Here is a 70,507-nt window from a genome sequence, read left to right as displayed (position 1 = left end):
CACCTGATTGGCCATGTATTCCCGGTTCCTTCTTCAGATCCCATACAGGGGTCTGAGTCATCATTATCTGAGACCCTACAGATGTGAGGTTGTAGGTTTAAAAAAGAGTACCCTGATAGAAGAACGTTAATGAAATGACCACTTAAAAAGTAGTCCCTGCCTGAAATCTCTCCTTCCACAATGCCAACATCCATCCCTGGCCATCACTTAATACTGGTGTCCATCAGGTTCTTTTTGGGTTTGGGGTGGTGTCAGCAACTGAACATACAATGCCAAAGGATTGAAAAGTGAAACTGAGGTCTTATGAAGGTTGTAGGATTTAATGAACGAAGAAAGGTTCTCATCCCTTCTTATCTCACACAAAGCCACAGACAAATGAGAACCCGGCAGAGGTAGACCAGAAAACAACAGAAGGGGAAACTGGCAACAATGAGTTCATGGTTAGAAAACTTGAATGGTCGCTCTGTGATGGAGAAACGTGAAATGAGAAAATGTCATATCATGCTAGCATATGATTTTGCACAAAAAATTTATCTCCCCACCCCCGCCGCCGCCCAGTCAATACTTGATTTGTTCTTTGTTCATTGGAAGGTTTAACACATGGCTGTAATTATAATCTCATTTTGGTCCAATATAAGATTCTATTTTCATATTTTTAGTTTTACTTTTCAAAATAAAATCCCAGTCGAAACTTTTTTTTCACTCACAATTTCATATGCAATTTTGGTCCCTGTCTTCAGTGGATTCACTGGAGTGGTCTCTTTCTGGTCCAATTATTGCGCAAATATGGAGGTCATTCATTTGTTTTTTCAGCATTAATGAGCACCCGCTGATGCCCAGACACTCTGCTAAGTACTAGGGATATAACTGTCAACAAAACATACAAAAATCTCTGCCTTCATGGAGAGTGGACCCACTGGGCAATTCCCCCTCCCCCATCTCTTACTCCCTTCCCAATATTGTGGTTTCTGTCTCTGGACCATTGTCTTTGCTCAGAGACCCAAACATTTATGGCTCTACTTGCCAAGTTAGATTGTGCTGCAGTAAAAAGCACAATCTTTCATTCTTGCTCCTGCTGCACATCAAAGTGGGTCATGCATATTGTCACATAATATAGTCACTCTTATGTCCAGGATAACAGAGGCTCCTTGTAGACATGTGTCCCCATGATCACAGTGGCAGGGAAAAAGATATGGCCAAGTACGCAGCAGCTTTGAAAGCTTCTTCCTGGGAATTGACACACCTCCCTTCCACTCAGTTCATTGGTCCTAACAAGACACACAGCCATACCTTCTAGAAGACAGCCTACCAAGTGCCCAGAGAATTGGAAAAGTCTGCCCAACAATGTGAAGATCACATGTGGGCTTCTTCAGAGAGGAGCATCATAGCCTTTATGAGAATGCAAACAGAAAATGGGTGGAAGAGGAAGAGTTATCTTGGGTTGAATCCCTTTGGGCATCTTAGCCCCCAGCCCTGGCCACTGAATACCTCACGGCCAGTGGACTCATCTTCTGCCAACCCTGAAGCCCAGCCTAGCAAAGCAGGTGGAGAGCCTTCATAGAGTCTCAGTCAGTTCAGGCTGCTTTAACAAAGGTACCCTAGAATGCGTAGCTCAAATGGCAATTTACTTCTCACAGTTCTGGAGGCCAGAAGTCTGAGATCAGGATGCCAGCATGGTTGGCTCCTTGGTAAGGGCCCTCTTCCTGGTTTACAGACAGCTGTGCTATGTCCTCACATGGTGAGGAGAAAGAGAGAGTTCTGGCTTCTTCCTCTTTTCATCTAATTCCATCAAGGGGTTCCACACTCATGACCTCATCCACATCTAATTTCCTTCCAAGTGCCTTATCTCCAAATACCGTCACACTGGGGATTAAAGCTTTGAATTTGCGGCGACACAGACCTTCAGCCCATAAGAGCTCCCATAGGAGCTCCAATTCCCCTGTGTTACTTCCCCCTCTGAGCCTCAGTCCCTGATCCTTAAAATGGGTATAATAATCTTTATTTTGCCCCAACTCACAGAGCTCCAATTTAATTCACAGATGTGAAAGTATATTATAACTCACTCCATATAAGGCTCGATGCTCATTATTCATACTCTTATGGCACAATGGTAGATTGAAAAGGGTAAATTGGTCAGAGACTAGAACGCCCTCACTACTGTAAACTCCATCATTTTCTTTTAAAAAAAATGTTTTTAATGTTTATTTTTGAGAGAGAGAGAGAGAGTGGGGGACAGGCAGAAAGAGAGGGAGACACAGACTCCAAAGCAGGCTCCAGGCGCCGAGCTGTCAGCATAGAGCCTGACGCAGGGCTTGAACTCATGGACCACGAGATCATGACCTGAGCTGAAGTCGGATGCTTAACCGACTGAGCCCCCATCATTTTCAATTCTTTGAACCTTGAAGGGTTTTCTAAGAGATTCTTCAAGAGCCTGTCGGGAGGTCTGACCTTGACCCGGTTTGCCCCTCACCCCATCTTCCCCCACAAGGCCAAAGCTGCCCACTCACCTTCAAGAGCCAGCCCTGTCTTCCTCACACGGCTCCAGGCCAGCCATGATACGTACCTGTGCAGACACAGGAAGCACTTACTCTGGGCCGGGCACTGGGCTCAGTGTTTCACACGCGTTGCTTCACTGCCTCATGACAACACTCGAAAGCAGACCTGCTACTGTGCCCTTTTCACAGATCAGAAAACTGAGGCTCAGAGACATGAGGAAACCTGCCCTTGTCACTCAGAGGTACGAGTCAGAGCCTGGCTTTGAGCCTAACTGTTGAGACTCTAGAGCCTGAGCTCTTGGCCTTCAGGCTGGCTGACCGGGGTGGGGGGCTCTGCTGCTGGCCTCCTCTCCCTGCTTTCTTGTCCCCAGCTGGGTTAATCTCTGGTACTGACAACCCACTTTGTACCTGGCAGTCTGAGAGGGCTTTTCCTTTGCCTCTGAATGTGAGGGATATTGTTAGGACGGACTCCATGATGGCACAGTGAGAGACACAGAGGTGCCAGAAAGAGTCTGCCAGACTTCCAGTCCCAGACCTATTACTTACTGACCTTGGGCCAGTTTCTTAACCCCCCTTGTGTTCACCCAGATCATCTGCAGAAAAAAAAAAAAAAGAAAGAAAGAAGAAAGAAAGAAAGAAAGAAAGAAAGAAAGAAAAAAGTGCTACAGGCTCATGAGGAATCAGTGTGCTAATCCACATAAACTGCTTAGCGCAGTGCCTGATTCAGGGACAGTGTGTGATAAGTGTCAGGAGCCTCTAAATCCTATCTCCTTAAGCCTGGTTGGCAGTGGGGACTCTGTATCCTGGACCCAGCTCCTTCCACCGCCTCCCCACTCCCTATTAGCCTTCCGCTGGCTCCTCACCACCTGGAGCCCTCCCAGGAACAGGGTCACAGCAAACCTTCCAGAGTCTCTCCCGCACTGTCCCCCTCCCCCCCCCCCCCGCCCCCCTGAGACCCATTTGGAGGCCTCTGTGCACATCCGCTGTGTTGTTTGCCTGTTAGCTCGGATGATTTCCCAGCGGGAGCTGCCTCAAATATGCCGACTCTGTAGGAGGAGGGCATGATGCGGATCCGACATTGCTGCTCGAAGCCTGGGGAAGGAGCCCCAGAAGGGTGGGAGCCAGCGTGGCATGGAACCTGGCCGCTTGGAATAGCAAGCAGGCTCTCAGGCACCCTCCCTGGGCCTTGGCACCTGGATCTGACTGGGAGGCTGCAGAACGACACAGTTAAGAACCCACGTTCTGGAACCGGAAGGCTTGGGTTCAAATCCGGACTGTACCACTAGCGTGCTGTGTGACCTTGAGATTCCCTTAACCTCTCTGGGCCTTGGTTTCCTCTGCTATAAAGTGAAGAGTCCAAATCCCAGCTCCGCTGCTTAGGAGAGTAGCACTTGGGCAGGGGATGTAAGCACTCTGGGCCTCAGTTTCATCATCTGCAAAATGGGAATAACGGTCATGCCTACTTCACAGGGTCGTCCTGAGGGTTCCCTGAGCTAACGCATGAAAAGCATTTAGAATAACGCCTGGTGGATATTAATTGCTCCGTACGTATTAGCTGTTATTATTTTTAAAGACTTCTTTCATGTGCTGGGGAATAGAACAAGGAACAAGACAGCTTGGGTCCCTACCGCTGGGCAAGTGGGGCAAAGACAGACACTAAGCCAGCCACCCACCCATCTTTGTGTCCCACTAGGTGTACTGTGTGTGGGGCCCAAGCGATGGATGCTGGCAGCATGTGTGATAGCAGGGTCCCGGTCCGGGGTCCATATGGAGTGGTTGGCAGAACTGGCACCTGGGCCTGGGGACCCTGTCTCGGCCCACACAGCCTCCCTGTGCCATCTGAGGGGACAGCGTGAGTGCGGTAATCTCGCAGCATGGCCCAGGACCTCAGAGGAAGTTAAGGCCGTGAATATATTCTTCAGGCAACACCCAGGCCGGGTGGTGCAGAAAAGGGGGGTCCCTGGGGTGGCCGGGTGGCAGGTCTGGGGTCTATCGATGGCCATGACCACCAAGGAGACATACGAAACACACAGGTGCCCAGATGCAGTCTGAGCTGGGGGGAGAGTAAGACCAGGAAGGAATCCCAGAGAGGAAAGGAAAGGAAAGCCATCCCCAACATGTACTGAGGGGAAGCCCTGGGGTGAGCCCTCTACATGCAGTGTCTCACTTGTAATCCTTGCTGGAGCCCTGGGAGATAAATCGCCACGGTACATGCCCATTACACAGAGGGCAATACTGAGTTTCTGTGGGAAAGACTTGGAAAGGAAGAGGCAAGGCATGTTCCAGAAGCAGGAAGTAGCTTCCCAGCCTGTCATTCCACCCTTAGAAGTGTCTGGGGGAGGCATGGTCCAAGGGTGCCTCTTCAACTTCCTAGGAGCCCCCAGTGCTCCTAGGGGCTCTAGGAGCAGTTCTAGAAGGGAAGTTAGGCTCTAGACAGCAGTTCTAGAAGGGAAATGCCTGGGGGGTGGATTCTAAAATGGCCCTTTCCCGGCGCGGTTGTTCCGTGAGCCCCTTAGCAACAGGGAGGCATGGATAAGGCCAAGGCCACAACCGTTCGGTTAGTACCTTTCATGGGCCACAGGGATGCTGGTTGCTCAGCACAGGGGGCTCGCCTTGCACGTGCGGCCCTGGAAAGATGGGCAGAAACCGAATCCATGTACACGGAGTCCAGTTTTCCCGGCGGTGTGGTGGCTCATGTCTGAACGGCCCTCCGTGGGCAGAGACTCCAGTGCTGGAGCCTCACGGGGCCCCCGGGAAACGGGCATCCGGCACCTGCTCACAAGTATTCCCACCGTCACCTTCATGGTACACAACAAAGACTCTTTTCGGAAACCCGACAGCCCTCATGGAGGGCTTGGGGGACACGCAGTTTTCGGCTTAGTTGTGTCTATTCCTCCCTCCTGCAGCAGGCCCGGTCGCAGCCTCTTAGCCGGAAGCCTCTGCAGCCGTGGGCGGCTTGGGCCTCAGCCACCTGCAGGGCTGACTGCCCTGGACATCCGGACTGGCGGGACTCCAGGTCTCCCGGCAGGGCAGGAACATGGAGCACTGAGAGGCCGGGGCGCCCTCTGTTCTGATTAGCCCTGACTCCCCACCCCAACAGGAGACCACAGCTGGCTCTGGGATGGAATCCTACAGGCTTTGGGTTGAAATAGAGGGATTTCTCTCACTGTTAGCTGCTTTAAATGAACCCGTGGCCGAGGCCTATTCCCACCCCTGATACACTCTATCCTATTTATTTATTTATTCATTCGTTCGCTCACTCATTCATTCATTCATTGGGTAGATAGAGCACACACCATCCATCCATTCAGGCCATCGCTGAGCACCGACTGTGGGCCAGACGGTGGGGGAGACAGTCCTTGCCTCCAGTGCCAGGAGCTGGCAGCCTCCTGGCTGGGGTGGGTGGCGGGCGGTGGGGGGGGGGGGGGCAGTTCAGGACCATAGGTGTGGGCCCAAGGGGGGAGGTGTAGAGAAGGAGACCAGCTGTGAGAACCCCAGAATTCTAGAAGCTTAGGACAATCAGCGGGGCCTGAGAACCCATCAACTCTGCCCCAGCTTTGAAGGGAATATTGGGGCTCATCTGTGTGTGGAGCAGTCCTTGGAGGACAGGCTCCCAGCAGGGGCATGAAAGCATAGACTTCCTAGACAGCTTGGTGACAGGAAATACGATGAGGACCCCTAGCCCAAGGTGAGTGGGCAGGGTGGCAAGGCCAGAACTTCTTGGTGGGTTCACAGTCTGTGCCTGGCCCAGGCCTGGCTGAGACCACAGAGCTAGGAAGCCCCGACCCCGTGGACACAATCTGGGGGCACCTGACCAGGGGGAAGGGGAGAGGTCTCCAGAACGGCCTTCCAGGTGGAGAAAGAAGGCCTGCCATGCTGTCTCTGGAACAATATGAGCTAGGGAAGAAAGGGAACAGGGCACGTTCCGGCTCCAAGGTCAGAACCAGAGGTGGGCGCTTGGGCCGGGACCCGGGGATCTTCCCAGCTGTGCAAGCTTGGTGCCTGTACAAGGTCACCCAGTCCAGGAAGGAGGCCTTGCAAGGAGACGCTATGGAAAAAAGGCCTGGAAGAGAAGCCTCCAGCCTCCTCAGGACCCGCCAGCTTCCTGCCCACCACTCACAGACATCGTCTCCTTTATCCGTCCAGTTTCTAAGGAGGTGGGCGCCATCATGGTCCCATTTTATAGATGCAAAAGCTAAGGCACAAAGAGGTTAAGTAAGGGGCTCAAGGTCACACGATATATAAGCGGCAGAGCCCAGCTGAGTAACTGGCCCCAGGCCACCAGGGAGTTGCCATCTCGGACACTAACCTAGGCAATGCTCTGGATCCTAGGACCCGGCTGCTACCCCGCAAGCAAGCTCCCCCCACTTTCCAATCCCTTTCTGGCAAGTGAGCGGGAGGCCCCTCTCCTGCACCCCGGGACCCTGATTCAGGTGTTCCCCAGCCTGTCATGATGACTGAAGACAAGCAGGGACCCCACACTCTCTTCTCCCAGTTCCTTTCCCTGAATACGTCCCCACATCACATGTAAACCAACTCACGCCACCTGCTGCAGGTTCTTGATGGCCCAAAGTGTTCTCAGCCTAGAACGCTGCACGCCAGGTGATTCCGGGACGACTGGGGCCCAGACCACAGCCTCCCCAGAGGCATCTTCTGGGGCCCGCAGCTGGGGCGGGGGGCTGGTATGCAGGGGCCTGCTGAGCTCATGGTGGTCAGGATCACAGCAGCAGCTTGAGAGGCATCACAGCCAGGGGAAGCCCAGTGTCCTGAAGCCGGGTCCCCCAGGCTCCTGGTGCTCCCTCCTCCTCACCCTCCCTCCCTCGCCAGCCTCTCCTGTGCTCAGCATGGACTGGGAAGCAACTGGGGAAGAAAAGGACAGGCATTGGCCGGTGGAAGGCTGCTTGACCACCCACCCAGCCTGACCGCTCACCAGCATGCTTCCAGACTTCCCCTCTGCACCTCATTCCCCCCACCCACAAAGTGAGGGTGGGTGTGAGCTTTAGCGAGGATTACAAAGCACTAGAACCCGGTAGGTGCCCCATTTAGAGGCCCGCCTCTGAACTGAGCCCTGTGCAGGAAGCTAGGACACAGGCAGAGAAGGAGGCGCGCCCTGTTTGTACAGCGCTTGGGGTCAACAAGCATTACCGACGAGCAGTTCTGGTCCGTCCAGATGAGAGATGTGCCAGACAAGTGCTCAGAGGCCGTGGAGGCCCTGAGAAGGGCGTGTCTGATGGGCCGGGATGTTGGGGTGGGGGGCTTCAGAGAGGAGGTGACAGTGAAACAGGGCTTTGAATGCTGAACAGCACTTTGAAAGGCAAAAAGAAAGCAACCATCATTCCAGGGAAAGACCCAAGGGTGAGAAAGAACCTGGCCAGTTCAGGGCACAGTGAGAAGGTTGGTGTGTTTGAGACAAAGTGATGGAGAACTCGGCAGGAGGTGACACTGGAGAGAGATGGGGACCCAAATGGGGAAGAGCCCTGGGCGCAAGGCTAAGAGTTTAACCTGCCCTATCAGACGAGAGCAATGGGGAGCCATTAAGCCCAGGGGAAAAGAAGGCTGGTGTGTGTGTGTGTGTGTGTGTGCACCCGAGGTGACAGAGTGAACTGGAAGGGAGGGTAGAGATGGTCCAGGGCAGAATAAGGAAGCAGCAGTGGTAGAAATGGAGGGGAGGGGCGCCTGGGTGGCACAGTCGGTTGAGCGTCCGACTTCAGCCAGGTCACGATCTCGCGGTCCGGGAGTTCGAGCCCCGTGTCAGGCTCTGGGCTGATGGCTCAGAGCCTGGAGCCTGTTTCTGATTCTGTATCTCCCTCTGTCTCTGCCCCTCCCCCGTTCATGCTCTGTCTCTCTCTGTCCCAAAAATAAATAAAAAACGTTGAAAAAAATATTAAAAATATAAATAAAAAATAAAAAATAAATAAAAGGGGTTTGTTGGGGCGCCTGGGTGGCTCAGTCGGTTAAGCGGCCGACTTCAGCTCAGGTCATGATCTCGCGGTTCGTGGGTTCGAGCCCCGCGTCAGGCTCTGGGCTGACGGCTCAGAGCCTGGAGCCTGTTTCCGATTCTGTGTCTCCCTCTCTCTCTGCCCCTCCCCCATTCATGCTCTGTCTCTCTCTGTCCCAAAAATAAATAAACGTTGAAAAAAAATTTTTTTTAAATAAAAAAAATAAAAAGAAAAAAAAAAGAAATGGAGGGGAGAGGAGGCTGGCAAGAGACACATGGAGAGAGATGGCCCAGCCCAGGAGAAGGTTAAGCAGGAGGCAGTGCAGCCGCGAGGCTAAGCGCATGGCTCTGCAGTCCTTCTGCCTGGGTTCAGCTCTCAGCCCCCTTACCTTCTGGCTGTGTGGCCCTGGACAGTCTACCTCGCCTCTCTGAGATTGGTGTTTTCATCTATAAAATGGGGATACTAAGCGTATACCTACCGCTGAGGGCTGTTGCCAAATTTTATATAAAAAGTCCATGGAGTGATGTTTCGTTCATTCAGAAACAAAAATATTTATTGAGCATCTACGATACCCAGGCGTTGTTCTCTTGGTCGTGGATGCAGCAGTGAATGGACTGAAACAAAACCCTCGCCCTCATTGGGGATTACACTCTGGAGAGCTGGGGAGACATGTCGAACGAGACTATTAATAAGAAGAATATACAGTATGGTGATAAGTGCTGAGGAGAACGCAAGGAAAAGAGGGCTCAGACGTGCCAAGATTTGGAGGTGGCTGCCTGCGTGGTTTTGGAGATGGGGCACACATGGGTGCTATGTCAAGCTCAAGGTGTGGGAGTGGAAGTCACCAGCTGAGCTGGAGCAGAAGCAAAGGTTACTGAGGTGCAGGGGTCCGGAGATACAAGGGCCGGGAGATGCACCACACCTGTGAATGCTAAAGTCACCTGGTTGATGGCAGGGTTTGGGGAGCGGAGGAAGATGGGAGCCAGGTGCCAAGTGTTTGCTGAAAGAAGGGAGAAATCAGGACCTTGGGAATGGCAAGCAATGGGCGGGTACGGAGTCAAAAGGCAACAGTGCCCCCAACCACCACCACGGAGAAGGGGTTTTATAGGCAGAAGCAGAATGGTGGTTTTGGAGCAGCGGCTGAGGCCAAGGAGGCCACCGTCCCACCCTTGACACTGAGGGGTGACAAGGAGTAGGCAGTCCTTCCCGTCTTGGGCTGCAGGGGAAGCAAGGTCCTTGGCCAAGGACGCTGAGAAAATCCCAGGAGAGCCCCAGAATACAGGGAGCCTGCTGGCTCCAGACTGGTAGCCGCAGAAGGCACTGTGGTGGGCTTGAGGGATGGGAGGTGAGCAGAGGCTGGCTCAGGGACACAGGATAGCAGCGTCCACTATGGACCGATGGGTGAGCTCCAAGATGGCGGGACCTTGGTGCCAACGAGGGTGTATCTGGGGCCCTGATATAAACACTGAGATGAGAGTCCTAATGGATTTAGCATCAGTATCTTCTCTGAGGTGCTTCTCTGGGCCTGGTGGTCAGAAGACATCTCTCCCTCAGCTGGGAGAGCTGAGGAACCCCGAAATGGCCAGCCTGACATTATGACTACATGTTGATTGATCCATTCAACAAATATTTATTCACCACCTACCATTGGTGCAAGCAGTGTTCAAGACACTTGGGATATATCAGTGAGAAAAACAGACCCCAATCCTTGCCTTTGTGCAGGGACAGTAGATTATAAGCAGCAAACATAATGCATAGATTGTATTACATCATATTATAGTGGTGCATGCTACGGGAAATATAAATGAAACGTAGGTTGAGGGATTGAACGTGAAGACGGACGAACAGGTCGCCAGTCTAAGGGTAAGCTTCCACGAACAAGTCCCCTTTGAGCAAAGACTTGAAAGAGCGAAGGAACGAGCCACGAGAATGTCTAAGGGAAAGCATTCCTGGGTGTGGAACAGCCATTGCAAAAGAGCGAAGCCAGGAGAAGAGCTGGAAGGATGTCATGTCTTCAATGGGAAGAAGGAAGCAGGCCTGGGGGGCCTGGAGGCATGCGGGGAGCCATCGAGAGGGCTGTGCCATCGAGTCACGTGACTGGATCACGGCTTCAAGGCATCACTCTGTCTGCTCCACTGTTGGACTACAAGAAGGTGGCAGCAGGGGAAGGCGACAAGAAGGGGTCAGATTGTGAGTCTGTTGGCTTGCAGCTTTATTTAATATGTGTCTCTCCCATTAATTTATGTCTCACACCTGGCTTGTCTCCCACGGTCTCCCCGGCACCTGGGTGATCACTGAAAGTTCGTGTCCTTGGGAAGCAGCCGACGTTCATTCATTCATTTCCCTGCGTAAATATTTATTGAGCACCTAGTATGTGCCAGGCATGGTACTGGGTACTTTTCATACATTACTCAATGTAATCTTCATGGTGCTGGTGAGGTGCCAGCCAGGGGCCCCTCTGCTCGCCTGGTTTTGCTGATGAGGGAGCTGGCATCCAGGGAATAAAAGGCACCCACTTGGGGCAGGGTAGCAGTCGGTTATGCACCAGGAGTCACGTCTAGGCTTGTCTGGCTCCAGAGAGGCCTGCCCGAAGGACAGGGATCACTGGAGATTTACAGGTTCTAGACCACCAAGAAACAGTCTTGGTGTTCAACCGTCACACCGGGAACCTCCCATACCCCGGATGTGTCCTATGACCTGGCAGTCACTCGAGGCCCAGATTGGGAGGATTGCCTCTCCAGCACCCCCCCCAACTCATGTGCAGAAGCAAGCACATCTCTCTTCAGGCCACAGTGTCCTCATCTGCAGAACAGCAATGCACCTCCTACATGGCTCTGAGGATTGAATGATGTACGTGCCCAGCAATTTCGATGTTCGACAGATCTCTCCACCACGAGATTCTAAGCTCCTTTTTTTTTTCACAATTGTAATTATTTTTTATTTTGTTTTTTTCTTAATATAATTTATCATCAAGTTTAGCTAACATACGGTGTATACAGTGTGCTCTTGGCTTCGGGAGTAGATTCCACTTGTTGGGACGAGCCCTGGGTGTTGTATCATAAGCGCTGAATCGTGGGAATCTAAGCTCCTTAAGGACAGAGCTGTGTCTCATGTGCCCCAAGTGGCTAATTCGGGGCCTTGAATACAACAAGTGCTTATTAATGCTGGATGAATTCATGAAAAATATGCATTGTTTAGGCCCCAAGGAATCTCAAGTTCTCTCTTCCTGAGAAGAGAAGGTATTGATATTGTTAAAGGGGTGAGTTCTGGGTGAGTCTGCCCCCTGTTATCACCATCACTGTCATCCAAGCCTCCCTTCCAGGGCAAGGTGCCCCCGGGACGGGCACCAGGGACTGTGTGGGAAGATGTCCCTGGCCAAACTCCACCCCAGGATGGACTGAAGCTGAAGTCCAAATATTCTGGCCAGGAGGGAACCGGGCTGAGGAGGAGGAGGGAGGGAGTGTGGGTGGCAGCTGAGACAGCTCAGGAAATGAACTCCGCCACCTTGTTCTACCCCTGGGAGTGGCGAGGCTTTGCTCAGGCCACCAGGACAGAGAACACTCCTGAGAGAGGGTGGCTGGGGATCCAGCAGCTCCCTCCTGGCTCCTTATCTGCCTCCTGCCGTTAGTCAGCCTGCCTCGATAAGGCAGGGCTGAGAGGCGTCTGGGCCGGAACCACAAGAGAGAACATAATTATAAAGACGCTGCTGCGGGGCAGAGAGGGCGGGAGCCCCGGAGGAGCCACGCAGGGCCATGAGGAAGGCTTGCAGGGGAAGAGTTCCCTTCCTTGGGAAAAGGCAGCGCAGTAGCACGCGTTGATCGGGCTTTGCTTGGCTCGCGCTCCACAGGGAGGAAAACCTGCCTTGAACTTGACCTCAAATTTGTATTCCCCACCCTTTGACTTTGCTTCCCTGCCGGCCGGAGTCCAGTTCCTGCAGATCCAGGGGTTCCCGAAGGATGAACGGCGTCGGCGAAAAAGTGAAAATAAAATCAAACAAAAATAAAAGTGGACACAGACCACAGCAGTGTGTTGGACTGGCCGCTTTATCGTGGCAAACGTGGCATTATATTTGCTAGCAATTTCCTTGTAGCGTGCGTCATCTATGTTTTCTGGGCTTTACCTAATTCTAAAATGTTCCTGTGTGTAATCACCCTTTAAGGAATAACATGGTTATTTTCTCATAATGCTCCCTCCTGCCCTTTGCTTATGGATTAATTTCTTACATTATTTTCATGACGTATCTACGTTTATCTGTAATCTATAAAGCATTTGCTTTGCTGTTTTCATGAAAGGTCATCTATCCCTCAACATCTCAAGTGGGACAGTTACAGGGACATGACCTCTTAGTTGTTTCCCTGAACCACTTGTGGTTTGAGGAACAAAAGTGTTCGCCTCGGTCTGAGGTGCCAGGAGGGGGCCAAGAGGGCCTTAGGAACCCATGCCTCAGGCATTCTCAGAGAGACCATGCACCTAGGAACTTATGGACCATTCTGCACCTTAACCAACTAGGTTCAATCATCATCTGGAATGCCTCCTGGGGGCCAAGTGGGCCTAGGGGTTGGAGTAATTTCTGCCCATAGATACGCTCCTTTGTTGCCGGAGTGGGGCTTTCAACTCCATTTGTCTCTCCTTGGCTGGGAGATATATGGGGCTATCCTTCCTTTAGGTAGAGGAGTCTTTATAGGGGGTGGCAAGGGTTAAATGTAGGGCCGCGCAATTTCCTTGCGGAACCTTATTTTCTTTCCCCAGTAGTTCTTTTCCCAGGGGGCCTGTCGAGGGCAATTCCCCAACAGTCAATTCCCCAGGTTCTTTTATTTAAGGCCAAATTACATAAAAGCGGGAGGACAAGAAGCTTCACTGTCAGCGGGCCACCGTGCAGTCCCGATCCGTCCACTGCCCGGGGCCCTGCCGTCAGGCTGGTTGGAGAGCTCGGCTTCTGGCACTTCCCGTTCCCACCCCACCCTTCAAGCCCAGGGATTACCCAGGAGGGTCCTGGGAGCCCAGTAGATAATGGACACATCATTGCCCCGTGAAGTGCTCGGTCCTTCGCGATGGAGTGACGACAGTCATCCGTTCTCATATCGGTTTAATCAGCACTGAGGGTACAATAGGAAGCACAAAGACACGCGGCCTATCCCTCCAGGAGCACACACTGTAAATGGGATGACAGACAGCAACAAAATAACCTCACACAACAAAATGTATCCCTGCAAATGGATACATTTGCTCTCGGGGAAAGAGACTTGTCTCTGCGGAGGCAGACGAATGAAGGACGCTGGGCACAGGTGGTGTCACTTCCCTGCGGGGCAAAACCCTCCGTTGACACTGAAGGACAAGAAGGAGGTGACTAGGTTTTTTTTTTTTAATTTTTTTATGTTTATTTATTTTTGAGAGAGAGAGAGAGAGAGCACAAGCAGGAGAGGGGCAGAGAGAGAGGGAGACACAATTCCAAGCAGGCTCCAGGCTCCAAGCCCAAGGCGGGGCTCAAACCCACAGACCACAAGATCTTGACCCGAGCCGAAGTCAGAGGCTTAACTGACTGAGCCACCCAAGTGCCCCAGGAGGTTACTAGTTTAAAGTGGGTGGTGGGGTGAACCTTCCAGGGGGTGAACAGCAGAACAAAGGTGGGAGGTCACAGGATACCTCTGAGGAATGGACTGGAAGCCTGGGAGAGTCCCAAAGGCTGGGTGCGGACGTGGTGACTGACTAGCGGCCCTAGGCGGACTTAAGGGTTTCGGTCTCTGCCCCAGGAGCAGGGTGGTGGGGGAAAGAGACCAAACCAATTGGTGCTTTGCTATGGGGGCGTGGCCACTGAGTAGAGAAATGGCTGGAGGGGGCGGTGACAGTAGATTCAAGAGGCCAATGGGGCACCTCGGTCCAGACAGACGCGGTGGTGGCTGGAATAAGGGTGCAGGTGTCAGGGAGGCGAAGGCACGATGGATGCCACCGCTTTTCCAGAGGTAAATCACAAGCCTTGGCCATGGCCTGGGGATGGGGGGTGCTGAAAAAGAGGTGCCAGGAATCACTCCCAGGCTTTTGACCTGCACACCTGGAGGGAGGGTGGCCCCTTTCACCTGAGTCTCTTTTGGGGGTGCTCCTCACTCCCCTCACAACCCCGGGCTGCTGGTGGTGGGCAGATTCATTTCAGACGCCCCCTGAAATCAGAGAAGGAGGGATGCGGTGAGCGATTTCAGTTCCCTCATGCTGCACAGGAAGCAGCCTCAGCTCAGAGATTATGGGACTGACATAGGGATGGGGTCAGAGCCCATGGCCCCGGACTCCCATCCAGAGTTACGGGAGCACCATCCACCGGGGAGGATTCCAGCTTGGCCGTGATCCTGCTTGGACTCCAGCCCCAATTGTGCCCCATCTCGCTGAGTAAGCCCAAGCGGGTCACCTGTCTTCAGGCCTCAGTTTCCCTGCTGTGACATGGAGGGAAATGAAATTCCCACTTCTCTCAGGGGTGCTTGAGAGATAGCAGGGGTCACTACCCGGGAAGCGTGTGGGGAACATGGAGAGAACAGTGTGCTGGCCGCCTGTGGGGGCTGAAGTGGAGAACTGGTTTGGGAAGGGATGGGGGTGGGGTTTCCCCACTTCCTGTCCTTCCTGTCTCTCTTGCAGGGTCTGAAGGCTGAGTAGCCAGCGGGATGCCTGGGCTGCTGAACCAGCTCACAGGGGCAGCCCTGCCCCTCACCGCCTCCGATGTCACCTCCTTCGTCAGTGGCTACGCCCTGGGGCTGACGGCCTCTCTCACCTATGGCAACCTGGAAGCCCAGCCCTTTCAAGGTGAGGACCCCTGTTACGGCTGCCCCAGGGCCACCCTGCTCTCAACGTTTTTTCCTCATTTTGACACACACAAGCCAATGGACGTAGGGCAAGTCATGTAACTTCTCCGAGTCTCAGTTTCCCCATCTGAGAAATAAGAATGGCATTTCTGCCCCCAGAGGCCTCAGAGCCAGTAGCAAATCAGGTCGGGCTTTGGGCTCAGCCCCCACCAGCTGTCCCAGGACTGCCTGTGTCCCACACGGGCGTGCCCACCCGCATCAAATGGCCAGACCCAACTTTCTCAGGGGGCCCCACAGCAGGAGAGTCGTCAAGACTCCATGCAAACCCAGGAGCTCCCACTCTTAGGCGTGGCTCACCCTGGTCATCTGTTTAGGAAAATCTCCAGAGGGTGACAAAACAGAACTTGCTGGGGACCCAGGAGACTAAACGACGGGCCAATGTCAGGATGGTCCTTTGGCATGCCACGTGTGGGAAGAACCAGCCTCTGCCCATTTCGTAGATGAGGAAACTGAGGCTCAGAGGTTTGGGAGCCGGGGTGGGCTCACCATCAGCCAGGCATTGTGCAGCCCTGGTGTTCATGGCCATGTTAAATGAGATATAGCCTTGATCCCTCTACTGAATCAGAATCTGCCTTTTAACAAGACCCCCAGGGTGACTCATGTGCTCTTAGAGTCTGGGAGGCACTAAGGTCTAAACACACGGGGCACACACTCTGGGGCACATAGCTCAATAAATGGTGGCTACTTTTTCCATTTGCATGACAACCTCATGAGTTTGTCTCTACTGAGCCCATTTTACAGATGGGGCTGGGGGGTTTAGAGAAGCTAAGTGTCTTATCCAAAATCACCAGGCGAGGAGAAGTGGTAGGGACTGGATTAGAACCTTAGTTCTAAGGTTCTTCTTCCTCCAATGTCCCAACATGCAGAATAGGTCACATAAAAATCCAGATTTCCACTGTGTCTTGAAAACTCAAAAGCCCTGGCCACATGGGTCTCATGTGCCTGCACAGTCAGCTGGGACAGGGGAGCAGATGTCCCTTTTCCAGTCGCCCCACTGTTCCCACAGTTCCTCTGCTGCACTTGCCTGCTGGCTCCAGAGCCACAAGGTCCCAGCCAGAGCCCTCTGGCACCCTCTCTGTGACAGTGAGAACCAACCATGGATCTGGCAGGTCAAAGGCTTGGGTGCCCTCCGTGATGCTGATGCAGGGTGGGGTTGGGACCCTCTGTGAGATGCTGATGCAGGGTGGGGCTGGGACCCTCCGTGAGATGCTGATGCAGGGTGGGGCTGGGACCCTCCGTGAGATGCTGATGCAGGGTGGGGCTGGGACCCTCGTGAGATGCTGATGCAGGGTGGGGCTGGGACCCTCCGTGAGATGCTGATGCAGGGTGGGGCTGGGACCCTCCGTGATGCTGATGCAGGGTGGGGCTGGGACCCTCCGTGATGCTGATGCAGGGTGGGGCGGGGACCCTCCGTGATGCTGGGCCCTTCCCTGGCAGGCCTCTTTGTGTACCCACTGGATGAATACACCACAGTGATCGGCTTTGAGGCAGTCATTGCCGACCGTGTCGTGACAGTACAGATCAAGGACAAAGCCAAGATGGAGAGCAGCCACTTTGATGGCACCCGCATCCGAGCCACAAATGTCACAGGTGAGGAGGACGGAAGGGCCGTGGCAGGGCCTGGGTCTGGCTGGGGTCTCAAGCAGTCTGAAAGGACAACAGTGGGATAGGGTAGAGAGAGCACTAAACTAGGAGTCAGGAATCCTGTGTGCCCTCAGGCTAATAATTTACTTCTCTGAACCTCATTCCTGTTCTCTCACCTCAAAAGCAGGGTGAGGATCAAAGGAGGCGACAAAAGCGTTGCTAAGTTGCCTCTACAGAGCAGAACAGCATGTCCATTAAGCTCAGAGGTTGTGGAATGAATCACACCAGGGTTTGACTCCCCATCTTGTTGCAAATGGTATGGGCTTAAAGACAAAATTACACTTCATCCGTAAAATGGAACAAATAATCGTACGCATCCAAAGCCGAACAGAGACGTGGTTGTGGAGATGGCAGTCTCTGGTACAGAGTAAGTACCCAAATCATGGCTGCGGATGCCTGCTATTGAGGATACTGAGGCACAGAGAGGGCCCACACAGCCTCCCTGTGCCATCTGAGGGGACAGCGTGAGTGCGGTAACCTCGCAGCATGGCCCAGGACCTCAGAGGAAGTTAAGGCCGTGAATATATTCTTCAGGCAACACCCAGGCCGGGTGGTGCAGAAAAGGGGGGTCCCTGGGGTGGCCGGGTGGCAGGTCTGGGGTCTATCGATGGCCATGACCACCAAGGAGACATATGAAACACACAGGTGCCCAGATGCAGTCTGAGCTGGGGGGAGAGTAAGACCAGGAAGGAATCCCAGAGAGGAAAGGAAAGGAAAGCCATCCCCAACATGTACTGAGGGGAAGCCCTGGGGTGAGCCCTCTACATGCAGTGTCTCACTTGAACTTGTCTCAGCCCAAGTTCACACAGCATGTTAGTGACAAGTCAGGATTTGAAGTCAGACCAAGGATCATGTGACATAAGAGACTCTTACCATTGGATCTGTGATCAAAGTGACATTTGTTCACCTGATCATTAAGACAGTCAAGAATCTTCGAATGAGCACCCACTGTGGGCAAGACACCAAGCTGCCTCCAAGTTGTTAGGGCTGCTCGCAGTCTGGACGAAAAGCTGTACACGCATCGGGGGAGCCGCAACAGGAGGTGGAAGGCAGCTGTGCCAGAAGGGGTCTGCGTAACGTCAGAGAAGGGAAGGAGGGTCCGACTGGGGACCAGAGAGGCTTTCGTGGAGGGGCTGGTGGCTGCGTGAGGCTGGCCAAGTAGGGGCGAGGGAACGGGCCTCTCAGACAACAGCAATAGACATGAACAAAGGCATCTGCCCCAAAGGTGGGGGGATGCTGAAATGTGGTTCTTTGAGGGGAAGCAGGGTCTGCGGATGGGGGCGTGGCCTCTGTCCGGGTTGTATGGGTCCCAGCCCCCCACTCCCAGCAGGGTGCTAGTGGGAAGTACTCCAGCCTGGCCTCGGACCCACGTGGGTTCAGATCCCCGGCCAACGAGTTAGTTATTTGCCTAGTAACTTGGGCGAGTTGCACCCCTCCCACCCCCCCCACCCCCATCCCCACCCCCACCCCCACCCCCGCCGCTAAGCTTCAATATTCCCATCAGCAAAATGGGCTCTCAAACCTACCCCACTTCGAGGGGACTAGAGATAATATGTGCATAGCTGCTGACTCCAGACCTGTCACTTAGGGACCACTCTGCAAGAGGGGGTTTCCGTCATCCCTCATTCCTGCACGCCGGGGAAGGTGGCTTTGGATGAGGATTTGGAGCGGGTCCTGTTCGTGGTCAACCTGGGGACCATTGTCCCCATGGAGAATGTCACCATCTTCGTCAGCACGTCTTCGGAGCTCCCCACACTGCCCAGCGGGGCTGTGCGGGTCCTGCTGCCTGCTGTCTGTGCCCCGACCGTGCCTCAGTTCTGCACCGAGAGCGCTGGCCCCTCCAGCCAACAAGCCCAAGGGTAAGGAGCCCTGCCCAGCCCAGGGCAGAGTCTCGGGTGGCAGCAGGGAGGCCGCGGATGAAGGCAGGGGAGTGTGGGGCCGGGGAGAGAGGAGAGAAGACAAGGCTTGGTGGTACAGTAGCCACCACCCGAATAATTGCTCCCTTCTGCTCGCTTTAGAATCTCCCTGAGGGGCGCCTGGGTGGCTCAGTGGGTGGAGCGTCCGACTTCGGCTCAGGTCATGATCTCGTGGTCCATGAGTTCGAGCCCCGCGACGGGCCCTGTGCCGACAGCTCGGAGCCTGGAGCCTGCTTGGGATTCTGTGTCTCCCTCTCTCTCTGCCCCTCCCCCACTCTCTCTCTCTCTCTCTCTCTCTCTCTCTCAAAAATAACTAAACATTAAAAAAACATTTTTTTAAATAATCTCCCTGAAATGCCCCGTGCTGCTACTGGCCGGAAGCTCGGGTATTTGGACAGCTTGGGATTCGAATTTCCAGGCTGTATTTTTTAATGCACTCGAGGCATTTTCTTAGCACCCTAGTAGTGCTAGACAGACGGTGTTAGGGATGCAGAGGGCGCCCAACCAACATGGCTCCTTCCTTCTTGGGACTTAGGGGGAGAGATCGTTATCTGACTAATAACGTAACTCATGCATAGGTAATTGCTTATGTATTGCATGCATAACTAATGATGTGAAAAGTGCAATGACAGGGCTGACAGTATGAAAGAGGAACCCGCCCTGAAGGCCAGGGGCCAGGCCAGGCTTCTCCAGGGACCGGAGACCAATATTTCAGCTGGGAGCTGAGTGATGAGAGGGAGGTGGGCACCGAGAGGAGAGTTCCTGTAGGTGAGAACAGCAGGAGCAAAGGCCCTGAGGTAGCAAGGACAGACTCCAGAGAACTGAAGCACGGGTGACACGAAATGAGGCTATAGACACTTAGGACACCCTGTAGCCCTGGCTGACTTTGGATTTCTTCCAAAAGCAACAAAAAGCCAGTAATAGGGGTTTTAGGAAGGTGGGACTGGGAAAACTACAAGCCCAGGACAAGAGGGTTTCTCTGTGCTCTGCCGTGCCCCCCCCCAACAGGAAAAGAAGGTGGGTCACAGCCTGAGGCACCTGCTGCTGAAATTGGGGCTCCTCCCTTCCCCCCCCCCCGCCCCACCCCGTGGGGACTGAGGCGGGTGAGCATTTCCCATGCAGGGAGAGAGGAGGCCACGGTCAAGCAGCCAAGCAGCCTGCAGCATTCAGATGTCTTTGGCGGTCTCGCATTTTATCATTCACATGTGAATTTTTAAAATCTATGCCATAGCGTCTTTGTGCCACTCTGGCATAAAAATAACACTTACAATTAATGACCAGTTGAACTGCTTAACTCCCCCCCCACCCGCAAGTCTTGTCTCAAACCTTTGGGCCAAGTTGAAATCCGTGAAGATGTACCATATACATCCAGGACTTTCATACACACCCTGGTAGGACTCCGGGACAGCTGGGAACACGTGCCCATCAGGACACAGACAGCAGTGTCAGCAAATGTCTAGATGCCGCCAACCTCAGGCTGAGCCGGGCGGAGGGTTACAGCAGCTTCCCGTGTGGAGTGAGCCTCGAGTGCAATTTTCAGTCACTACATGAACAGTAATTAAACACCTACTGTGTGCCAGGCACCGTTCTGCGTGTGGGGAATATACAGCAGTAAACCAGACAGACAAGGTCGCTGTCGTCATGGGGCTGGCATTCTGACAGCAGAAGGTGGGGGGGGCAGACAGTTAATAAAGAGATAAGCCCATAACATGTAATATGTTAGGTGAGTTCTATGAAGCTAAATGCTGTAGAGGCTAGGGAGGATAGATTGGGTGCTATTTTAGCTAGAAAGGACAGCTTAGGCAACATTTGCATGATCTGAAGAAAGGGAGGGTAGAGATATGCTGGAGGAAGAACATTCTGTGCAGAGGGCAGCAAGAGGGGTAAGTGCAAAGGCCCTGAGGCAGCAGCGGGCATGATGTGTTGGAGGAGCGGCCGGAAGGCTAAAACATCTAGCAGAGTGCGAGACAGGTCAGAGGGATGATGGGGAGTCAGACTGTATAAGGTCTTGAAGCCTAAGTGAGGACACCTGTTGTCACAGCACAGAAACTTGAGGCACCAGCCAGTCTCAGACCATGAACACCAGCTTGTGTGCTGTCTTTGTACGTGCTGACATTGGCCCCAAGTCTTCTGTGTTTGAGACACGGGGCCTACCGGAGCTGGGGACACTCAAGACCTCGGTGGATGGAAGAACAAGGGGCCCAGGAGGCCCTGAGAAGCTTATCCCTGCCTGTTCCAGCAGGCAGAGTAAAACACGCTCTCAGGAGCAGCCTGCATCAAATCCCCAGGAACCTCGGAGCTGTGCACAGAGTGTAAGAATAACAGATAATAATACCAAGGGTTAGTGAGGGTGCCGAGAGGAGGAGACTCCTGTCCATTGCTGGCAGAAATGGAAACTTTGCAGCCTGGAAAGCAATCTGGTGAAACACAGTGGCGGTCCTTTGACCCACGAACCCCAGAGACATTGTTTCCTAAGTCCACAAAAGGGATGCAGACCTGCCGTGTTATCTGTTAACCCAGGGAGGCAGGGAGAAGAAGTACAATATAACAGATGCCCCCAAGTGACACACGTCCCAGCAAAGACTGGTTTGCACAGCGCACCTGGACAGAGCTTAAAAAAACAGCAGTGAGCAAAACAAGGGAAGTAATGGGCCACACACACACACACACACACACCCCACAGGGTGCTTTACAAGGAGACCTGCAGATTAAGCACGTAGAACAAAGACCTTAGAGGGTGTGACCCTGAGGGGTGGGGGATACAGTAGGGTCAAAGACAGGGTGGGGGATGACCCAGAAAGAGAGCCTGGGAACTTGAGACTTCAGCAGGTGACTCACTGAGCAACTCACTGTCATTATTATCCGCATTTAATGGATGGAAAACCCAGACTTGGAGAAGCAGCTTGGACAAGGCACCCCCAGCTCACAAGGAAGAGCAGGGATCCGAGACATGGTGTGACGTTGTGTGAACGTCCTCAGCGTGGAGCCAGACTCACCCGGCAAGGACACGCTCTCTTCCAAGTGCTAGTTGTGGGAGCTTAGGCTAGCCGCTACATCTTGCTGAGCCTCTGTTTTCCCATATGGGAAATGGGGGCCCTGGGGGCCCTGATGCCTCTTCTACGGGAGGTGGTGAGAACGACAGGTGCCAATGCTTTGGGGCACCAGGCCTGGCGCCTGGCCCATCCACCGTGAGTCGTTGGGCCTCATGTCGGAGTCCAGGCTCTCCCTGGGGTCAGGTCCCATGGCCGAGTAAAGGTGTGGGTGGGAGGAGGCTCCTCAGCCCCCTTTCGGGCTGGGCTGCCGCTTGGGACTCACCATCTTCTTCCGTTTTCCTGCTGTTTCCTTCCTTCCTTCCTTCCTTCCTTCCTGCCTTCCTTCCTTCCACCTCCTCCTCCTCTCGGCCACCTCCCCAGCAAAGACAAGCATTGCTTCGGCACCCGGGCCCTGGACTCCTGGAACAAGCTGTGCCTGGCAACTCTCCTGGACACCGATGTGTCCAACCCCATGGAATACGAGTTCAACTTCCAGCTGGAGATTCGCGGGCCGTGCCTGCTTGCAGGTGAGAGAGGGCCACCCAGACCTGGATCGGGGCCGGAAAGACCTGAAGCCCGGAGGCGGGGAGGGCTTCCAGCAGAAAGCTGCCAGGGATAGAGAGGAGGGGGAAGGCAGGGAAGCTGACCCGCCCAGAAGCACATGGAGCTTCGTGGACCCCCACTTCCTGCTCCCCAACGTGTGGCCCAAAGATGAGCCTCTCCCAACGACAGGCTTCAAGGCTGCCCCCATGCCCACCTCAATGGCTCCCTTGCATAGTCAAATCGGCTGGGGGGTTTTCAGATCCCACCACCCAGATCCCACCCAGAGCTGCTGATGACAGTGGTCTGGGCTGTGTCCTGAACACTGGAATATTTAAGAGCTCCCAGACGATTCTAACATGCAACCAGAGTTGGGGACTATTGTTCTGATGGCTCCCCTCCCCAACCCACTCAAGGTTTTAAAGGGACACGAGGACGCAGTTTCTTGTCAATGAGTGTTCTCCCAGAGCAGTGTGATGGCATTTACAGAGTGCCCAGCCATCGAGCCCTGAGCTCTTTCTTTCTTTATGTGCACTATGAGGAAGCCACCCTTTGACCCCAGTGGACCCTGAGGTCAGGGCAGGAAGGGCCACAGACATCGCCAGTCTAAGCCCCCTTTTTGCAGATGGGGGAATTGAGGAGGCCTGTCCATGGTTGCACAGCAGGTCAGGAGCCCCTCATCTCTGACACGGGTCTTCCTGTCCCCAACGGAGCCCCTATTTCTCCTGAGACTCCTGAGCTTATTCCATGTTTCTGTGCCACTCAGGGGTGGAGAGTCCCACCCACGAGATCCGAGCTGATGCTGCCCCATCTGCACGCTCGGCCAAGAGCATCATTATCACCTTGGCCAACAGGCACACCTTCGACCGGCCGGTGGAGATCCTCATCCACCCCAGTGGTACTACGCGCCAGGCGGGGCCCCTGGGAGGCCTGTGGGAGGGAGGAGGTGCTGATCCTGTGGGGCAGAGATACGCGGCCAGCCCGGGAGAGGGCGGGGGGTGGGGGGCAGGCAGCAGAGAGGAAACCAGCAAGAGTGGCTCCTGGAAACCTGACTCTAGTTGGCGGAATTGAGTGCCTCCTGCCCAGATTCTAGCTCCAGAGGCCCTGGGGGTCTCATCCACCCAATGGGGAACTTGGCCTCCAGGCCAGGTGAGCAGGTAACCTTTGAAATCCCAAGCTCAGGGAGACCCTCACAGCTCTGAACCCTCAAAGAACAATTCCTTTGTCTCTTGAAGGCTTCATAAAATGTCAGGATCTGAAAAGATCAGAGCCCAGTCTCACCCCCATTTTATAGATGGGTAAACTGAGGCCCAGAGAAGTGTGTGAGTTCTCCATGGCCACTAGGCTCCCCTGCCTGGCAGAGAAGGAGTCTTCCCGAGACCCACGCCACTCCAGGCAGCCAGGGGTCCCTCCCCCTCCCTACATTGGGAGTCCTCCCCCTCCATGAAGATCTTCCTCCTAAACCAAGGCCCCTGGCCTTGCCCTCCCACTCGGACAAGTGCCAAGAGTTGATCTCATCTCTGCAGAGCCCCACATGCCGCACGTCCTGATGGAGAAAGGGGACATGACCCTGGGAGAGTTTGAGCAGCACTTGAAGGGAAGAACGGATTTCATTAAAGGGATGAAGAAGGACAGCAGTGCAGAAAGACAGGTGCGTGTGGCTGGAGCCAAGTCGGCGGCGGCAGAACTGGGGTGACATCGGGGGCTCGGTCATCAGGGGACCCATGAGGATGCTGAGCAGGGGAAGAGGGTGGCTTGCCCGGGTCCCTCCCTCAGCACTCTGCTGGCACATCCTGATCACTGTTTCCGTCTGTGGCTGGGGCGCTGCTGGGACATGGACGTCCAGATGCAGCCGTCACTCTGTCTCCCCGTCACCCGGCAGGCACCCTGTCTTCCTGCCTCCTGCCAGCCCACCTTCTCCTAATGCCACCGAGGTGCCTAAGCCAGGCGACGTTCTAGGCTGGTGGTAGAAACAACCTTGGTCTTCTCCAGGTCGCTTCATCCCAAGGAGCCCCCAGGTGCCCTCTCAGTCCCACCTTTACCCCTGGGCCTCCATTTTCCCATCTGCTGAATGGGTCTCCTGCTCTTCCTTCCTCTGAGATCCTTGCAACTATTACCTAAAGAATAAAGGCAGAGCAGAGAAAGCCGGAAGGAGACCCTTTCTTGGCCCGCCCCCTCCCCCCATGAAGTGTCAGTGTGAGAAGGCCTCAGCAGGGGGTGTGGGGCACGGCTGGGGAAGGCTGGTAGGAGGCTGAGCCGCCAGCCTCTCCTGCTCATGGCTCTGCACACCAAGCCGGGCCCTGAATGCCAAGGCAGGTGCAAGGACGATGGCATGCTTCTTTTTCTGGTATCCCCATTTTAGACGAGAACGCTGAGGTTTAGCACCCAAGAAGAACCACTCAGCTGAGAGGAAGGGAAGACCGTTGGCTTTGGTGACATGAGGTTAAGGACTCAGAGTCAACACTGTGGGGGCAGCTTGGCTGGATCTAAGAGCCCCTCCCTGACTGGCAGAGGACCATGGCAGAGGGGGAGGGCGTGGGAATATGTAGACCCTTCCCTGCTCGTGCCAACCCCTTCAGCAGACATCCCCCTGGCAGGGCCTGCTTGGTGGGGGGCAGGAGGGATGGTGAAAGGAAAGGGTCAGTAGCTCACTGCCCCTGTCGTCGCATGTTAGGGACCCCACTGGGAACATCTGCCTTCCCAGAGGGGCTTCCTCACCCAGATGAATCAGTTCGGAAAAGAGGCTGGGGCCAGGTTCTCAGAGTGGGGGTGTCCCCGAACTCTGAGGACTGTAGCATGTGGGCAACAGTGGGGGCAGTGGGTCTCCCAGGCCTGGGGCTCCTCTGCCTGCCAAGATTAAATCAATTAGCCCCGGGAGGGTGGAAGCAAATGAGGATTTGCCACCTTGGGTTTGTTATGCAAGTACCCTGTATTCTCGTGAGCTCCGGGGATGACAGGGGATCACCCAGAGCCACTAAGAAGTGATGAGTTTATTGCAATTGGATAAAGGCGGCGGGAGGAGACATTGGTGAATCCTGAGCCGGGGTCCCCACGCCACCTCGCTGAGAGGCAAAACTCAGGTTCCCAGAAGGGGTTCCTGTCACTGGCAGACGAGGCTGTTGCTGACTTGGGCTCTGTCTTCCGGAAAGCCAGCCTGGGCAGTGGCCTTTGGCAAAGGAGCTCCACGTGAGAGGGAGAGCGTGATCCCTCACGGAGAGGGGAGGCAGGCATCCAGAAGGTGAACATCAATCATGAAGAATGGGTATGACAAGCCGTCAGAGGCTGTGATTTAGCAAAGAGGGGGCAAATGACACAGAGGGAGATGCCACGTACAAGAGACAGATGCAGAGAGAAGCAGAGACAAGTAGAGACAGAGACTGGAAGAAAGGAAAAAAAGCAACTCAGAGATGCACACATAGGTGCCCACACAGATTCATTTCTCATTTATTTATTCAACAAACACTATGTCCCCCAGGAGATGTCAGGCTCTGTTCTAGGCACTGGGAGGACACTAAAAACGACATGTCCTTGTTCTCATGGAGCTTACATTCTAGCACAGACTAGAAGTAAACGAATGAGCAAGGTCAGGGGCAGAGAGGGCTGGGGAACCAAGAAAGAAATACCGCAGAACGATAGGCTATAATGCGTGCTAAGCATGGGCACTGCTTAGCCTGGTGTTTAGAGAAAGCCTGTCTGAGAATGAGGCCTGGTGAGTGGTGAACAACGGAAGACCGTGCACAGAACTGAAAGCAGAGTAAGGGCGACGCGTCTGGGAAACAGGTGGCCGGAATTGCCGAAATGTAGTGGGCAAAGATGGCGGGGACAGGTAGGCAGGGGTCAGGCACTAGGGGGCTTCATAACCATGGTGCAAGGCATGGGGGAAGCTTTGGTGTAAGCACCAGAACGACAAGGATGATCACACTCCCTGCTCTATGTAGAGAACAGACCACAGGGAGGTAAGAGTGGTTGACAGAGGCATTAAAGGTCCAGACTAGAGACAGTACGGTCCCAAACTGGGCTGGGGGTGGGGGTAGAGACAGAGACAAGAAGACAAGTTCAGAGCGCATCTCAGCGACAGAGCTGACAATGCCTTGCTGAACGACGAGCCGTGGGGGCGGGGGGAGGAGGATAAGAGAGGAACCAAGGACAAGCCCTAGGTCTTGGGTGCGAACACACCTGGGTGGGTGATGATGTCACCTACCGAGTTGGGGAAGGGGCTGAAATGAAAACACTGAGAAACAGACACAAAGAGGCACGCGCACCAGACACAGTCAGACGAAGAGGCAGACAGAGGAAATGGGGGTGAGGAGAGAGAGAGAGAGGTAGGGCGAGGATGAAGGAAATGAGATTCGGCGCAGCGTGCGGGGTGAGTCTGGAAGCAGGGTTCGGCAGCAGCGTGCCAGGGCAAGTGAAGAGAACACACAGGAAGATAAAGAAGTGTGGTGCTGTCCCGCCTTTGATGTTTATGACTCCATCTTTCTACCGGGCTCTGAGGTAAGCCCTGGAAAGATGGAAAGAGACTCAGGTATGGCCTGCCTGCAAGTAGCGTACAAGCTAGGAGGAGGCAGCCAGGTAAGCAAAACATCGCAATGTGAGAAGCGCCTGGGTCCCCACAACAAACAGCAGCAGATACAGTGACGGTGGCTCCCGTGTAGAGACACTTGCTCTGCACCAGGCGGCAGGCTTCACAGGCATTGCATTTAGTCCATATAACTCCGTGAGATCAGTACTCTTGTCTTCATTCCATGCGTGAGGAAATTAAGCAATAGTCAGTTCACCCTGAAGACGCGGGCAGGCATTCTAAAGAGGTAAAATCTGAAGACGGAGTAGGAAGTTATCAGAGGGAGAGAAGCGGTAAACCCAGGGAAACCAAGTTCACAGCCAAGATGAGCCGGAGGGAGTGGCTTAGACACTGGGGGTGAAAGCCAGAGACACACTTCTCAGCTGAGGTCCTGCACGTGTCCATCCCATAACCACCCTGAGAAGGGGATGCTACTTGCCCCATTTTATAAATGAAGAAACAGACCCAGAGGAGGGATGTGCCCAAGATCACACAGCTGGACGGTGAGAGCTGGGATTTAAACCCTGGTCTTTCTGACTCCAAAGTCTATGCTTGCTGTTTGTTGCCACTGTGAAAGTCTAGCAAACGGAAGAACCGGGTATGGTCGACCTGGAAGTGTCTCTCGTGCGGAGCATGAGTGGGATCTTGACAAAACCTGGTGAGTAACGGGGGACCAGCGTGAGCCCCCAGGAGCAGCTCTGGACGCCTTGAGTGCTCAAGTGAGAGAGTTTTCCTTTCTTCTCCAGACAGAAATCATCCGGAAGCGTCTCCACAAGGACATCCTCCACCATTCGGTCATCATGCTCAACTTCTGTCCCGACCTCCAGTCAGTCCAGCCGAACCTGAGAAAGACCCATGGGGAGTTTATCTTCCTCATTGACCGGAGTGGCAGCATGAGTGGGACCAACATCCACCGTGTCAAGGTACCTATAAGAGGACCCATGCCCCGGGATTTAGGGCTTCAGCACTTCCTCAGCACTCTCTGTTCCAAGCAGCCCTCCTTCCACACCTGGACTACTTTCCTAAATTACTCCAGGACTAAAAGGAACAACTCAACTTTCTAAAATCCATTTGAACACAGACACCCAAACTCAACTTGTTCCCCAAATAAAACCCTGAAATGGATGAGCATAGGTAGAACTGTTGCCCATTTACCAAGGGATAAAGTCATCATCAATAGCTTTCCTTGGCACTCTGCAAACCTTTGTTGACTGCCTGCTTGGGCTGAGACATCTCACCAGGTACTGAGTGGAGAGAGGCACAGAGAAGAGAGGAGGGAACTCACATAGCATCAGGTTTATGTGCCAGATACAATACCAGCCACTTAATGCACAGCGTGGTGTTGAATCCAGACAATAATCCCGTGAGGTTGGCCCTCTTGTCACCATTCTCCAAATGGGAAAGCCAATCCTGAAAATTTCAGTAACCTACCCAAAGTCACACAGCTAGTGTGGTCTAAGATCAAACTCATGTCTGTCTGTTCCTACCACCTGACATCAGAGATTCATTGCATATGGCCTCAGCCATTAAGGACTGTGTACAATCCACTAGAAAATATTTGGTTCATTCTTTTTTTTTTTCAAGTGCCTAATATGTGCAAAGCCCAGTGCTTGGCCATCTGGAAAGACAACAGGTTGTAAATGTAGTTCCTGGCCTCAAGGCGTTCACAGTCGAGTAAGGGAGCAGCCCTGCTAACCAGTCATAGCTGGGAGCATGGTCCCACTGCAGTGGGAAGTTCTGAAAGAGTACAGAAGAGTGATAAACTTTCCCCCCCACACACATATCCAGAAGTGTTTCCTCTCCTTCAGGAGATTATTCACCTCGATTATGGCATTATCTAACTCTCCTTTGTATTTTTCATCGTGGAGAGGTATGTCTCCTCTGCTGGAGTTATGAACTCATTAAGGGAAAGGACCAGATCTTTCTCATCTATCTCTCCCCATGGAGCCTCGCTCTGTACTTACCCATAAAAAGCCCCCAGTTGCTGTTTATTGAACTGGGTAAAGGCTCATAGTTTGAGGAAATGAAGGATGCGGGAACAGGAAGAGAGACAGTTCTGCTGCTGTCACCTGAAATGTCATCCCTCCCCCTAGTTTGTCTCTGGAGCAAACTCTTGTTCCCAGGGCAACAGGATTGGCAAGGAGGGGAGGGGTTAGATGGGATCTGTGATGCCAGGTATCTCCTCAGGCTTGCCATGACTAGGTTTAATCCTGAAGCATGCCTGAGCAATCATGTATGAGACCCAAGCTCCTGTTTGAGGCCTCTAGACGCTGAGGTACAGGACTAGTTGTCACCTTCTCCCCACCTTTGTCTGCCATCAAAAGCAAGAATTAGAATGGGGAGCTGTCCATAGTTCTGCTGAAGTATGCTCCAGGACTGTGTGGCCATGTGTATTTCATTCCATAGCTGTATCAGTTTTTAAGACATCTCTTCAGTTATTCTTAAGTATCATGGGATCTTATGATAGCTCTTAGCATTTAAGTCATTTTTCCTGCCATTTCAGGTAAAGAAACTGAGTCCCCAAGAAGCTAGGTGTTCTCCCCAGCACCACAGGGCTAATGAGGAAGTCAAAGCCTCCCATATCTTGGATCAGTGCTCATTTTCCTTAGGTTGCTGGTAGGGTATTAGAATACTCTTTTACTGAGAAAATCTCTCTTCTCTATGTCATTTCTGCTGCATGGCTTAATAGAAAGAGCAATGCTTGGGTTTTGGGATCAGTTCTGCCACTGACCTGCTATGTGGCTTTGGACAAGTGGCTTCTCAACTCTGGGATTCATTTATCCTTTCTGCAAAATGAGCAAGAACGATTAATTCAGGGAGGGCAAACATATGTCACATGTCCCTTTGTTCCTCTCTCCTAAGGCCAGACAGACATCAATAATTGACCATGGCATTTTTTTCTCACGCTGAGCCTGGACTCATTCTCTACACCCTTGTCATCTCAGTGGTCCAGGCTGTTACTACCAGTTAAATGGAGTCAGTTTATGCGTGGAAATCTCTTTCCTGAACTAAAGACCTTTCCAAACTTTACCCTCTAGAATTTTCAGACAACGACTTCCTCTGACTCTCCTCTCAGTCCTTTCCCCCTTTGGAGTCTCCCCTGCTCTCTTTTCCAGTTCAGCTCACTGAGCTCAAGGTCATCTCTCCACAAATGGCTTTGCATTGGCACAATCCATTCTGCTACACATTCCCCTTTTAGAAAAAGGTACAGAAACCACTCAGGCACACGCTCCTTTCCCCACTGACAACGAGGCCATAGGGGGGTTGCTTGGGGCATTAATTGTGTGCCATTAGGTAGACATTTTAGGGAAAACTAGGCTCAGGAAGGTGGGAGAGAATAGAAATCCAAACAGCCACATTAAGGGGGAAAGTTCAGCCAATTTAATTTCCTGCAGCTGGTCTCATTCTTCAGCTGCCACTCGATGCCAAAAACATGGCTTTAAAAATTCTAATAGGTGTGAGCAGAGACAATCTGTATGGATCAGCAGAGTCTCCCGCTAGCGGGAATATACATTAGTGGCTAATGAAAAAATAAGCAGATATTGACTTCTTTTGTAGAGAAACAAAATGTATTGACACAGGCAACAAAAAGAGATGGAGAGAACGGTGAAGGTTGATGTTAATGTTTGATGTTTGTGGAGGGGGATGGGAGAGGGGCTGCAGGTCTGTGGAACCTGCAAGGCTGTATTGCTGTGGAAGTTGCCAAGACAGACTTGCAAGTGCTTCCTTCTGGATTCTGGAATATAACAGTTTGTCTCTCTGTGAAGTCAGCTGAGATCTCTGGGGTGCCATCAATAAACTCCTTGAGGGTGACAGAGAGCCCCTCATTTCTGAGCTCTGTGCCAAGGCAGAGCCAACATGAATAAGGATCTCAGAGATATGTTTTAAAAGCTGTCTTGGGTTTTGCAATCCAGAGCAACTTCTTAACCCTCTGAGCCTCAGTTTTCTTTTTAATGTTTTTCTTTTTGCAAAAAAGAGGAAGAGAGAGTGGGGGGAGGGGCCGAGAGAGGGAGACACAGAATCCGAAGCAGGCTCCAGGCTCTGAACTGTCAGCACAGAGCCTGATGTGGGACTCAAACTCACGAACTGTGAGATCATGACCTGAGCCAAAGTTGGACGCTTAAATGACTGAGCCACCCAGGTGCCCCTGAGCCTCAGTTTTCTTACCTGTAAAACAGAGGCATTGCTATTAATATGTTTCTCATTGGGGTGGTAATAATAACCATTTACTGAATGTTTACTAAGTGCCAGGCTGAGGCTTAGAGGAGGGACATAACTAACCCAAGGTCAAGTTAGTAATGGGGCAAAAGTGAGATTTAAACCAACATACATCTGGGGCGCCTGGGTGGCGCAGTCGGTTGAGCGTCCGACTTCAGCCAGGTCACGATCTCGCGGTCCGTGAGTTCGAGCCCTGCATCGGGCTCTGGGCTGATGGCTCAGAGCCTGGAGCCTGCTTCCGATTCTGTGTCTCCCTCTCTCTCTGCCCCTCCCCCGTTCATGCTCTGTCTCTCTCTGTTCCAAAAATAAATAAACGTTGAAAAAAAAATAAAAAAAAAAATAAACCAACATACATCTACCTTCAAAATGTATCTTCTTAACCACTGTGCTGTAATACATGTTAAAGAGATTAAATGAGATGACTAATAGAAAGTGCTTAGCACAGGATTTGGCACATAGTAATTGCTTGTTATTTACCACTGCACTGTTCTATCATCATCATCATTATCAACATCATCATCATCATCGTCATCATCATCCCCCGCCCCCACCATCTCTCCACCTTTCTTCTTTGTCATTATTTATTTCAACAGACTTTCATCAAGGTCTCCTGGTGTTGTCTAGTTAAGCAGGTTAGGACTCTACTGTTCACAAACTTCAGAGGCAAGGTGACACATGTTTGAGTTTTTGACTCCACTATTGTCAGAATGCTCACCAATGACTTATTGCACCCCTCTGTGCCTCAATTTTCTCTTGTATAAAAGGGGAATAATGTTTTGCCTGCCTAAAGGGTTATTGCAAAGATTACATACAGTAATGTGTGTTAAGTATCTCCTGGCATTTAACAAATACGAGCTGAAGAGACTGTCCCTAAGAGACTTGTCCCCTAGTTAACAGTGGGGAGTGGGCCCATCTGATGCAGAAGGCCCTGGATGAAAGCCAGAAGCCTGTTCCATCAACAGTGTGCCCTGGACCCAGCCACGTGCCTCCCTTAGACATTGATTTTGTTTTTGCAGAAGGGAATGGATATTCTCTGCTCTCCCCAACTCTCAGGGTCAGCAGGAGGTGAAAGGGAACTGGCAAATATAATAGAAAGACTTTGAGAAGTCAGGCTTGCTACACGGGTGAGAAGTTTTATGATGATGGCTTTGGTCCAGCCTCTGGTCTCCCTGTCAGCAAATTTCTAGATCTGAGGGAGAAGGCAATGTTGGGTGCAGGCGGGGGGTGGAAGGCCTGCCTGGAGGCCGTTTCTGGCTGGGATGAGAACACTGGTGTGTGGTGGCAAAGGTCATAGCTCCTTTCTGAATTCTGAACATCCCTTTCTTGCCTGCCAGGATGCCATGCTGGTGGCTCTTAAGAGCCTCATGCCGGCCTGCCTCTTCAATGTCATTGGGTTTGGATCCACATTTAAGACCCTCTTTCCTTCCAGCCAGACCTACAGTGAGGTAAGGAGGGGGAAGGGCTGGGTCCAGGAGTGGATGGGTGGTGAGGAGCAAAGGAAAAGAAGAAAAAAAAGGAGCAGGTAACCCTGAGGCCAGCCCCAGAAGCCATCCCTCACGTGGCACCTCAATGATGCCCACAAGCAGAGAACCAGGGAGGCTATCTCTGGGTAGGCCGGTTTCTAACATCTCTCTCTCTCTTTTTTTTTTTAGTTTATTTATTTTAAGAGAGAGAGAGAGAGAGAGAGAGATCATGCACACATGTGCATGAGTGGGAGAGGGGCAGAGAGAGAGAGAGAGAGAGAGAGAGAATCCCAAGCAAGCTCCATGCTGGGCTCAATCCCACAACCATGAGATCATGACCTGAGATGACCTGAGCCAAAATCAAGAGCTGGACCCTCAACTGACTGAGCCACCCAGGCGCCCTGTCTCCTCTTTAAAATAAGGAATATTTTAGGCAAAGTGTAGGTGTGCACAAAGAGGGGATACAAGGAAGGGGTGGAGATGGGATATATCCTAGGCCTGCCACTCACTGCAGCCTCTGTTTCAAGAGAACGATGGACCCATGCAAGGTTGAGTTAAAGGAGGGAGTGGAAAGGGGATTGTGGAGTGAATAGGTGGGGAGGTGGGCTAAGAATAGAACTCACAAGGTTCAAACTACAATTTAGAACAAGAGGGCTGGGGCCCCAGCAGCATGTTCAAAATTGGAGCATATCCTATCCAGACCTAGGAACAGGAAGAAAGAAAGTAAGGGAGGGAGAGGAGAGAGGAAGGAAGAACATTTTTCAGTGAAAAATAACTTTATGGGCTTTTAAAATATTTTTTTAAAAATTATATATTGATTGTCCCACAATTTCTAAATCTGGATAATCAAAAAGAAAAAAATTTAAATCTCCCATGATCACATCACAAAAAAAAAGAAAGAAAGCCCACTGTTACAGGCTTAGTATAAAGCCTTCCAGACCTTGTTCTATGTATTTACACACATTTTTAATAAAGATAGGATTAGACCTGCCACAACACAACAGCCTATCATAAGCATATTTCCATGCCAGTAAATATTAATCTGCAGCATAATGTAAATGGCTGCCTCGTATTTCACTACACAGGTAAATCGGGACTTACTTAACTAGATCCCTACAGTTGGGCATTTAAATTGCTTCCATTTATTTTTCTATTCAGTCATCTTTGTAGCAAAGACTCTGTACCCATCCTTAATGATTCCCTTAGGATAAATCCTTAGTTCTGTTGGTTCAAAAGGGACATATACATTTCAAGACTTTTGCTATATGCCGTTACCCCAATCATGGGAGTTGAAAGAGCATCTTCGTGAATCAGGAGCAGGACATCTGATGTCCAGTGAGAATATGTTCCTGCTGCAGTGACATCCATCTGGTACAGCAGTCCTTGGCCAGTTGAGTTTCACAGTATTGATCCAGGGGAAAGGGAATCTGAAGCCCATGTTGGGGTACTTTGATTTCCTCAAAGCACCATAGGGAGTTAGCATCCCAGGCAGGCCAGGACTCAAGTCTTGAGATTTCTAGTGTAATGTTCTTATATCACTACACCTCCTGCCTTGCTCATCAGAAAAGGACACCTCATTTGTGCTGAGCAGTTGGGGCTTGATGTGCTACCTTTTAAGGGGTGTTTATATTTTTAATGAGGAACAAAGAAAGGACAAAGGTAAGTGAACACACCATCAACAGCATTAGGGCACTGGTAGGGGGTGTTATTGGGCAGAATCACCCCAAATGAGTCGCCATCTATTCCTCCTGTGCACGGACAGGGTTGAAGTTGGGAATATGAGTCAATCCAGCGAGACCCAACTAAGATCTAGGGAAACAAAGGACTTATCCTCCAGGGGGCTTGGAGTCTCAGAGCCATATGGTGATCCTGGGGACTACCTTCCCTGCCTGTGGCACTTCCCTGCAGGAGAGCGTGGCCATGGCCTGTGATAACATCCAGAGAATGCGGGCCGACATGGGTGGCACCAATATCCTCTCCCCGCTCAAGTGGATCATCCGGCAGCCAGTGCACCGAGGCCACCCACGGATTCTCTTCCTGATCACGGACGGTGCCATCAACAACACCGGGAAGGTGCTAGAACTGGTGCGAAACCATGCCTTCTCCACCAGGTGGGCACAGGCTGAAGGTCTAGGGCTTGGTTATCCTGGGTGGCCCTGGGCTGGGGGTGGCTGAACCAGGGCATCATGGAAAGTGCCAGAAGGGGAGGAGAGAACTCCCAATTCCTACAGTGCTTTGCGTCCAGGGTGGTGTAACTGACTTCAGAGTTTGCCTTTTTGCCTCAAGAGTTCAGATGGAATGAGACGCCCACACCTCTGCTTCCAAAGGGCAGCCTCGTCAGAGGAAGTCTTCCTGCTGCTTTGACTCTGTCTTGGGGTGGGGGTTGATGGGCTATTGTGAATGTGAGTGCCTGCTGCTGGTCCTCTTCCTTCACCTTCACCCTCTGCCTGATGTTAGGACCAGCTCTGAGATAGCTCTGCCGGCTCATGCTCTGTCCCTTTCCCCACCAAAGGGACAAAGGTGGCCGAGAGGACCAGAAGTAGCAGCCTCTCTCCTCCCCTTCTCCCAGGTGCTATAGCTTTGGAATTGGACCCAACGTGTGCCACAGACTGGTGAAAGGGTTGGCAACTGTGTCCAAGGGCAGTGCTGAGTTTCTGATGGAGGGAGAACGGCTGCAACCCAAGGTGGGCGACAGGGGCTCAGTCTCTTCTGGTGCTGGTACCTCAGGGGTGGAGCTGGAACTTCATTTCATCCAGGTCTGAGCTCCCCGCTAGGCCACACTACACCCCAGTGAGGATCAGAGAGGTGGAGGCCACAGAGCGGGCACCTTCTGGAGCTAGTCCAGGACACTAGATCCATTGGTCTCCAGTCACCGGATCTACGTGCTCCGTCCCCTGTCTGGGCAGGAGAGGGGCTTCAGAAAGAGTCACTGCCTCTATGGATACGAGTTGTGTTTGGGGTCATTTCTGACCACATTCCTGATGGTGACAAATGGTGTCTCAAAAGAAATCTAAAGGACCCAGAAATCAAGGGGATTATAGTCTTCTCTCCATTTTCTGCACAGTTGGCACAAATAACTCAACCCTTAGAAAAACCCTGTGTCAACCCAGGTCCTCCAGGAACCAGGGACAGCTCTGGAGTTAAGAGTGCAAGAGATTCACTGGGGGATAATATCTATGAAAGAGGAAAGAGGAAGAAGCAGGAAGGAGCACTCTTCAGCCCATGATGCATTTGCATGCCTGTGAAAGGGAGGAAGGGAAGCAGCATGGAGAAGGGAGAGCCTGACTGCAGGTCTGGCAAGGTCTCAGCAAGGACCCAACGGAGAGCTCTGGAGCAAAGATCCCCATTAGGTAGTCAGATTAGGCTGAAACATCAGGTCCGCCCTGCTCAGCCATTGCCTCGGGGCTTCCAGCCAGAAGTGTGGTCTTGGCTCAGAAGCTGGAGCATTACATCTGGAGACTATCACCTAACTGCATGCCTTGCTGCAAAGAACACAGTCTTCCTCTGAGGGAGATCTGGGAGTGCACCTTTTTGGCTGCCACAATCCCCAAATCATTTTTCTCCAGCTTTGCAGTACCTTTGAAGAAATCAGCCTAGCTGGTGCTAAACGACAGCTGTCGTTTTTGTTTGTTTGTTTTTTAATTTTTTTTTTTAATTTACATCCAAATTAGTGAGCATATAGTGCAACAATGATTTCAGGAGTAGATTCCTTAGTGCTCCTTACCCATTTAGCCTGTCCCCCCTCCCACAACTCCTCCAGCAACCCTCTGTTTGTTCTCCATATTTATGAGTCTCTTCTGTTTTGTCCCCCTCCCCATTCTTATATTATTTTTGTTTCCCTTCCCTTATGTTCATCTGTTTTGTCTCTTAAAGTCCTCATATGAGTGAAGTCATATGATTTTTGTCTGTCTCTGACTAATTTCACTTAGCGTAATCCCCTCCAGTTCCATCCACCTAGTTGCAACTGGCAACTTTTCATTCTTTTTGATTGCTGAGTAATACTCCATTGTATATATATACCACATTTTCTTTATCCATTCATCCATCGATGGACATTTGGGCTCTTTCCATACTTTGGCTATTGTTGATAGTGCTGCTATAAACACGGGGGTACATGTGTCCCTTCGAAACAGCACACCTGTATCCCTTGGATAAATGCCTAGTAGTGCAATTGCTGGGTCGTAGGGTAGTTCTATTTTTAGTTTTTTGAGGAATCTCCATACTGTTTTCCAGAGTGGCTGTGCCAGCTTGCATTCCCACCAACAATGCAAAAGAGATCCTCTTTCTCCACATCCTCGCCAACATCTGTTGTTGCCTGAGTTGTTAATGTTAGCCATTCTGACAGGTGTAAGGTGGTATCTCATTGTGGTTTTGATTTGTATTTCCCTGATGATGAGTGATGTGGAGCATTTTTTCATGTGTCAATTGGCCATCTGGATGTCTTCTTTGGAGAAGTGTCTATTCATGTCTTTTGCCCATTTCTTCACTGGATTATTTGTTTTTGGGGTGTTGAGTTTGATAAGTTCTTTATAGATTTTGGATACTAACCCTTTATCTCACATGTCATTTGCAAATATCTTCTCCCATTCTGTCGGTTGCCTTTTAGTTTTGCTGATTGTTTCCTTCGCTGTGCAGAAGCTTTTTATTTTGATGAGGTCCCAGTAGTTCATTTTTGCTTTTGTTTCCCTTGCCTCCAGAGACGTGTTGAGTAAGAAGTTGCTGCGGCCAAGATCAAAGACGTTTTTGCCTGCTTTCTCCACGTGGATTTTGATGGCTTCCTGTCTTATGTTTAGGTCTTTCATCCATTTTGAGTTTATTTTTGTGTCTGGTGTAAGAAAGTGGTCCAGGTTTATTCTTCTGCATGTCGCTGTCCAGTTTTCCCAGCACCATTTGCTGAAGAGACTGTCTTTACTCCAATGGATATTCTTTCCTGCTTTGTCAAAGATTAGTTGGTCGTATGTTTGTGGGTCCATTTCTGGGTTCTCTATTCTGTTCCAATGATCTGAGTGTCTGTTCTTATGCCAGTACCATGCTGTCTTGATGGTTACAGCTTTGTAGTATAGCTTGAAGTCTGGGATTGCGATGCCTCCTGCTTTGGTTTTCTTTTTCAAGATTGCTTTGGCTATTCGGGGTCTTTTCTGGTTCCATACAAATTTTAGGATTATTTGTTCTAGCTCTGTGAAGAATGCCGGTGTTATTTTGATAGGGATTGCATTGAATATATAGATTGCTTTGGATAGTATCGACGTTTTAACAATATTTGTTCTTCCTATCCGGGAGCATGGAAACTTTTTCCATTTAAAAAAAATTTTTTTAACATTTATTTTACTTTTTGAGAGACAGAGAGATACAAAGTGTGAGTGAGGGAGGGGCAAAGAGAGAGGGAATCCCAGATTCCAAAGCAGGCTCCAGGTTCTGAGCTCAACACAGGGCTCGAACTTACAAACTGCAAGATCATGACCTGAGCTGAAGGCAGATGTTCAACTGACTGAGTCACCCAAGCCACCCCCACAGATGACATGTATTGAACATTTATCATGAGGCAGCTACTTCAATCCAGTATCTCGGCTAAACCTCCCAATGACATTGAGAATTGAAAATTACTAACTCACTTTACCAGTGGGGAAACTGAGGCCCAGGGAGGCAAATTAACTTGCTCAAGATCACTCTCCAGTCCACGCTTTGACACAAGCTTCCTGTGGGCCCTGGGCTAGTCACAACCTTACTTTGGGTCTTGGGTTTTCCCATTATAATATGCTAGGCTTAGAGGAGCATTCTGGTAGTTTAAGAAGCTCAGAGGCATGTTCACTGTTGGACAAGCCACCCCAAAGCCCACTGTGTCTTCTCTGCTCACACCCTCTCGTGTTCATACCCACACGATCTTTGTGGGTGCTCCTCCTATGTGCATGTCCTTGCTCACGCATGTCTCCAACCTGTGTTCTGACTGTGCCCAACAGATGATCAAATCCCTGAAGAAGGCTATGGCCCCAGTCCTGAGTGATGTAACTGTGGAGTGGGTCTTCCCTGAGACCACTGAGGTCCTAATCTCGCCTGTCAGCACCAGCTGCCTCTTCCCTGGAGAGCGGCTGGTGGGGTATGGCATTGTGTGTGATGCCTCCTTATACATCTCCCATCCCAGATATGTAAGTATCTTAGACATTCCAGAACCTTGCCCACAAAGCCATCCTTAGCTGGAAAGACTACTGGGAACTAGGAACTAATTGGGTCTGGTGTTTACAGTTGTGGGGCATGGTGGCCAGGCCAACGGCATGTGGTCATGATGACATTGCTTGGCTAAGTGCTATCATCGCAATACGTGGTTCTTAAGATCCCCTGCAACAGAAAACTTGGGGTAACGTGCTTAAAATGCAGACTCCAACCTCCAACCTCGGCCTACTGAATCAAAGTCTTTGAGGGTAAGGCCTAGGAACCTATATTTTATACAATCTCCTCAAGGTGATTTTGATAAACAATTCATTTCAGAATAACTGCGTTCAGGTTTCTTTCCCCAAACACTCTATTCAGGTCATGTCTCCTCAGATGAGTTTGTGTTTTATTTACATGGATAATTCTCTTGTATGTGGTGACAGACGTGAGATAAAAGTGAGGAATGTCTATAAGGAAGGTGGAGTTCATGTTAAAACGTGGGAGATTGCCCGAGAAGCTATTTCCCCATCCATCTTCCCTCTTTAGTGAGTCTCTCCTCTCCTGCTTGAAGGATTTGTCCTCTTGTTTTATTTTTAAGCAGGAGTCACAAACTCATTGCCTAGAGGGATTGTGCAGGTATAAAATGATTGAAATTAACTTATAAAAATAAAAGGGAAAATGCCATGAAGGATAGCAGTGATCACTGAGTCCATAGAAAGGCTATAAGGAGTGATAAGGAATATGGCAAATTGGACAGCATGCACCCATCTAAATTGGGTGGTCCCCTACCCAGCTCTAACAAACTGTTCCCATGCAGGAATGTGGGCTCTGTGTTAAATGTGTTTTCAGTCTTACAAGAGAAGTTAGAATTTTATGTGCAATTTCCAGATTTTAGAATGTTATAGAATCTCCTAAGAATCGTGGTCAGGGTAATGGTTAATGTGTTGTGGAGAGCAGGGCATTCAAATGCAGGGAGAAGTTGGTCAGTCTTTGAACAGTATAGACCCTTCTCAGAGGTCTGGAGGCAGCAGATCACCAGCAGACCCTACCACTAGAAGGGACCATCAAATCCCTTCCCTTTCCTTACTCATGAGAATGGCAAAGTTTTCTCCCACTCTTACCAAGGCTGTTGGGTAAGGGTACCCTTGTATATCGTGGTGAAAACATGACTTTTCCCCCTGGAAAGCAATCTAGAAATAACTAATGAAATTTGAAATACATAACTTTTCAGCCCAGAAATCCCTCCTAAGAATCTAACACATAGAAATAAAAGTGATGTAATGGATTCGTGCCCAAGGATTCACCGTAGCAATTTTTTATGGCGGCAAAAATAAATGGCCGCAAAGCGAATGCTTAAAAATAAGGGGTGGGGGAATATTCAGTCAATTGCTAAAAAGAATAGTTGATATGCAGGATTTCCAAAATGTTTTAAGTGCAAAATTCAAGATACTGATAAATGTAAGTAATACAGTCCAGCTTTGGTAGAATAAAAGTGACCCTCCAAAGCCCTTATGTTTTATATATATATTTATATCACGGAGAATGGAATGGAAGGAACAGATGGTTCATTCTGTTAATTTTGATGACCTATTTGGAGACAGCAGTGGCATTTAGAATGACATTTTTAAACATGTTTCAATAAATAAGATAATTAAAAATATAAATAGTATAAATGATATGGAGAGTCAATGCCATTCACCATCTCTTAAACAGAAGTCTGCCTAAACAAATCAAGCAAGCAAAAAGCTTTCCTGTTATTCCAGATCTTCAAAGATTGAATGTCTGTCACCTCCTGTCACATGCTTGCTGCCCTGCACATGTTCTTTCCGACACCTAGCCTCACTCTCTGCCCTCTTCTCTCTCCCTCCCTCCAGGACAAAAGGAGACGATACAGCATGTTGCACTCTCAAGAGTCCAGCAGCTCTGTCTTCTACCACTCACAGGACGAGGGGCCCAGCCCAGACAGCAGGGACTGTGTCAGGGGCATGGGCGCACCCTGCAGCCCGAGGCAGCCCAAAGATGCCCAGCCGTCCACCGGAGACTCCATCGCCAATCTTGGTTAGCCTGTGCTCCACTCTCTCTTCCAGGGAAGCCATGGTTGCTACATTTTACTGAGCAGTTACTATGTGCTAAGCTGTTTTATACAAACAATCTCACTGCAGCTGTGCAGATGAGTACTGCTCTCCCTATCTGCAGATGATGAAACGGAGTCTTGGCGACTTTAAGCAATTTGGCCAAATCATGAAACTTGAAAGAGGGGGAGGGTACAGACAAAGGGTCTGAGAGCTGTCTGGACCCAAAGCTTCTTTATGGTGTTAATTTCTGGTCCTAGGTATTTATTTATTTACTTACTTACTTTGGTGGGGGGGCTCAAGTGAGCAAGGGTGGAGAGAGAGAGAATCACACGAGGGGCAGAGAAAGAGAAGGGATCACCTGCTAAGGCTAGGCTACCCAACACAGATCTGGGAAGCAAAGATACCCCAGATGCGGACTCCTGTCCTTCAGAAGCTCTCCGCCTAGTGAAACAGATACAATTGGCCTTAACTCTGATAGAAGCGGAGTGACAGGGACCACAGGAAAGTTTAACAAGCTGTGAGGGTCCCAAGGAAAGACACATTGGTAGAGGATATCAACAAAGACATAACGAGGGCACTGATTCTTAGAAGCGGGAAGAGAGGAGATTCCAGGCAGCAGAAATGGACCTGAGATGTGGAAGTGTGACACCTAGAAAACACATACACAACTGATTGCTCATCTGGCATATTTGGAGCACATAATACATTGAAAAAGGAGCAGAAAGGACAGTAGCTGGGTAGATGGATTGGGACCAGATTAGGCAAGGCTTTAAATGCCAGGTGAGCCGAGACACCTGCAAATCTTTCACCAGGCAAGAGGTAGAAAATGCAAGACGTTTCCAAGCAGGAAAGGAGCATACAAGCCCCTCTCTCCTTCCCCACTGTTCTCCACCCTGATGGCTCCCCTGTCACCACCCTACTCAGGTCTGGACTTCTCCCAGCGACGGCGGGCATATAGCACCAACCAGATCACCAACCACAAGCCTTCCCCAAGGGCCACCACAGCCAGCGACCCCACAGTGCCTGCCAGGAGATACCCACTGCGGAAAGCCAAGCCGCAGGATCTCACCAACCAGACCAGCACAGAGGCCTCGTGGTGGCAGATTGATCTGCAGGTACTGAGCAGGGCAAGTTGGAGCTGGGGGAGACCATAGATGGGGAGAGAGCTGTGTGTCCTGCTTCAGCCACAAGGATGGGGCCTTTTCTGCCACATCTTATTCTGCCAAACAAGTCACTTCCTCTTCATTTTTCTGGATCTTCACCTGCCTGACCCCCTTTCTAATAATGGTACCCATTGGCCAGTGACATCACTCATTCCATGCACACAAACACCTCCCAGCCAGCAGGGAGCATCGAAGCGGGTGGGGGAGCTGACCCCCCCACTCTGTACAGATGTGGAAATTGAGGGCCAGAAAGGTAAAGTGACTTATCCAGGGTCACATAGCCAGTCGGGGGACTGCGACCCAGGACCCTCTCCCTACAAAGCCCCTGCTTCCCTCCCTCCATCACACTGCACCTTCTGCAAATCCCAAGGGTTGCACATTCACCCCTGGCAGAGATCATTGCAGAGTTAGAGCCAGAGCAGGACCAGTCGCCCCGCCATTCAGCTAGACCAGAGTGTCTCCACCTCAGCACTATGACACGATAATTCTTTGTGGCAGGCACTGTCCTGTGTTTTGTAGAATGTTTGGCAGCAGCCCTGGCCTCTACCAACTGAAATGTACCCTCAATCACCATAACCAAAAACAGTCACTGCCAAATCCCCCTGGGGAAGAGGGTAAAGTCACCAGACAGAGAAACACTGTCCTAAACCAGATTGGGGTTTCTTATTATCTGCATGCCTTTCTCCCATTTTCTTAGGAATGGGTTTCATGTAGCTTTGTCATCATTAGGTCCTGGTTCCATAAAAGCAGCTGTTACTTCTCCCATGCCGCCCACCGCCCCCTCCATCCCCGCCCCTCCGTAAGCTCCTGCCCTCTCCCCCCCGGGGCAGAGACTCGGCCACCTAGGCCCTTCTCTGTGCTTAGCCAGTTGGAAGACACTACCCTTGGACTCAGGCAGACTCTGCTCCTTAAGCATGTTGCTTACCCTCTCTGAGCCCTGATTTTCCCTTCTGTGAAATGGGGAGAATAGCTTGTGCAGATGATTGAGCTAATAACAGCCATCAACAGATTTTTTTGAGAGCCAGCTGTAGTGGAAGGCTCTTGCAGGCAATGGCTGATAAGAGATGAAGTGCCCTGGAGCAGCAGCTGGTATGCAGTAGGTGTCCCTTAGATGTACCTCTACCTGGTGAGAGCTCTGGGCAGCTTAGCATCTGCTCCCTCCTGCTTGCTTCTGGCCCATCTTTGCTCGTCTCTCCCTGAGCCCCTGCTTGGCTTCTCCAGTCTGACTCTCCCCAACACGCTGGTACAAACGCACACACATGCATATGCAAGCACACACACGTACACACTCCCTGCAGCCTCTGGCTGGGTGAAGGACTGCATCTTAGACCAATCTGTTACCATGGAAGCTGTAGCAGCGTCTGTTTCTTGCTGTGGTTGTGATGTTGGGGCAGGGGTGAGGGGAATCCCGGTCTGTCATGGGAGAGGGGGACTAAGGATCCCTTGGGACCCAGCAGCCCTGGCTGGGTACCAGCTCCCATCAGGGACATCCTAACAATGACCGACAGTCTTTTCCTTCTCCCACACCTTTGTACTGTCCCCAGCCCCAGAGGAGATGGGAAGGAGGACCCCGGCCCCTGCCCTAAGGAGTCCCCATCTAATGGAGAGGCACAGTCCTCTTCTCAGTAAATACTTGATAGAGATGAGGAAGATTCCATGGTTAACTGTTGACCTTAAAACCTAAGAGGCGCTTTCTCTGTTTCACCTTGTAAGTGCCTTTGGCCCCTCCCAATCCGCTCCCCCTACCAAGCATAGCAAGTTTCCCGGAGGCACAAAATTCATTTTTAATTAATACTCTTTAATTACAGAAGTACTACACATTCAGAGTTTACAATAAAAACCCTCAAACAGTGCAGTCAGGTATAAAGTAAAACTAACATCACCCCTTCCCTGTGCCCAAACCCACTGGATTTTCAGTGTTTCCTTTCAGAAATACTACAAAGACACACACACACACACACACACACACACACGTTTTGAAGAATCACATTATAAATCTCCAATCTATCCAATTATTATTGGATCTCTCCAAAGTCCATAAGTAAATCTCTGATTTACTTTGTTAATGTCTTTTTTTTTTAAGTTTATTTATTTATTTTGAGGCAGAAAGAGAGAGAACGAGTGGAGGAGGTGGGGGGGGGGGTGGGAAACAGAGGATCTGAAGCGGGCTCTGTGCTGACAGCAGAGAGCCCAACATGGTGCTTAAACTTAGGAGCAGTGAAATCATGAGTCAAGCCGAAGTCGGGCGTTTAACTGGAAGAGCCATCCAGGTGCCCCTTTTTAATCCACTTTTCTGTATACAGTAAAGTGTACAATTCTTGGTGAATTGTTCTGTGACTTTTGACAAACGCATAGTCCTGTAACTATCTCCACAATCAAAATACCGAACAGTTCCAAGTTACTTTTTTAAAATATGTTTGATCTCGGACAGCTTCCCACGTTGGTAGGAAGAGATCTGCCACTTTGATTTCTGGGTTGTGTGGCGTTCCGTTGTGTGGATCTACCATAATAACTTATTTGTCAACCCCTATTGATGCACGTTTTTGACAGGGTCCAGATTTTTCACTTTTACAAACAATACTGCAACAAATCTACAGTACGTGCACGTAGATATCTGCATCCTTGTGTGTTCCACAGAATTAAATTTCTGAAAATGGAATTGTTGGGTCAAAGGAGCCTGTGCACATTTCATGTTGATAGCACACTGCTAAAGGTTCCTCCCACAGGCGTGCACCGGCTTACGCCCACATCGACAGTCCAAGAGAGAGACCCTACCCTGTCTCCCCAATTAGCCACAATGTGTGTCATCAAATGTTTAAGTATTTGCCAATCTGGAAAACGGAAAAAAATCATAACTTATTTTAATTTAGAGCAATGCTCATGAAGCAGAACATTTCTTCATGGGTTTGATACATTTTGAATTGCCTGTAGATACCCTGAACCCACATTCTACCTCTGCCCTCCTGCCCCAGTGATTTACAAGCGCTTTTTCTTGAAAATGATCTTTGTCATGCATGTTGCAAATATATTTCCCAGTTTATCCCTTCCTTTTGATGTTTTTTTTTTTGTACCAGCACAAGAACAGACAGATTAAACGCACAAAACAGAAGAGAAAGTCCAGAAATAAAACCAAATGTACATGAGAGCTTTGACAGGAGAGAGGCAGGGAACTGATAAACCCTAGAAACTGAATGAATGGACCATATTCAGGAAGCAGTGTTGAGATCTGTACTACTCAGAAAATCAAGGAAAAGGCTGGTTTCTATTCCTTGACACCAAAATAAATTTCATGTGAATCAAAGATTTAAGCAAACAAAAATAAATCATAAAAATTCCAGAAGAGTTTTTTTGAGTGGGAAAGACCTTTTAAGCATGACATATGAGAAGACATAAGGAAAACGCTGATAATTTTAGCCTCCTCCCAACACACACACAAAGTTTTAAACTTTATGGCAAAAAAAAAAAAAGTGGATTTAGAATATTATCCATGGTATGTGATTTTCCATGGTTTTCCATGCTTTGGGCTTTATCCATGCTTTGGGATTGTTTGTGTTGATGGTTCCTCATGGGTAGTAGAGAGTAGGTTATGTGTCCTTGGGAACCGCAGGAGCTGAACTGCCCAGGGAAAGAGCTGTGGCTAGGGGTGGAGGGAAGAGGGCAGCCACCCGGAGCTCAGCCTCCTCCCTTCCCTCCTGCACTCCTAGCCCTTGCTCAACAGCGGTCCGGACCTGAGCCAGGGCCCCAAACTCCGCGGCCCAGGTGCCCGCAGGCCGTCTCTGCTGCCCCAAGGCTGCCAGCCCAGCCTGCCCTCCAGCCAGGAGACCCAGACCTGGAGCCCCATGAAAGAGCCCGATCTTGGGTTTAACCTGAAGCCTGCTTCAGACAGCCGGAGCCCTGGGGACCTGGGTAAGTGCCTGCAGGGTCCAGGACCTGACTGGGGACAGGAAGGAATCCTTCACCTTCAGATGACAGGACTGATGGCAAATGCCTTCCTCTGTGCCCTTGAGGGAGAAGGATCTGTTATTGCCCATCCCTGCCAGAGAACCTCACTCTCCCAATCAACCTAGCCCTTGGGCTGGCTGTGAGGATCCCAGATGTCCCTGAGGCTGCATTCTTGCGCCCAAGTGTCCCCACACCATTCTACCTGGCCACCTCAAGTACTGGATTCCTGGGAGGTGGGTCTGCCCCATTTGGGGGAGAAGCCATACCCTCCAGCTGTCCTAGGGAAGGAATCCTGTGTTCCTTGAGGTGGGGAGGGTCGGGGGAAGACAGTACTTGCTTAGGGATGTCTGCGCCCTGGGGAGGAATGATGTCCCTAGGGATTGACCCTCCGTGCCCCAGCCCAGAGCACCACCTGCTTGTCCCTCCACTCGCAGAACCGTCCCATCACCCTTCCACCTTCGAGACCGAGACGTCCTCGGACTGGGAACCCCTGGCCGAGTCCGAGGATCGGGTCAGTCCCAGCAGGCCCCCTACCCCAGGCCCGGTGCTGGGCAAGGCCGTGGTCAAGGGCCTGCGCGACAGCCAACGTTTGCAGTGGGAAGTGAGCTTTGAGCTGGGGCCCCCCGGCCCGGAGAGGGGAGGGGCACACGAGGCCGACCTGTGGAGCGAGACCTTCCACCACCTGGCGGCCCGCGCCATCATCCGCGACTTCGAGCAGCTGGCGGAGCGCGAGAACGAGATCGAGCAAGGTGAGCCCCACGGCCTGCGTACTCCTATCTGCCCTCCCGGAGCCCCTCCTCTCAGCCCCGCCCAATGCCCATCCCACTCCTCCCACCATGATCCTCCCCCTCCCCGCAGCCCCGCCCAATGCCCATCCCACTCCTCCCACCATGATCCTCCCCCTCCCCGCAGCCCCGCCCAATGCCCATCCCACTCCTCCCACCATGATCCGCCCCCTCCCCGCAGCCCCGCCCACTGCCCATCCCACTCCTCCCACCATGATCCGCCCCCTCCCCACAGCCCCGCCCAATGCCCATCCCACTCCTCCCACCATGATCCGCCCCCTCCCCGCAGCCCCGCCCAATGCCCATCCCACGCTTCCCACCATGATCCTCCCCCTCACAGCTGCCGCGTTCGGCCCCCTCCCCACAGCCCCGCCCAATGCCCCGTAGCCCTCCCGGCCCACCCACCCGGAGATCTGCTCCCTTCCCCTGGCTTCAGCTCTTTGCATCTTCCCACAGCTGCCATTGTCTATGCTCCACCTCTTCTCCCTACACTGCAGCCTCCAAGTGCCTCTCCTCTCCCCCAACCCCCCAGCCCTCCCTCCACCTCCCCCCGCCCACACACACAGCCAGGTGTTCCATCCTCTCCTGATCAGCCCCCATCCCCCAGCCACCTTCTCCTCCCCAGGGACTCCTCCACCCCTCTCACCCCCTCCGGTGATCCGTCCTTTCCCCTCTTTCCTTCTTCCCCTCTACTACAGGTCCCCCATTCCCCCTCACTCCCACGGCTTCCCCTTACAGCGCCCCCTGTAGGGCTCCAGAGACAGAACGATGGAGCCAGCCCTGTCCCACCTGACCCGCTCCCCTGGGACGCACCTTCTTAGGGAAACCCCCCCCCCCCCAAACCCAGTCGGTCCACTCCCTCACTCATCAAGGCCATTTTATTGATTTTGGATCAGCGGGGGGCCAGGCTCGAAGCTGAACAGTGCGATGACCACCACAATTCCTACCCTTACTTACGAGTGCTTGATTGACAAGGACTAGCCAGGAAGCCGACATCAATCAAATAATTATACACACAATTAATTGAGTGCATTTGTCCTAAGTGCTATTAAGAAATACAGGGATCCAAGAAATCCTATAACGGGATGGTTGGGGAGCTAATTTAGCTCAGGAAGTGGGACAAACTTTCCTAAGATGGTGACTCCTGGGATCAGGGTGGTGCACACTTAAGAGAATAGATAGATATAGATATAGAGAATAGTACTTGTTTATAGGTTCATGCTTTGTTTATACAATAATGTATTGCTTATAGTTTATATTATTTGTACTTTCGTTTAATTTATATCATCGTTTTCTTTCCATGAGCACCTCACCTTACAGTTTACGAACCACTTGTATCCCTTTTATCTCCTTTCATCCTCACACAGACAGCCCTCTGGAGGCAGCAAGCCAGAGACTGCTCACCTGTTCCATGGAAAGGGCTTGGGCTTTGGGGTCAGACCATCTTGGATTCAGATCCATCACTGACTCGCTGTGTGACCCTGTGTTCGCCCCTCTCCCTCTCTGGTTTTCATTCTTCTCAGCAAGATTGTCCCAATGGGCCAGACCAGGGGTCCCCACCCAGTCAGGGAACCTGCAAAGTCCTGCTACAAAGTTTTTACCAGATAGCTGCAAAATGAAAATGGAAAATACAGACAACAGAAAGGTTTTGGGGTTTTTTTTGAGATTTTATTTTTAAGTAATCCCTACACCCAACGTGGGGCTTGAACTCACAACCCGAAGATCAAGAGTCACATGCTCAGTAGACCAAACCAGACAGGAGCCCCTAGAGGGTTTTTTTAATAATGCTGAAATTATTTAAGGAGTATAACTATCTTTTTTGTCTTAAGACGTCTTAGCTCTTTGACATTAAAATGTCCTTTTAGGAAATGATGACAGAGGTTAATAATCTGGGGTGGGGGCTAAGGTCAAGGCATCCCCTCAATTTTAAGGGCTTATTTATTTATTCATTTATTTAAAGTTTATTTATTTATTTTGAGAGAAGCAGTCCGAGTGGGGGAGGGGCAGAGAGCGAGGAGAGGGGGAGAATCCCAAGCAGACTCCACGCTGCCAGCACAGAGCCCGATGAGGGGCTCAAACCCACGCAGCCGTTGAGATCATGACCTGAGCTGAGATCAAGAGTCAGACGCTTAACCAACTGAGCCACCCAGGCACCCCTTAAAGGCTTATTTAATCCCAAAGATGAGGACCACTGGTCTAGCCCTTCTTTTAGCTTCCAGAACTTCCGCATCAAGGGGGACTTTCCGAGCCTGCACACTGACCCCCAACTTCTCCCTCTGCAGGGTCCAGCCGCCGCTACCAGGTAAACGCTGTGCACACCAGCAAGGCCTGCAACATCATCAGCAAATACACGGCCTTTGTTCCTGTGGACGTGAGCGAGAGCCGGTACCTGCCCACCGTGGTGGGGTACCCCAACTCTGGTAAGGCGGATGGGTGGCTGGGGCATGCCTGAGGAACAAGCAGTGCCCCCCTTGGCTGGCAGAGGGGAACTGAGACACAAAGGAGCATAGGCCTACCGAGAGGAGTACAAGGAATGACCTAGAAGCAAAAGGGGCCCCTGGCAGATGACTTGGTCACCATAGGGTGGGGGGCACATGAGCCCCCTTCCCACTGCTCTGCAGAAGGCCATGAAACCACCCCACTCCCTTTTTCCCACCAAGTGAATATGATTTTATTGTATTTTTCCAACTGGAACAATGTGTGCTCACTGGAGAAAGTTCCAAAATACAGAAAGACCTAAAATAAATAAAAGTGCTTGGAACTGACAGTCCTCCAGAAATGAGTACTAATTACTTCCTTGGTGTGACCATCCTTCCAGACTTCTATGAATATCTACATGTAGAGAAATCAAAAGACAGATAATTTTTCCATGAATTGGATCATACCAATATGCGCTACATTTTCCAAACTATGGGTGTAGAAAATATCTTTCCACGAAGCTGAATCTATATCACCATTTTAATACCTGCAGGGTTTTCTACTTTCATCATTGTAACAGCCAGTTAGACAGCATCCCAAAGCACTTTACAGCAAATGACTTAATTCTCAAAACAGCGCTGCAACCCAGATGCTGTTATGAGCCCCCCGCCCCCACTTTACAGATGGGAAGACAGAGGCAGAGGGAGTTAAGTTACTTGCCCAAGGTCACACAGCAGGGAGGGGCAGAGCCAGGCTTTGAATCCCAGCGATCTGCCTCCAGCGTGTGTTCCCTCCTGCTCCTCTCCGCCGCCTCTTAAGGTTTATCAGAACCTATTTCACCAGCCCTGTGTTATTAGACCTTCAGTTTAACCCCCTTTTGATTATTGTAAATTACGGTGCAAAAAACATCTTTATGCCCCTGTCTGGTTATGTCCTTGGGGCCAATTAACTCTCAGAAGTAAGAGGGCACATCCAAAGTTCTGCCCATTGAAAACTGTGATGTATTGTGCAAAACTGACCCTGCCCAGAGGTTGTTCAGAAATCTCCCTTCCCCAACACTGCATGCTGCTTATCTTTCTAAACGCTGCCAGGCTCATAGACAAGGAAAGATTCTCTCTTCGGGGAATTATTCTAGGTTTTTTGTTTTTTGTTTTTTGTTTGTGTGGTTTTTTTTTTTTTTTTTTTTTTGGTGAGTTACTCTCCATAGGGGCATAAACTATATGTACTTTTTCTTTCCTATATTTCATTTTCCCGTCCGCTGCACCTCCATTTTCTTTTTTTTCTTTCTTTTTTGTTTCCTTTAGCAAACCTCCTGAAAGAATGTTTGAAAACAAAATGTGCCTCTCCTCATTTCTCCTGTGCACCCCCCCACCCCACTCCCCCTGCTGTTTTTCATCTGTGGTACCAAAATAATCAATGACCCGTTCCCTCTTTCAGATGTCTCATTTCAGGTTCTGGCCAGAAGCCCAGGCTGTTCCTCCACTGGGCATTCTCATTCACCGGGCTTTTGTCATCCTGAATGACATTCAGGATGTCTCTCCCTCCCCTCCCATCTCAGACTGTCCTCCTAGTGTCTGTAGCCCACAGCCTGTAAGGTTTGGGGACCTGGCCCACGTCTTAACCCAAGTCCCCCAGCCCCTTAAGACCTGGATCAGTACCTCCCAAAGTGTGCTCCAGGAAATCAGTACCCTAGTTCCATGTGCCGTTCATGGCCATTCAGCACAAAACTAGGAAGTACTAGTTAGGAAATACATTTAGGAACCACTGGATTAAGCTCGGAACTTTTGACTGCAGAACTTGTCAGAGCCTTTTTTAGTACGATAATCTACATCAGGAGGCTCAGAGAATGGACTGCAGTTTGCATCTTCTAAACTTGCCTCCCCATAGAACTCCTTGGTATTTTTTAAGACATAATTTACCGACTAGTGTTCTCCAAAAGTGGGGTTCCCCAAAACATACTCGAGGGTGCTCTAGTTTCATCTGTATTCTACCCATCCCCCATTGGTGGGGCCCTAGGACTTCAGGGGCCTTCCCTGTGGGAGGGGAACTGGGACCTCAGTCTCTGGGACAGTAAACTAAGAGAGAAGGAAAATGGGGTGTTCCTGAGAAAACCAGCCTTTTAACTAACTAGAAAACATTGCTGCTTTCTGAACGCTAGCTCAGCAATAGCATGTACCCAGCAAGGTTATTATCCCCATTTTCTAGATAAGAAAACTGAGGCACAGAGTGGTGAGCACCCCATCCAGCTGCTAAGAGATGGGGCTGAGGTTCAAATCCAGGTCATTCTGGCTCCAAAGCTCACGGTCTTGCCTTGTAAAATGTCTCTCTGCCTTTGGATAAGTGACAGACTGAAGCCAGAATCATTCCCGCTAGCCTCGGGGGAGAGGCAAAGGACTGACACAACGGTACCCATCTGACCCCCTTCTCCTTGTCCTCGTGAAGGTGCTGCATGGCGGATGGTCAGCTCTCAGGTCCTGACCCGACAGTGGAGGGGAACCTCTGCCGGCTTCAGACGGTCCCAGACCCTCCTCGGGGAATACTCGGCAGTAGGAGATGGCAAATTCCAGAACCTGAGTAAGAGCTGCCTCAGGCGTGCTCTGAAGCCTGGGCCCCGTGTCCAAGGCTGCGGAGGCCAGTCTCTGAGTCTGCACTCTGGGTCCTCACAGGGCCTGGGTGAGGCCAGGCCTCCCGGGCTCCCCGAGGCTCAGCATGGCCCAAGCATGCCACCATCAACACAGCCTCGCAGAGCGAGCTGTGGGGCACCTGCATGCCCGCGCCATCCCTCCACGTCTCCCCCTTCATGGTTTGCCAAGCCGGTGGCTGTTCTCTGACTCCAGTCTCCCGAGTCCTCCCAGGCAGCAAATGCCAAGACAGCTAACAAACCAGGGGGAAAGCCAGGAACAAAGAGGCAGTTTCATCTGGTTGGGTCCTACCATCTGCTTCTGTCAGGATTCCCAAAGCTTCCTTTCCGCCTTCGCCCGATTTCCTTGTGCCTACAGCTTGGGTCCTTAAACACTCATGATTCGACCCTTTTGTGACCTTGCACTAATTCACGGGATCGCTTTCACCCTGTGTGTCTTGAATGTACGTGCGTCCTTTGGTCCCTCCAAAGACAGCCTAACTGCTGCACTGGTCCTAACCCTCTCCTTTGTGCCCTCTCGTGTTCAGTGAGGATCTGCTGCCTTCTTCTGTGCATGGGAAGGACGTCGGAAGTCCCACCTGACCACTAGGCCAGGCACCCAGATCCTGATTGTTTTTTACCTGAGAGACTAGAAAGTCCTTACAGACATTGGTGGGTTAAAAAAGGAACAGTGTGTGAGGGGTAGAAGAGAGTGTAACTCCAGAATTAAAAAGCTCTGCCATTTCTTTGGTCCCTCAGAGCCTCCAAAACTGGGGGGAGCATGCTGTAACCCCTGATCCAAGCCAGGCTTCCAGTCTAGAGGAAATTTCTGTCTACCTTTTCATTTCTCCGTAGCTCAGTTCTTGGTGGCCCGTGGCTTCCTTCAAAATCACAAATCCCTTCTTTTCTCTTTTTTTTTTTAATTTTATATGTTTTTAAGTTTATTTTTGAGAGACAGAGAGAGAAAGAGCGTGAGCAGGAGAGGGACGGGGGGTGGAGAGAGAGAGAGAGAGAGAGAGAGAGAAAGAGAGAGAGACTCCCAAGCAGGCTCCATGCTGTCAGCACAGAGCTGGATGCGGGGCTTGATCCCATGAACTGGGAGATCATGACTGGAGCCAAAATCCAGAATCAGACGCTTAACTGGCTGAGCCATCAGGCGCCCCACAAATACCTTCTTTTCAGTTGACCTCTGATTCACAGCCAAGTGTCTATAACTTCTACACTCTGACTCTATCCCAAGCCCTTTCCCTCCCCAAGGATGACAATGGCTGACATTTCCTGAGAACTTTCTGTGTGCTGGCCACTGTTCTAATTATCTGACACAGTTTCTCTTCCTCATTGAGAAATGAGGAGACTGAGGCTCAGAGGAGTTAAGTGACTTACTCAATGTCACACAGCTGGTAGAGCCGGGACTTGAACCCAGGCAGTGTCTGGCTCCAGAGCCATGAGGCTAACTGCCATGTTGCCTCCCAGTGCCTCTGGCACTCAGGCGTTCAGTCACTGGTGCACTGTTGTGCTATTCCCGCACCCCCAGCGATAAACGGATCTTCCTGGCCCTCACAGAGCCACTAATGGCCTCCTAGGGGACATAGAGGCTTTGATAAACATTTATGCATGAAGCTTTTTCCATATTTTGGAAATTCCCTTATGGTATATTGCCCATCGCTGTCCAGCCCTTGAAACAATCATAAGAATAAGCACCATGAGTATGCATTTTGAACCAGCTATGTTCAGTTATTATCCCCATTTTACAGATGGGGAAACTGAGGCTCAGAGCCCTCTGACAAGTTAGTGCCATGTTCTCGTGCCTCCTGGAGAGCTGGCAGGAGCCCCTTCTCAGTGAGGCACAGACCTGGTGAGCGAATGCCCACCTCGCCCGCCACCCTCAGGCCCCCGGCCTGCTTGCATTTCTCTGCTGGGGTCTGAGCTCAGGGCTTTATTGAGCACTTTCCATGGGCCAGGCACCCGGCACCATCATCTGTGTATTGTCTCCCTTGATCCCTAAGACAACACTGCGAGGTAGATACTATTATCCTCGGTTTGCGACCTCAGTTTATAAAGGAAGTAACTTTCCCAAGGTCACACAGCTAGGCAATGGGTGAGTTGGGATTTGAACCCAGGCTTCTCTGACTCTTACGGTGGGGCGATGGTGTTATCTTTGGAAGACGAAGGACCATAAAACAGGGATGGAAACCCTGGCCTTGCTCGTCCAACTTACCCCCCAGGGACTATGAATTCTTGCCCTCGCTTTCCTTGGGGGGCAGGAGAGGTGGGGAAAGGGAGGGCCCAGGGGGCTCAGGCCTCACCGGTTCCTCTGTTGTAGATGTGGAGGAAAGCCCCAGTGCGCCCTTCAGAGAGACCACATCCCCGGGCCGCGAGAAGCATCCTGCTTCGGAAGGTGAGTAGGCAGTCAGCTCTCTCTTTCATTAAGATAGTGGAGTGATTGATCCTTGAGCCAGGAGAGTGTTAGCCCAACAAAGTCTTTGGTGGTTTATTTATTCCTCAAAATGCCCCTGTGTGAGATAAATAGGAGTATCCTTAATTGAAAGACATGGAAACTAAGATTCAGAGAGGGGAAGTGACTTCCCCAAGGTCACACAGCAAGTTAGTGACAACACGAGGCCTGGAATCAGACCTCCCAATTCCCAGCGGAGGGAGCATTCTAGCACCTAACTCTGCTTAGAATCCTCCAGCAATATTCCAGGGAAGGAAGCTCAGTATCCCCACTCGGGGGTGAGGGGGGCTGATGAGAAACTGTCACTGCCCCCACGGGTAACCTTCCAGAAGATACCAGCGGCCGCCAGCCAAGGAAACTTGGAGGCCTATTTCTTATATGTGGACACACGTTTCACCCTTCCCCACACCACCTGGGTCAAAAACAGCCTAATGAGGGGCGCCTGGGTGGCTCAGTCGTTTGAGCGTCCGACTTCAGCTCAGGTCATGATCTCGTGGTCTGTGAGTTCAAGCCCCGCATCAGGCTCTGTGCTGACAGCTCAGAGCCTGGAGCCTGCTTCAGATTCTGTGTCTCCCTCTCTCTCTGCCTCTCCCCCGCTCATGCTCTGTCTCTCTCTGTCTCAAAAATAAAGATAAACATTAAAAAATTTTAATAAATAAATACATAAAAACAGCCTAATGATCAGCTTGGATCCCTAGGGACCTAGGCAGGACCCTGCCCCGTTCTGGGTCGCTGTTTCCCAGCTGGGGAGTGAGCCATTGGACAGGGTCATCTGTCAGGCCCCAACTGTCATTCTGTGGCTCTCCAGGTCCCCTGCGCAGTCTGGCCACCAATACCCTGTCTTCCTTGAAGGCCTCAGAGAGTCTCTTTGGATCCAGGTACGTGGGATCAGCTTCCCTGGGGCCACCCCTAGCGTGAAAGGCAGAAAGCAGGCCCAGCCTGACATTTAGACAAAAACGAACAATCCAAAAGGGATCCAGGAGGGTCCCTACCCAGAAATATCACCATCTTCCCATCATCACACAGCAGAAGCCCCCACATGTCCATGGTCTCTGTGCAGGTGCAAATCCCCTGGGAGGGCTGCCCCAAGACTCTCTGACCCCCGGGGCTGAAAGGAATACATGATCAGAAGAGGGTCAGAAAAAGAATATGGGACGTTCCTCGTCCAGGCTGCCGCTAACTCACTGAATGTCTTGGGAAATGCAAACCTCCCTCCCTGGGCCTCAGTTTCCCCAGCTGTCAAATGAGGAGGTTGGAGGAAGCCATCTGTCACATTCTTTCTGGCCCTGACTTTCAGAAGCTGCTGAGTGAGCACAGGGGGAGGGGGGAGATTCCCAGGGACACCATGGGGGCAGCTACGGCCACCTGTCCCCGGTTCCCCCCACACAGGCTGAATCTGCACAAGTCCAGGCTGCTGACTCGAGCAGCCAAGGGCTTCCTGAGCAAGCCACTGACCAAGGCTCCGGAGCCAACCCCAGGGAGCCAGAACTTCGACTACATTCCGCTGGTGAGTGGCCCCAGACCCCAGACCTCAGCCCCCCACACTCCCCGAGGGGCCTTCCTGTGAGCCTCCTGCCCACCCCTCCCCCTTCACAAAGGGAAGAAGACCTACACCTTCCCACCCAAGTAGCCAACAGGGAAAGGGCCTGGGGCCTCAGAGTGTCGCTCGAATCCAGCACCAGCATCGTGAACATTCTTTGCAATCCGCTGTCTTTGCTTCAAAAATTCACAGGAATTTTGCATTCTACTCCACCACCTATGTGTGTTTATTTTTCAAGACATAAAAATAAGCCTTGGAATAGCTCACAAGTGAGTAACATTAACACCCCAGGGACACGCGGTGTGTTTAGTAAGCGGCTCTGCAGACAGCCCGGCGTGCTGCGGGCAGGGTGAGGTGCCCAGGTCTGGCAGGGGCGTCTCTGAATTGAGGAACAAAGGGGCCTGGCCCCAGCACATCTGGGGATCAGAGGGTGCTGGGAGACGGACACGGTGTGAGCTTTTCACCGCACAGCCCCAGGCCCTACACTCCCGAGGCATAGTGTCACTTTGAATTTCCAAATATCCTGAGCAGCACAGCACTGTGCTTACGGTATTTGTTGAACCAGGCACAGTGCTAGACCCTGGGAGACAACCTTGAACTGGATGAACAGAGTCCCTAAGTTCATGGCACTAAGTGTCTTGTGGGGACACAGACCAGGAACCAGGCAATCCTGAGAGGCTTAATTGGCCTGGGTACCCCTCAGGTCTCCCAGGCAGGAGGGGCAGGCTGGGGGGATGAGCGGGCGGGCGGTGTGGACCCAGGCTTTTGCCCCGCCCAGGGCTGCACAGGCTGAAAAGTTTGAGGCCCACTGAGGGGCTCCCCCCCACACAGGTGTCTCTGCAGCTGGCCTCCGGAGCCTTCCTGCTCAACCAAGCCTTCTGCGAGGCCATCCACGTCCCCATGGAGAAGCTCAAGTGGACCTCACCCTTCACCTGCCACCGAGTGCCCCTCACCCGCCAGCCCGAGCCCAAGACCCCAAGTCCCCAGCTGTGCACCGCCGGCCCCTCGGCCCAGCACCCCTCCTGTGATGGCTTCTCCCCAGAGCCTCCGGCGGGGGGCAAGCCAGGCTGGGAGACCAGGGCTGCGATCGAACACACAGGGAAGCTTTGGGCTACGGTGGTGGCGCTGGCGTGGCTGGAGCACAGCTCGGCCTCCTACTTTGTAGAGTGGGAGCTGGTGGCCGCCAAAGCCAACTCGTGGCTGGAACAGCAGGAGGTGCCCGAGGGCCGCACGCGGGGCACGCTCAAGGCGGCCGCCCGCCAGCTGTTCGTGCTCCTGCGGCATTGGGACGAGAATCTGGAGTTCGATATGCTTTGCTATAACCCGAATTATGTGTAGTGGGGGGTGGGGGGGGGGAGGAGAGGGAGGGGACCATTTGGGCCTGGGTGGGGGGGAGATTTTGAAGCTACAGCCAATATATTGGCTGCTAGAAAGAGCCCTGGACTGGCAGCCGGGAGGCCTGAGTTCAATCCCAACTTTGCTACCACCTAGCTGTGCAACTTTAGGCCGGCCCCTGCCCCCTGTCTGGGCCTCAGTTTCCCCACCTGTAAAATAAGCGTGTGAGGTGAGGGAGGTGGTCTAGATCTCTAAAAGCTCTGGAGGTTCCTTTCTGCTGGACATCCAGGGAGCCGTGGGTGGGGAGAGAGAAAATACAGTTTAAACCCAAGTTCTCCTGGAGGAGAGTCACGTGGGCAAAGCCCCCCCCCCCCGCCCCAGCCAAATAAAAGGGTGGATGAGCGAACCCAAAGGCTGCCAGTAACCGGAACTGCGAGCCTCATCTAGGCACGAGGAGACCACCTCTGCTCGCTCCACAGTGACGGTCCAGGACCCCTAAATCCCAAAATCCCACCTACAAACCGACTGGAGAACCATCCTTCCCAACACGTTACAAAAGAGTCCGTCGGGGGCCTTTTCCCTGGGCTAGGAAGCCCTCGGTCTTTTTTAGTTTGCAGATTTACTGTGACTTCCTATCTAAGGAGAGGAGGCGGGGAAGATAAGGGGAGACCCCCTATGAGCTGACGTGTTGAAACGAAGCTTCATTGTGGGCAAAAATAGTCCCAAAAGAATAGACATGCTGGCAGAAGTCAGAGGAGAAACCAGGCGACCCCTGAAGTCATTTGCACACTTTCCAGAATTGTGCAAGGCGGACTCAGCTTGCCCTGAGGGGCTAGAGGGACCCCCGTGTTGGCTGCGCCGGGGGGCAGTGGGGACCCTCTCCAGCCACACCACTGTGGGAGAGAGGAGCCCCCTTTGCACAGAGAACCAGTGCTCAGCTGCCATGCCTTTGGGGCCAGCAGCTCCAGCGGGGAGGGGAGATTAATTCAAAGACAGGGAAGGCTTGAATTGTAAAGCAGACAGCCCCTGGGGACTTCCCTGTCTCGGGCCCACCTGTGACACCATGTGGTGGCGGGGCTGTGGCCGCCTCAGGTTCCCTGGGGGCTGGTCCCCGTCATCTCTGCCCCGAAGACTCCCTTGGAAGTCTACCAGCTTGAGACCCCAGGCTGAACCCACAGGCCCCCCTCCCTAAGGCCTTAATGTCTCCATCAGCCGTCCCTTCAGGCCCCATGGCCCCAGCACAAAGCCCCCTCAGGGAGGTCTGGAGGTCCCCACGGAGCAAACTGACCTGTGGAGGAAAGGAGCCATGGGCTCTGGCACAAGTCCCGGCCTCACAAAGCCTCCAGAAATGCCCGGTCTGCAGCAGGGGCTGAGGGAGAGAGGGTGTCCAGCAGAATGCCCTTCGGGCATGGAGAAGAGGAGTCCCCACTGGATGTGCCCCTTGTGCAGCCCGCCCTTGAGCAGAGCTCTGCCCTGGCCTTCTGCTGAGGCTCCAAAAAGCAGGCAATCGATCTATCCCCAGGGGAGGGAAGGGGCTGGAGGCTTCATATAAAGTCCCACCTGCTGCCTGGCCCGTGTTCTGCTTCCGAATCACCCTCTGGGGAGGAACCAAGCCGGGCAGTCACCAACACCGTCACCACCACGACCCCAGCTGGGGCAGGGTGACCGTCTGGGGTGTTGGCTTAAAATCAGTGCCACTGAGAGGGACAAGGGTCTTAGGCTGTCGTGCCCAAGGCCTCAAGCAGGTGTAAGGACAGCGTTATCTCCCTACACACACCCCCACCCAAAAGTAGTGGTTCTGCAGCCGGCAGCCAGCAGCCCAGCTTCAGGGTCAGGAGAGAGGAGTGTGACATCCCCCCCTTGGCTCACCATGAATGGAAACAACAGTCAGGCTGAGAGTGCGAACTCCTGGCACCAGTTTGGGCAACAGCTTCCCCGTGCTGGGTGCCCTGGAGCTGGGAGGCTCCCCCGTGCTCGGACGTTCCCAGATTTTCTGCCTCTGAGATGTTTCCCTCTTAGCGACCGTGGACTTGCTCTCATTATCTGTGTGATCTTGAGCCAGTGGCCTGGGCTTCCTGGGCCTCCTCTCTCCTCTTACACAGTGAGGTTGGACTGGGCTGTCTGGCCTCGTGAGTCACCTGATTCTGGGCCTCCAGGCTCAGTGTGGACAATGAACAGGTTCGAGGTGGCCCAGTGTGGAACTGAAAGGGGTAATCGAGCACCCAGCAAGGTGGTGGGTGGACCACCCCCTTCTCCAGGGAATGTCCTCAGTTCCTGCTCCTCCAGCGGCTGCTGGGGCTCCAGGCAATTTTGATGCATAAGCAAATTGCTGACCTCTGACCCTCTGGCTCTCCTGCCCAGCACCCAAAGGTACAGAGGGACAAACTCTCATTGATTGCAAATAACCCAAGGGCTCTGAGGGACATCTGGATAAGACATTTTTGTTTTTAACCTTCAGAGGTATTGAGATGGCATGTTTCTCTAGAATCTGCCCCTAGGATTGCCAAGCAGAGAACCGAAGGGACTCACTTTAAGGAAAAGTTAAGAACGTTAGGTAATTAGCACAGGTGCTGAAGCTAAAACGGTTCCAGAAATTCTCAAGGAGGGAAACATCATTCCTGCACTTGGGATTAACTTGGATTAACCTGGATCCTTTGTTAAACTAACCCTTGCTTTCTAGGTCACGGAAAGAAACGTTTATGCCCTGCCTGGCTGGGGAATCAGGAGACGACAAATGCCTAGTGGTACTGACCAGCGAAGGCTGGACACTTCAGTGGCGAGAACGCTGAGGGAGAGTGGGGGATTTCAGTGCTGGTCTAAACTCCACCAGTGTGCTGTGTGACTTCCGGCAAGTTGCTTGCTTTCTCTGGGCCCTGTTTCATCTGTTGTAGAATGAGCAGGTCACACTCCATCAGCATTTCCAACACTATCCCTTGGTGGATATGTGAATTAGCAATTCATGAGAAACTGTCAGGGCAGGCAAATATGTTGGGGAAACACTAGGAAAACAGATCTCTTTAGGTCAAGACCGACTCAGAGTCATGAATATGTAAATATGTATTGTCAGGCTCCAATGAGGTGATTCCGAAGGTTGCTGTCCCCTGGGTTACTCAGCTGGGAACATTCTGGTGGAGATCTCCCTCAGGGGTGTGCAGACACTGATATTCAAAGAGATCCTTCTGGATGCCAGGCACACCGGGCGGCATAGTGAACATGTCGGGTGGTAGTCCTGTGCTTTTGGAGCTTGGCGAGAAGTCTTTGAAGAATGTCTCCTCCGCGAACCATTTCCCCACCCATGGGGGACGCTGTGTCTTAAGCTGCCTGAGCTGTGACATCCCCGGCCTGTGGTTCTGTCATGTGCAGGTGTGGCCTCAGACTGTGCTGTCTGGGCATCATTTGCACCAAAGGCCAGCCCCTGAGCTTTCTGACACGGATGGCACGATAGAGCTGCCCGCAGCAGCGCGTGTATGGTGTAGCCAGAATGGAGGCGGCGTGGCACTCTCGCGGGAGCACCTGCAGTGAGCCTCCTTGGCCAGGTGGAGCAGGGGAGTCCCTGCCACAAAAGTGTGCCGAGGAGCCAACCTCCTGCCACACCCAGAGTCCTCCCTCAGCAGAGGAGATCAACTCTGGATCCTGGGGAAAACTGGGCCCCGCACTTAGGCAGACCTGCACTGGATTTGAGAAGAAGCATTGGTTTCCAGCCAACAACACATTTGCGGTTGCCCAGTCCTTCCCCTGCCTGTGGACAAACGACATCTACTGGCCCGTGGTGCTGTGATGGATGAATGGAGTAGCTAGTTCCAAAGCTACCTGCTGGCGGTGGGGGTGGGGTGGGGGTGGGGGTTTCACCTGCTCTCTAGGAGGGGAACCTTCTCTCTTTCTTGACAGGGACTCCCGGTGAAAGGTAGCGAGGAAATGGGTCTCCCCTGATCTGTGTGACCGGCCACCTCGTTCACCTGCCCCACTAGAGCCTGTGACACAGCACCTGCTGTTGCAGGGTCCAAATGCTGCTGTCCCCTACTTGTGTCCTGGAGCATCCCCAAGTGGCCCCCAGACACAAACGCATCCTGTATCCTAGGGCTTTGGGAAGGGAAAGAGAAGGGCATTGCTACCAGGAACGGGTTGTGTTCACGACCCGTGGGAGATCTTTTTCTTCTTGCCACCAACTAGCAGGGACCAGGGAAATCAACAACCCCCCCCCCCCCAACCAAACGGGCGCATTCCTCAGCCGGAGCACGCGCCACAGCTCCAGTACAAAAATAACCAGGGCAGGGGCGTGTGTGGCATTTTGCAGCTGGATAATCTGATCTTCAGAGATCTGTCCTAAGGTCAGGAGCTTGGCTGCATCTCCCAGCCGGGCTCCCAGCCCCCCTCCGGTGGAGCCCCCTGACCTGTGTGTTCACCCGGCCCCCAGCCTGTTGACTTTGGCCTCTCAACAGCACTGCCTCCCAGGTTACCCGCCAAAGTGGGACTTCTCCTGTTCATGCTGCAAACCTCCTTGGCTCGGAGCCAGCTGCCTTGAGCTTACAGCCGCTTCCCGAGGCAAAGCGCCTTGCCTCAATGTGGTCGAATGTGGTGACACACGCCGTGTAGTTTCACTATTTGCCCAGGTGGCTTTGGCTCAAGTGGCATGGCCGGTGCTTGTCCCCCTCGGAGCCTTAAGTGCCTACACCGTGCTGCCCCATCCCCTTGCCTGCTCATCTGTAATGTCCCCACGGTGCCTGTGATACTTCTTGTCCTCGGAATACACGTTGCCTTTTTCCCGGTAGCCGGTCATGTCAACACTGTGGGAGTCCTGGATGTCAGCCGTTTTATGTCCACCAATAATTAGCAAACCACGCTCTCGGGCTGTATGACCGTGTCTGTCTTCAAAGGAATGGCTTATTTGTAAATGGTGGCTACTGTTCTCTTATAGGCATTTAGCTCATAAAAACTAATGAACCCGACGACACGGCAAAATTATACTTGTGTCTGTTCTTTTGTTCTCGAAACCGATACTGGGCTTTCAAACTCGTGGTTCAGTGCTCTGTCTGCCTTGCTTAGTGTGGTCACATCTGTCTTGGTTTGGGATCCCCCTTGATCAAGTGTCCCTGTTTGCCTGGAACTGAAGTGTGGGGCAGTCTCAGGACGTGGGGCTTTCACTTTTAAAACTGGGACAACCCCGGGGAAATCGGGACAAGTTGGTCACAGTAGTTCAGCCAGAAGAGGAGCCTGAGATAAGGATTCAGTGCAAATAGGGTAATCGTATGATCCCGGAAAACACACCCTTAGGCAAGTGAGGAAGTGAAATCGCAACACAAAACACCAACCAAGGGAATGCTGTGAGCAGGTTACTACTATGAGTGTGGACTTTCATCCCACAGGGCTCTGGAAACCAAAGTACATGCCCATCTCAAAGCTCACAGAGAAGGAAGGAGTGAGCGCAGGCTCCAGCTCCACTGGGTCACTGGTTGAGGGTCACTCCCAGGCATTCTTTCCTTGGCACGTCTGGCCTGCCACGGGTGGCCGAGCTGGGCTCACTTCTGCAACCAGAGAAAGCCTCCGGTCAAAGAAGTACAGGTATTGGCAGGTATCTAGCCCCCATGCCCCGGAGCGGAAAACCAGCCATGGGGATACAACGCAAGGTGCTGACAGCACCTGCTACAGTCGTTCTGCACAGCTGACGTCCACGTTTCGGATTTTCCCCAGAAGCAATTAGCGACCACAAATATATTTCTTCGAAAATCATCGCCAGCCACCATCTTGCCTGAGAGCCCATACAAACGGACCCCCAAAGCCAACCTGAGTCATCTGGAAATCCGTTAGCAGCTTACATCGTATCCTTGCATCGGTCATCCCTTTGCAGCCTCCAGGGAGGACGGTTGATTAAAACAGGAATTCCTAAGGGGCCAGAAACATGGCCGTGAGGTGCTAACAGCCCCTAATAGGAACAATCTGAGAAGCCAACGGGCTGAGACGACAAAAGCTAACAGAAATACTGCTCACAAGCATGGCCCTCTTGGATGACTTTCAGATGAGTAATGGGCCTTCACTGACATAGACAAGCCCTTTCTCTGAGCCCCCAGCAGCTTCGACCTGAGGTTCCTTTAGCATCTCACTAATATGTGAGCGGGCACTACTCCATTTTGTATGAAAGTGCTTCTTTGCTTTCTTCTCTGGTTGTGCATTCTGTAAAAGCCAGTGTGTGTGTGTGTGTGTGTGTGTGTCCTGCTGGGATGGCAGTAAGGGTCTCCTAACTCCTCATGCTATGAAAAACATACTCAAGAAAGCAGAAACTCAGGACCCCTGGGTTCTCTCCAGGAACTCGGTGGACGGAGACAATGAAGAGAGCCCAGTGGTTCGGGTCTCTCGGCCCCCTGGGTCCTCTGTCCTGTGGCTGCCAGTCCTCTCCAAGGCACTACTGACCCCCTGGGAAACTTGAACTCCATTAGGCTTGATTAGTCTTAATCCTGGCCTGAAATGGGGAGAATACATCACGGTGAGTCCCAGCCTAGCTCTGCCAAGCTCTCTTGTTCTGCCCCCCCAGCACCAGCCACCCTCATTCTCAGCATCACCTAGAATCTCCCAATCCTAAATCCCTTCTGGAAGGATCCAGACCACCCACCCAAAGTCTAGCCACTCCACACCCGCGGTTGGAGAAAGAAAGGGACACATCCTCTTTGATATAATGAGACATGAGTAATCTGTTGGGAGATGGCCCTCTCCTAGCCTGGGAGGAGGAGGGTCCCTAGATACTCAGAGCTCCTGAGCCTCCCGGTGTGATCTGGGGTGGGTGGGGGGAGTTGTCTACCATCGCTCCCTCGGCCACTCCAAGCAGAACTGACCACCCCTCCACTACTCTTAAACTCCAAGATCTTCCAGGTCACAGATATGGACCCTCCCAGGCACTAACCGAGGTCCTATCCTTCACTCCTGGCTTCGGAATCTGGGGCTGCCGCAGAGCAGGGACCCCGGGCTGTTGGCACAAACGCCTCGGCGCGCGGAGCCTGCAGAGCTGTTCAGGTGCCTTCCAGCAGAGGGCGCTCTGGGCATGCCCTGCCTTCCAGACCCGGGCCCCGCAGAAACATTCCGGGAGAGGAGGGGCAGCAGGGGCAGGGATGGAGAGAGGCTTCAGAAGCTATTCCCGTCCCCTGTCAACAGCCTTTTTTCCCTGCTAAAAATGGGTGATTCGTGATAGCTAGGAAGCCCACTGAAAGGCTGCGCCGGTCACGTACTCACCCGTGAGTCCAGACGCTGGGCCAGCTCCCGGGAACTGGAAAGGGGACTACTTGGGCTCCCTTGCTCTGCCCATTGTTCCTCCTGTCCGCCATATTAGCACCCCTCCTTTTGCAGACTCCGCGAGAACCCACCTCCTTCGGGAAGCCTTCCCAGGTCTTCCCACAGCAGCAGCTTCTTACGGGATATTTACTAGTGTATACATATGTGTGTTCTGTCTCCCCCATCAGACCGGGGGCTCCCAACCATATTTGCAGATCTCTTCCGGGTCAAGGCTGTGTAGCTCCCATCAGACTGGAGGGTCTTTGAGGCCACAGGCCTTACGTCCTCCATCTGACCAGGGGTTGTCTCCCCCATCAGACCCTTCACTCTCTGAGGTAACTCTTGTGCACCTCCAGTGACACCTGTCTTAGGTCTCTGTCCCCAGGCAATCATCAGTCTGAAGACAGCCCTCCTCCCTCCTCCCCTAAGGGGAGATCAGAGAGCTTTGCACACTGGGTGGGAGAAAGATGGGTCTGATCAGAGGAAAGATACTATTCGGGAAAAGAACAGAAAGCAGGCAGGTGAGATTGGAAAGGATTGAAGACACCAGACTCCCTGTTTGTACCACATGTCGGCTCTGCCTCTGAGGGTTCCCCCGTTCCATCTGTGCGGTCACCCAGAATTTGGCCCTCATCACTGCATGTCACAAGCCAGGGTAACTTGTTCCAGCCCGGGGCCACATAGTGAGCCCACCAGCCTCTGCCTGTATCCACGGGCACTGACCAGAACATTTCATGTCTCCTATTCTGGAGGCTGGAAGTCCAAGTTCAAGGTGCTGGCAGGGCTGGCTCCTTCTGAGGACTACAAGGAAGGGGTCTGTTCCAGGCTCCTCTCCCGGCTTCTGGTGCTTCCTTGGCTTGTGGCCCTAGAACCTGTCTTCACATGGCCGTCTCCCTGTGATGTGTCTGTCTTCAAATTCCCCCCCCCTTTTTTTTAACATTTATTTATTTATTTTGAGAGAGAGCATAGGAGGGGGAGGCAGAGAGAGAGGAAGAGAGAATCTTAAACAGGCTCCACGGAGCCCCAGGTGCGGCTCGATCCCACGACTGTGAGATCATGACCTAAGCCAAAATCAAGAGTCAGATGCTTAACCAACTGAGCCACCCAGGCACCCCTCCAAATTTCCCTTTAATAAGGACCTCAGTCATACTGGTGGATCAGGGCCCTCCACAATGACCTCATTTTAACTTGATTGCCTCTGGAAAGATCCTATCTCCAAATACAGTCACATTCTGAGTCCTAGGGGTTAAGAGTTCAACAAATGGATTTGGGTGGAGGGACACAATTTCACCCATAATGCTACACTCGTGGGGCTGATGTTCTAGTGGAGAGAGACAGACAAGAAACACAAAATCAAGTAAATATACATTAAGGCAAAAGGTGATAAGGCAGAAAAATGAAGCGTTATTAGGGAACGGGGAGCTCCAGGGTGGGCAGAAGGCTACTATCCCAGGGCAGTTCGAGTCCTGGGGCAGCAGAGAGCACTAGGTGACCAGGAACAAGAGCTGGAAAGAAGGCTGGAGCACACAAAACAAATCTTGCTGCCCTCCCCCACTTTGTGGTGAAACCCAGCCCCCCCCATGCTGAAATAAGGAGATGGGGGGCACGGTTCAGACACCCCAAAAGTCCTGCTGTGAAGGCCCAGGTCACGCCAAGCACACAGACTCTGGGCCTCAGTTTCCTCATTCAGGGAATCAGGGAGGAAGACTGGACAAGGTTCCCTCCGACTCTGAGGCTGGTGACTTTACTATCCTGGTTCCAGACTTCAGAACATTCCAGGATGAGAGGGGTGTGGGGATTGCCCAGAGGTTGTCAGCTCTCCTGGAGATGAGGACTCTTCCCTCGGGCCACAAGGCCCCAGCATGCAGGTGGCAGAGTCCTGTGCCACCACGCCTGGCTCAGGGGTGGAGACACGTGCTCTGGGAACCCAGAGAATGTGCAGAACAGCCACCAACCCCGCAGACCCACTGGGTGCAGTTCCAGGCCACCACAACACTGTCCCTCAGGGCCGGAGGCCCGATGAAATTACAACCACCATCAATGAAAGGTTTGGCCCCAAGTAGTGGAAAAAGTGTGAGTTTCTGGGCCGGCCTCTCCAGCCAGCCTGTCTCCTGTCACTGGCTGGGCGATTCACCTCACCTCTCCCAGCCCCGGTGTGCCTATCTGGAAAATCACCATCCTTCCCTCCACGGTGTTGGCAGGAAGAAACGTGCTTGTCCCTGTGCGGCTCGGAAGGGGGACCCAGGGGCCCCTGCGCAGTCCACCCCAAGTCAGTTTTTACAGAGTTGGGGGGTGGGGGGGAGAAGGGGGGGGAGAAGGGCGGGAGGCGCAGGGCACAGTTCCCTTGGTTTTCTTAAGCTGCGATTCCCAGCCCGGAGAGAACTTTCAGGGTGACACCAACAAGGCTTGGGAGTTGGCAGGCCCTGTACCCACAATACCAGTAATAAAATTAAATGAATAAATGTCCCAAGCTGCCTGGGATGGGCCTGGGCTAATACAGGGAGGGGGTGGTTCCAGGCAAGAAGCGGGGCGGGCGTTAGAAGCCATCCCGCCAGCGCCCTCTCCTGGCGGTCTCTGCGGCCTCCGTGTCGCCTCTGTTCTTCCCCAGCTGTATTTGTCGCACGCCTTCATCCGCTTCTCGCTCCCACTGTTTCCCACCCCCCCCCCAACTCTGCCTTTGTCCCCTCTTTCTAGGGGCGCCTAGCCTGGGTCTCTCTCAATCTGTTTTCCCCGCTCCCCTCCCCCCCATCCGCCCAGCACCCTCCCCGCCCCCGCGCGCCCTGCCTCCAAACCCCGCGAAGCCACATCTGTCCTTAACCCAAAATCCTGCCAATTAAACCGCTCCCTCTGGCTCCCGCGGCCGCTGCTGACGTCGGGAGAACCGGGCGAGGCGAGGCCGCCGCCTACGCGGGTGGGGTGGGGGGAGGCGACGGTCCCCTCCCGGGGCCCAGCGGTCGTCCGTCTGTCCGCCCACAAGGCAGGCGAACCTCGCGGGGCCCCAGCTCCGTGCGTCCCAACCTCACTCCCGCCAGGCCCCGCGCTCGGGGTCCCCCATCCGCTCCAAAACCCCCACCTGGGTCCCCTGCACCTCCCCTCCGTCCTGATGTCCCCCATCCGTTCCGAGAGCCACACCCGAGTCCCCCGGAACCGCTCGGGGTCCCCCACCCGCTCCAAGACTCGGTGTCGCTCTCCTGGCGGGAGCTCCGCGACCCCCAGCCCGCGCCCCCGCATCCCCCACCTTTCCGACTGCGCGCTCCCAGCACCCTCTGTGCTCCCAGCACCCTCTGTGCCCCCGGCGCGCACCCCGAGGTCACCCGCTCTCCCCGCACCCTCCGCGCGCTCGGGCCTCGGTTTCCCCGCGCCGAACCGCGCTGGCTCTGCCGCCACGAGGATGTCGCCTTGTGAACCCGAGGTGGGGGTGGGGGCACATTAAGAACAATCAGCGCGCGCATAGCTGACAGTGTTACCTCAATAAATAATAGTCTGAACGGCATGTAAATAAATAGAACGCTTTATGTGGGCAGGAGGTGCAGCCCCGAGGCCCGCAAGCTGCTCCCAAGACCCCAGGACATTGGCAGGTGCCCTGTGCCCCAGGGGCCTCACCCGCGGCGGGGCTGGGCCTGGAAGCTGAGGCCCAGAGAAGGAGCCCAAGGGAGAGAGACTGGGAGGAAGACAAAAAATGCCGTGGGGAGAGAGAAAACGTGAGTGGGGGGCTGGGAAGGAGAGGGATAAATCCGAAGAGCGGAGTGAGGACAGTAGAAGAGGCAGAATCTGGTGTCCCAGGATAACACAGGAGAGAGCTCCCTCCCTCCTGCTGACACACTTCCTCCTGGGTTTCTCCTCCTGTGTCTCTGCTTCTTTGCCCGCTCCTCTTCACCTCCCCCCATCCCTTAACCCTGGGAGACCCCAGGGCTGGGACATGGGCCTCTCCTCACCTGTCCCCACTGGCTCACTAGATGAGTGCCTTCACTCTAGATGCTTTACATGTTGTCCCTGTGTGGAAGGCTCCCTCATGTGCGCTCCAGCCAGACCTGCCTCCTCTGAACCACAGACTAGCACCTCTCTCGGGCATCCAAGACCTTAACGTGCCCCCAGCCCAGCACCCGCCCTCCTCCCAAACCTGCTTCACCCTCCTGTTTCCCCTTTGGTAAGTGGCAACTCCCTCCTTCCAGTTGTTGAGGCCAAAAACCTGCATCATTGATGCCTCTCTCCCCTATTAGGAAATCCTGTCCTCTCGGCCTTGAAAACATCTCTGGAATCCTTCCACTCCTCCCAGCTCCATGGCCAAGCCCCCGCCATTTCCCACCTGGGCTGCTGCAACAGCTCAGGCTTACTGGGCTCCCCATTGTCTCTCTATGGACAGAGTAGAGACACAGAAATACTAGTCAGATTAAGCCCCTCCTCTGCTCAGGTATTTCATGCAGAGGAAAACCAACATCCTTAAAGGGCCCACCAGACCCTACCGGCCACCGCTCCCTTTTGGCGCTGACCTGCTCCCCCCCCATCCCCTGCTCTAGCCACCCTAGACCCCTCGGCTGTTCCCACCTTTGAGTTTTCACACTAGCTGCTCCGTCTTCCTAGAACATTCTCTCCCCACACATCATCATAGGTGAACCCATCACCTACTTCAAGTCTTTGTTCAAGTGTCCCATTCTCCATGAGGCCAACCCAGGGCCATCCTATTAAAGCTATGAATTTCTCTAACCCCTCCCTCCTCTACATCGTCATCATTCTGCTTCCTATTCCTTCAACCTCCAGTGCTCAACCTCTTCTAATAACATGACTTACCCATTTTCTTCTTTGTCTCTCTCTCTCTCCCTCTCTCTCTCTCTCTCTCTCCCAAATAGTAAGCTCCATGAAAGCATGGGTTTTGTCCCCCGCCCCCAACACTGCTGCTGTATCTTTAGTACCAAGAATAAAAGAGACTCAAAAATATTTGAAGGAAGGGAAGAAGAGAGGGTGCGTGGTTGGAGGGAAGGAAGAGGAGTGCACGGGGAAAAGAGAGCCCCTGGAGGAGGGAACAGCATGGCGGAGGCAGGGTGGCATCAGACAAGCGAAACAGGGTGGGGAGCACTTGGCCAGGCTGGAGCTTGGAGTGGTCCGAGGGCTGTCGGACGTGAGCAACTCTTCACCAGCCTGGTGCCCAGGCTGAAGGAGCACCCAGTGGGGGGTGCGGCAGCCCTGTGGCAGGCAAGGTCCCCCCCCACCCCAGACCCTGTGGCAGGGGGCACCGGCACCACCTCAAGCCCCAGCTGGGTGTTGGACCCCGGGGCTGCGGGCGGTACTGCCTGGGTAGGCCCCTGGTAACAGCCACAGTAATTACTGGTTGTATGCGATTAGGGGATAATTATGCTTAATAAGTCCAAAAGTAATTACCATGCAGGCTGCTTGCTGCTTTGGAAAACAGAGGCCCCTGGTGAGCAGGAGCCAGGGAATTGAGAAGGGGGAGAGTGGGCATCACAGAACATCAGAGGCGCTGGTTCGTTTCTCTAGCAGATGCCTGAATCCTCTCGGTGGTATCCCCACCAGGGGCTTGCTCACCTCCAGTGATGAGGCAGCTCCTTCCATCTTTGGACGGCCACACACACAATTACAGCTGTTTCTGGCCACACCATAACCTCTTCACTTGCACGCAGCATCTTAGCATATGCACAGACAGAGAACTCAAGTATCATTTGGAAAAGGAGCAAAGCGCATCATCACACGCATTGCCACTGGCTGTTTTATTGACTCACAACATCACTAACGTAGTATTTCCCTTTAGTCCCACTGCACAGGTGAACAGACTGGGTCTCTCAGAGGCCAAGCTCACAGAAGTGGAGGACAGCAGAGCCTGAGTTCACATTTCAGTCTGTCTGATGCCAAAATCTATGTTCCCAGCACCTAAGTTTACTGATTCTCCCTGAGGTCACACAGAGCCAATCCAACCCACCTCCCCAGAAACCAACCCAGGACCTCGTGAGTCTTGTCTTTTTTACTCTACACAGACTCAGTGGCTGCACTCCGTGCTGTGTCCAGGAGGCCACGTGGGGTAATGAAAAGGACACCAGCTTCTTTCCATTGGTTCTGCTGCCAACTAACCCTGTGGCCCTGAGCAAGCTGCTTGTTGCCTTTGGG

General features: G+C 52.4%; 1 protein-coding gene across 1 annotated transcript; it reads left to right on the top strand.

Annotated features, from left to right (window-relative positions):
• Nucleotides 1-15,081: 15,081 nt before the first annotated feature.
• Nucleotides 15,082-57,136, top strand: VWA5B1 (von Willebrand factor A domain containing 5B1). The gene is made up of 21 exons (XM_047872251.1): nucleotides 15,082-15,220; nucleotides 16,717-16,869; nucleotides 18,512-18,782; nucleotides 22,253-22,398; nucleotides 23,178-23,309; nucleotides 23,938-24,062; nucleotides 27,719-27,895; nucleotides 32,525-32,635; nucleotides 34,562-34,764; nucleotides 35,223-35,337; nucleotides 38,611-38,796; nucleotides 40,675-40,858; nucleotides 41,800-41,990; nucleotides 45,743-45,944; nucleotides 46,415-46,729; nucleotides 49,048-49,185; nucleotides 51,626-51,739; nucleotides 54,127-54,201; nucleotides 55,067-55,136; nucleotides 55,648-55,765; nucleotides 56,630-57,136. Exons 1-21 carry the CDS (start codon nucleotides 15,082-15,084, stop codon nucleotides 57,134-57,136), a joined length of 3,672 nt encoding a protein of 1,223 aa, XP_047728207.1.
• The last annotated feature ends 13,371 nt before the right edge of the window (nucleotides 57,137-70,507 follow it).

Source organism: Prionailurus viverrinus, chromosome C1 (assembly GCF_022837055.1).
Source record: "Prionailurus viverrinus isolate Anna chromosome C1, UM_Priviv_1.0, whole genome shotgun sequence".
Taxonomy (NCBI): domain Eukaryota; kingdom Metazoa; phylum Chordata; class Mammalia; order Carnivora; family Felidae; genus Prionailurus; species Prionailurus viverrinus.
Note: the sequence above shows the minus strand (reverse complement) of the source record. Positions and strands in the feature narration are given on the sequence as shown.

Coding starts and splice junctions, on each gene's coding strand:
- VWA5B1 (XM_047872251.1), top strand. CDS start 15,082: ATGCCTGGGCTGCTGAACCAGCTCACAGGGGCAGCCCTGCCCCTCACC. Junction 18,783..22,252: donor TCCAGCCAACAAGCCCAAGG/GTAAGGAGCCCT, acceptor CCACCTCCCCAG/CAAAGACAAGCATTGCTTCG. Junction 49,186..51,625: donor GGTGGGGTACCCCAACTCTG/GTAAGGCGGATG, acceptor GTCCTCGTGAAG/GTGCTGCATGGCGGATGGTC.